Below are 72,089 nucleotides of genomic sequence, written 5' to 3' on the forward strand. Positions count from 1 at the left end.
CGGATGAATCAGACCCTCTTAGAGAGGGCTAAATACATGTTAAGTAATACTGCGTTGGGTAAGGACTTATGGATAGAAGCCGTTAACACAGCTTACTATTTGGTGAACCAATCTCATTTTACGACAATTGAATGTAAAATCTCAAAGGAAGTATGCAGTGGTCATAAGATGAACTACTTATATTTTTGCATATTTGGTTGTGAGGCTTACTCTCATGTACTATAAGTTGAGAGAGATAAGCTAGGCTATATAGCCAAAAAGTACATCTTTGTTGGCTATGATATTGGTGTAAAAGGTTACAGGTTATTCGACAAAGTCACTCGCAAGGTCATCACTAGCCCTGACGTCAGATTCGACGAAAGCTCCATATTCCATGAGAATGATCAAGAGGAGTGAGAGGAACCAGAAAGGTTAATCGTAGACGTTCAGATTAACATAGATAATACTCAAGCAGAGACATGTGCTCAGACAGAGGTAAAGGATCAAGTGGAGTAGCCACCTGTGAAAAGAAACTCATCGCATGATCGCAAGTTACTGGCAAGATACATGGACAACTCTAATATTGCATATGCCCTCATTATAGATGAGAGGGACCCGTCTACTATTTAGGAGACTCTTAATGAGCTTGATGTAGAAAAGTAGAAGGCGACTATAGACGATGAGATGGACTCGTTGCACAAAAACCACACATGGGAGCTGGTGGAGCTTCCAGTGAGCCGAAAAGCGATTGGATGCAAGTGGTTATTGAAAAGGAAACATGATAGATACAAAACGAGGATAGTAGCGAAGATGTATGCTAAGAGGGAATAAATCGACTTCACAGAGATATTCGATCCGGTAGTTAAGCAAGTATCTATCAGATTCGTGTTGGCACTGATTGCCTAATACGATATAGAGATGGAACAGATGAATGTCAAGACTGCATTCCTTCATGGGAAGTTAGAAGAGTTAATATTCATGAAGTAACCAGAGGGTTACGAAGTTAAATGAGCAGAGAAAAAGGTTTGCATGTAAATGAGGTCATTGTAAGGCCTGAAATAGTCGCTTAGGTAGTAATAAATTTTTTTTCAAAATTTTTCATGTTAAGTCAAAAATTTACTCGGTGAATACGATCACTGTATCTATTACAAAATACTTAGTGATGACAAATTCATTATCCTAGTATTGTATGTTGATGATATGTTGATCGCCTGTCATGATATATCTGAAATCAAAGTACTAAGACTCAATTATTAGGGACATTCGAGATTAAAGATCTGGGGGCTGCAAAAAGGGTTCTCGGCATAGATATTCATAGAGACAGGAAGAGGAACAAGCTTTATTTATCACAGGTAGAATACCTTGAAAAGGTGTTGATCAAGTATGAAATAGACCAGACAAAGCCGATGAGTGTTCCCCACACAGCTCACTTCAAGCTTTCCTCAAAATAATGTCCTAAATCAAATGAGGAAAAGCAGGTTATGTCTCATGTGTCTTATTCGAAAGTAGTTGGTAGTTTAATGTATGTCATGGTCTGTACGAGACCTAATATTTCACAGGTAGTCGGTGTTGTGAGCAAATACATGTCAAACCCTGGTAAGCAACATTGGGAAGCGGTGAAATGGCTACTTCGATACATTCGAAGTACGAAAGACTACGTCTTAACTTTTAAGAAGACAGGAGTAAAGTTGGTAGTGTGGATTCAGACTACGCAGGTAGTATGGATTCTAGAAAGTCAACTTCAGGATACTCGTTTATACTAGCGGGTGGAGCAATTAATTGGATGTCGAAAATTCAGTCTGTGGTGGCTTTTTTCATAACAGAAGCAAAGTATATGATAGTGATAAAAGTATTTAAGGAAGGTATTTGGTTAAGAGGTATAATAAATCAGTTAGGGTCTTCAGCAGGAGGCTGTGCTGGTTAATTGTGATAGCGAGAGCGCTATTAATTTGGTTAAAAATTCTATTTATCACTCACGGACTAAACACATTGATGTTCGTTACCATTTTATCTGACAGGTGCTTGAGGAAGGAGGCGTAACACTAGAGAAGATTTTACACAAGCGTGAATCCGACAGACATGCTCACCAAGGTCGTTCCTAGAGAGAAGTTCGAGTTTTGTGCAACTTTTCTAAGCTTGGTGATGGCGTAAAAGAAGAACGAAGTGTGCACAAGAAGCATTGATGAAACTATGATGTGGGGTAGAGATAAGAGAAGAGGACAAGAAGATACATGTTTGAAGATTGAAGACATGGTTGAAATTGTTATTGTCAGATGCCTTAAATCTGATTGTCATGGCTCGATGACATTGAGCAGGCTTTGATGTCATCCAAGCTAGTCGATGTCATCGAGTATTTTTCGAATTTTTACCTCTGGTCGTTCGACATATTTGGTCATTCTTCGATGGCATCGAAGGGTGCTTGATGAAATCAAAGGTTTTGCGCAAACGCAAATTTTGTGAAATTTCCTTCTGATTTTGTTTAGGATTCTTTCTAAAACTATATAAATGGGTGAACGGGATTGAGAGGTATTCTAAGGCTCCCTAAACTATTCCAAAGGATTTTTAAATAGTTATAGAGTTTTAAAAAGTGTAGCAAGGGTGAGATTTGATGATTATTCGATTGGGTAAGTCTTCTCTCTTTGTAATCTCTACTTTCATAGTGGATTTCCTTCGCTTTATGCCGTGGTTTTTTCCTGAAAAGGTTTTCCACGTTAAATTGTTGTGTTCTCTTTGTGTTTGCTTGGTACTTTTGGATTGCAATCTTAGATTCATCTCTACGTGATTCCGTCATTTTTTCCCAATACATATTAAAGGTGATCTTGTACTTATTTGAAAAATAATTCGAAGAACTTTTAAATGGCTTTGAAATAAACTCATTTGGAGACCGTTTAACCTTTTAAAAGTGGGCCTAATTCCTAATTACAATTTGGACAAAACATCAATATCTGTTTGAACAATGCAACATGCGGTCCCACGAAAACAATTGTAACTCCCTCATTATAGGTTGGATTGGAGTGATCTTATGTTTGTTAGAAAGATAATTTGACAAACTTTTAAATGTTTTATAATTAGCTCATTTAGAGATTGTTTGACCTTTTAAAAGTGGGCCCAAAAATTTGATCGTGATTTGGATAAAACATTGATCATGGTTTGGACAATGCATCACGTGGTCCCTTGAAAATGATCATAATTCCCTTGTTAAAAGTTAGATTAGGTGATATTGTACTAATTGGAAAGATAATTCAACTTTTCAAATGACTTTGAAATCAGCTCATTTGGAGATTGTTTAACCTTTAAAAGTTAACTCAACGTCTTAATCATGATTTGGGAAATACCCTTATTGTAGTTTGGACTATGCATTATGCGGTCCCACGGAAGCAATCATAACTTACTCGTTACAGGTTGGATCGAGGTGATCTTATGCATGTAGAAAGATAATTCAACAATCTTTCAAATGGCTTTGGAGTCTTCTTATTTATAGATCATTTAACCTTTCAAAAGTAAGCTCAAAACAACATTCATGGTTTAAGTAATAAATCACATGGTTCCAAAAAAAAACGCTCATAAGTTTCTTCGTACATGTCAAATCGATGTAATCTTGGGCTTGTTAGAAAGATAATTCAACAAGATTTTGAATAGCTTTGGAGTAATCTCATTTGGACACTGCTTGACTTTTTAAAAGTCAGCTCAAATTTTAGCTATTGGCAAAAGATCAATCTAAGCCTAATATTTTGAATAAATAAAAAGAAATATTCTAAAAGTGGGTTTTTGATATCTTCACTTCTTATATCAATCTATTTCTGAGTAAATTTTTCTAAAATAATATTTGTAGAAATAAGAAAAACTCATGTTCTAAAAGTGGATTTTTTTTATATCTATTTTATTTTATTTTATATTTTTCTCGGGAAAAAAAATCTATTTAAGCAAAATCTTTTAAAAAAAGAGAAAGAACTCATATTTTGAAAGTGTAATATTTGTTAATTTTTTGCATTTTAGTTGTTTTCAATTTCTTTCCTAGTAAGCTCAATTCAACATAATAGTAATAGAAAAGAAGAATTCATTTTTTGAAAATAAAAGTTTTTGCTCAACAATCTGTATAAAAGAAAATACAAGTTAGTAGAATAGTTAAAAATAAGAAGCAATCACATGCATTTTCATCCAAAAATGTAAACAATACTGTCTAGACTGAAAATTGATGTTTTGAAAAACAATGCTACAGTAGAGCTCCTGTGAAAGGGTGAACATAGCCTTGATAAGTTTGTGTGACTTTTTAAACAGGTTGTTCCATAAGGGCAAGGATTGGCTACTCACCCTGCCACAAGCCAATGGCTGATCGTTGGTGCTCTATGGGCCCCACCATGATGTATGCGTTTCATTCATGTCTTCCATCTATTTTTATAGATAATTTTATGGTATGAGACCAAAAATTGAGGTATATCCCAATCTCCAGTGGACCACATTACTGGAAAAAGTGTTGAATGAATGTATACCATTAAAAACTTTTTGAAGGCCATAAGGGCCCGTTTGGCCGGGTGGATTGAACGGTATTAGGGTGGACAGTATGGATTTCAAGGCAATGATGGTGTTGTCAGTGGATTGTTTTAAGATCTATGGGATTGCTATATTAGGTCTGTTTGGCATGCCAGGCCAATCCCGGGATTAAACCTTCCCATCCCTTCCAATCCCTTGAACCAAACACGTCCCATGCAAATTTGAACACGGATTAGGGTGGATTGGATGCGATTTAAAGGTAACGATGGTGTTGTCAGTGGATTGTCTTAACATCCATGGGATTGCTACATCCCAGGATCATATCACCCAAGGTAATGATGGTGTTGCCAGTGGATTGTCTTAACATCCATGGGATTGCTACATCCCAGGATCATATCACCCAGTCCGTTTGGCACGCCCGGCCAATCCCGGGATTTTACTTCCAATCCCTTCCAATACCATCCAATCCCTTCTAATCCTCCCGGCCAAACGGGCCCTAAAAGTTTTGAATCAAGCTTTTCTTTGTATTTCCCCTTAATATGGGTCTTTATGACCTAATTAATGTATTGGATGTCAAATAAACAGTACAGTGAGCCTTAGGAGAATTTTAATGGTGGATATCCAGTTAGTATTGTTTTCATGTGGTGTGGTCCACCTGAGATTTATATCCCTCTTATTTTTGGGATAGAGTCCTAAAATGATCTGTAAAGATATATAAACCAAATGGATGAAACACATACATCATGGTGGAGCCCACAGAGCACCAAACATCCGCCACGGGGCTGGTGGCAGGGGGAGTAGCCAATCCGTTTCCTGTTCCATAGGGCGGACCTTGGTAATTTTTAACGGTGGGTGTTCAATGACCACCATTTCCAATGGTGTGGTCCACCTCAGATTTGTATCCACTTCATTTTACGACCTTGCACTAAACCTTGCCATGAAATAAGCTCGCAAACAACGGCATACACAGCCATACATCGAGATGGGCCCGACGGTAAGGGTCTCACGCACGGAAACGGATTGGCTACGCCCCCGCCACGAGCCCCGTTGCTGGTGGTCGCTGCTCTGTGGGCCCACCATGATGTATGTGTTTCATCCATTCTGTTCATCCATTTTTAATGATCCCTTTAGGGTTTATCCCCAAAATTAGAGGGATATTAATCTCAGGTGGACCACACCACATGAAAACAATAGTGATTAGATATCCACCATTAAAATCCTCCTAAGGCTCACTGTACTATTTATTTGAAATCAAATATGTTGATTAGGTCATACAGGCCCAGATCAAGGGAAAAAACAAAAATCAGCTTGATCCAAAACTTCCATGGCCCCCAAAATGTTTTAAATCGTTGACGCTCATTCAACACTGTTTCCTGTAATGTGGTCCATTTGAGATTAGGATATACCTCAATTTTGGTCTCATATTGTAAAATGATCTATAAGAATAGATGGACGGCATGGATGAAACACATACATCATGGTGGGGTCCACAGAGCACCAATCATCAGCTAGTGGATAGTGTGTCAGGGGGAGTAGCCAATCCGTTTACCCGAGGGCGTGTTTGGGCAGTGGGATTAGAAGGGATCAGCTGGGATGGGATTCATCTGGTCCTGTGCCAATTCCACTCTATGTTAAGGAAGAATAAAAAAACTTGGAATTAGATTAGATGGAATTGCATTGGGTCCGTGCTAATTTCACTCAATGTTAGCAAGTTGTGTAGGTCCCACCATGATGTGTGGGCTATATCCACACTGTCCACCCATTTTTCAAGATATTTTAGAGCATAAGCCAAAAAGTCAGGTAAATCTAAAGCTCAAGTGGACCCCACCATAGAAAGCAATGAGGATTGAATACTTACCGTTGAAAACTTCTTTGGGGCCATATAAGTTTTGGATCTACCTCATTTTTAGGCCCATGCCATAAAATAAGGTTACAAAACAAATGCACGTCTTAGATACAACACGTGTGTTATTCTCAGTAAATCCAAATGATGGTGGTTTAACAATCCCTTCCTTTGGGTAATAAATATGTTTTTTGAATCTCATCCCATATCCGCGGTCGCAACTAATCAGCGTTCAATAACAAGAAAGCAACGATGGTTCTAGATCTCCATGTGCCAGCTTTGCTAGATGAAATCCTAGGCACACGTTTACAACTAGGAGCTTAGATCTGGTGGGTCTTACAGCAAAGACATCATGAGCAACGGACCCGACTCTTTGCTCTCCGGAAGCGGATTGGCTGGTGTACCACACACCAGCTACATACCTGATGTATTGACATCAACAAGTTCCGTGGGTCCTATCATAAGGTATGTGTTATATCCAAACCGTCTATATATTTTCAGGCTGGTCGCAAGGTTTGAAAAGAAAAATAAGACATATATAAGGATCAAGTGGACCACACTGCAAAAAGCAATGAGAGATTGAACGTCTGCCATTGAAACCCTTTTGGTGTTCAGAGGAGTTTTGGATAAATATAAAATTTATTTTCTCTTCATCCACGTCTTTGTAAGGTTATAAGTAAATTGGATGGAAAATAAGCATTATATTGGGCAATAAGGAAAATTTAACAATGAAAATCATTATCTCTCCGGCTATTTGTGGTGTAGTCTAATTGATCTTTAGATATGTTTCGTTTTTTTTTATAATACTCTATAATGATTTCTAAAAATGGATGAACGGTGTGGATATAATAAATGTATTATTGTGGGGACCACTAGCCAATCCACGAGCTCAAGGAGCGTCAGCGGTCGTCTTCGCACGACACGTACCTTTGCTAAACGGATAGGCTACTCCCCTGCCACCCGCCCTTGGCTGGTAGTCGGTGCTCCGTGAGCCCTAGATGTATATGTTTCATCCACTCCGTTCATCCATTTTTACGGATCATCCTATGGATTGATTCCAAAAATGACAGGGATATAAATCTGTAAGAACCGATTTGGTAAATCCAAGTACTGGATATAATAAAGCTCAGCAAGCATATTCGATTTCCTCAAGCTCTAACAAATTGAGAAGACTCATTTCTTCAAGCTAAGAAGTAATCCACGGTAGTGGTGGAGCGTGTGGTCAAGTAGAGACTTTAGGGTTTTTTTTTTTTAATTTAAAGTTTAAACTTAAAACTTATATATATATATATATATATATATATATATATATATATATATATATATATATATATATATATATATATATATTAATCGTCAGCTCAAGTTCGATCTTCGTCGAGTTGAAATTCGCACGACTAACTCAACAGCCAATAATTACTGACTCGCCTTTCAAGCCTCAGCGGTCGTCTTCGCACGACACGTACCTTTGCTAAACGGATAGGCTACTCTCCTGCCACCCGCCCTTGGCTGGTAGTCGGTGCTCCGTGAGCCCTAGATGTATATGTTTCATCCACTCCGTTCATCCATTTTTACGGATCATCCTATGGATTGATTCCAAAAATGACAGGGATATAAATCTCAGGGGATCACACCATATGAAAATAATAGTGATTAGATATCTAATATTTAAATCCTCCTGAAACGCACTGTACCATTTATTTGACATCCAATATGTTGGTTAGGTCATGCAGGCTAAGATGAAAGGAAAAAACAAAAATAAGCTTGATACAAAACTTTTATGGCCCTAAAATAGTTTTAATGGTCGATGCTCCTGCAACACTGTTTCTTGTAATGTGGTTCACTTGAGATTGGGATATACCTCATTTTTGGTCTATTACCTTAAAATGATTTGTAAAAATAGATGGACGGCATGGATGCAACACATACATCATGGTGGGTCCCACAGAGCACCGACCACCACCCATTGGCCGGTGTCAGGGGAAGCTGCCAATCCGTTTCCCCGGAGCACGGCGGCGTGGGACCCACCTAATGAATGGCCTGACTTGCACGTGCGACGCTACTCGCGCACGTGGAAGGAAACCCTAAATAAGGGTTTTGTCTCCCGTTCCATTTCCTCTTCTCTCTGAAGCGGCCTGGGCTCGTTTCTTCATAGATAGGGTTTGTAGGTACGTTTTTCTACGGATCTCCTCGTAAATATCGTTTTCCAATCGCTCAAGATCTATTGATTCTAAGTTCACTTATTCCGTTTCCGATCAATGTATGATTTTCTTTTCTTCTTTTGTCTTTTTCTTTTTAAGATTTCAACAATTTCAAGTTCTTTCTGTTTCATGTTGTTGTGCTTTTACAAATGCTGTAATTGGATCGAATGATCTCATCGACTGTATTTTCAATGGATGGAAGGTGATTACCTGCAGGTTTTGTGGATTTTAGATCGGATTGATGAAATACTGATATTATTAGTTGTTGCGTCCTTCTTCATACGATCGAGTTGCAGGTCGTTGTTTTAATCGTATTGTAACGCACATGACTGTTGAATCTCTAGTTTTGCGTTATGTGGATCCTTTGATGGTATTCGCCATTGTTCAAAAACCTGAAAGCTCGACTAGATATTCAACCGGGTCGGATCGATCTGAAGACTCGATTAGACTCGACTCAATAATTTATAAAAAAATTAGAAAAAAATGTTTAGGGTAGGGGTGAAGTGATAAATATATGAGTATAACAAACATCTCAATCTCTTGCAAACAGAGTTCTCGGCGAGTTGTTAATGGTGCACACAGTTCAACTGTTAGGTTGTGTGTTTGAATTCCATTTCCAACATGTATCTTTTATTAAAAAGGAAGCCAATAATTCAGTGAGTAATTCGGTTTGAGTCGTTCCCAATTGCGTTGATCTGTAGGCAACAAATAGAAACGTTCAGATTGTCCCATCAATGATATTTTTTTGAGGTATAGTCCATCCGTAACAGGACAAATCAGACCAATGGTCTGGATTATCAAACCTCTGCCCCTTCATGTCAGAATTAAAAACCCATGAATGCTATAGCTCTAAAGCTCAGTAACCCAACTTAAAACTTGGCCGAGTTAGCTCAACTTCATGAGATTTTGAGACCCGATGAGGCTTGCTGAATCAATTGAACTGGCATTCCAACTTGATGAGTCTTGCGAAGCACAACGAGTCTCACTCCTCAGTTAGTTTCTTAGTGAATCGGCTAGAAGTCTCATCGAGTTCTAGAACTATGGTATTCATGTGTATATAATTTTGACCAGTAGGGCCAATTGTTCGGTAGTCCTAACTGCCAATATGCTGTGCCCCATCACAGGTGGACTATGCCTGGAAAAATATTCTTTGTAGGATAGTCCAGACCCTTCTTTTTGTTGCCTACAGTTGGATGGGTGAGAGGTCCACAAAAGGTCCTAATGTTCGCCAGCGCTTCACTGGAATCTTCAATCTGGGTCAATGTTGGGGCATTCTTCATCCGCAGGATGACTCAACAGTCCTATGGTCTGATAACTGACCTATGGGCTCCACTTGTCACAACTGAAAAACGTATATTCCGTGGGATAGGGCTGTCAGTGGGCTGGGCTAGGGTGAAGCAAATATAAAATTTTGACTAGGCTCTGACCAAACAGTTAAAATGCAGGTCCAAGACAAACCCTAGGCTTGATTTGTTGACACCCCCACCATGGAAGGATGTGGTCTACTTATAATATAATTACCGTTAGGAAGGCACCCGGCATTTGTTTGTGTTATGCAAGATTATATTTTGAACCAAGAGTGGTATATATATTTCAAGCATTGCTAAGGGTGTACTCTTATAACATACTCGTGCTCAGCCAGGTCCCTTCCTATTTGTTATGTGCCACAAAACATGCTGGTCCTAATGTTGGGTGGGCCACATATTTATGGGAAAGTAGAGGCTTAGGAAACTAATTGTTGGTCGGCATTCTATGTGAATGCATGTTGCACTGGATGAGCAGACTGCATGATTTTTTTCAGGCAAGGGCACATATGCAGTGGAGATGGGCCCAGACTCTGTTGTTACGTGTGCCCCTGAGTCATGGTATATTTAGAAATTGCATATATGGTTTTGTCAAGAATCTCTGCTTCGATCAATGAAGCTCGACCAACAAACCATTGGTTGCACATTTTACGGGATTGGGAGTCTCAATAAACTGTAGATTTCTGTTCCTCATGTCCCTCTTTACTTGTTTGTAGGATGCATAACAAGATACCTGGCTTGTGTTGCATAAATGCCTCTCCTATCTATTAGAGAAGATGGACATTTATGTGTATGCAGTTGATTGTGTTGTATGATTTGGGTTCCTGGTAAATCTGTAAGGGTACCATTTCTTATTTTAAATTTAGCTACTGGGGCCTTGTAGCATTGTGACTTTGTTGGATCACTTGTATTATTTGCTGATCCGTGTTCTGTCATTTGTAGTGCTTCCTTATTCCACCTCATTTCTTGATTTTGATTGCTCTTTTCTCTCTTTAGGTTAACACAGTGAAGATTTTGTTTGAGCAGCCGGTCAGCCATGGTTCTCAAGTATGTGATAGCCCTTGTTTTCTTTATCTATTTGTAACTAGCACATACCTGCAGGTTAGACAACAATGGAATCTACTTTGTCTATGTTAATCTTTATGATTTTACTTAAGATTGGTTACAAGTTGCATTTGTCTTGGAATGTTATAAAAAAAATAAAAAGTTGCATTTGAGTTAGGGCAGCAATGGGCTGGACTTAGGTCTAGAAAAAGAAAAAAATTGAGTAGGCCTGTCTGAACTTTCAAAAATCAGACTGAATCAATTCTAGGCCCAACCATTGGCATCCGTTATTTAACCACAGTTTTAACAACAACTCATCGAAGTCTTGACTCGGATTCCATCCTACCCAATCCAGTTTGATACCAGCAGTCATCCCCTTGAGTCACTGCACGACTCGAATTGAGACTGAATGGGTCGGTCTGAGACCCTGGGTCTAAAAACCATGAATTTAACTCATGATACTGGTACTTACAGGTTTGATTATCCTGAAGCAAACTTGATGCAGGACATGGAAAATTAAATATGATATGCAAGATTTCAGGCTTAGATCCTACCAATTCAGAAACAATCACACAAATTCCACGTCCCACATGAAAATCCAAACATTCAATTAAAAAGGGGAATCTATGCGGGTCCAAGCCGACACTGGCTAGGATTGGACCAATAAAAATTATAAACCAAACGATGTGAAAGGAAAATAAAATCAACTACTCATGCATAAAAATCAGTCTCTAATCAAAGGGATTCCCTAATTTCAATTGAAGAAACCCTAAGGTGATAAAAAGGGGCAAATCAATTAGGGATCATGTAATCTAGGGTTAGGATTCATGAAAAACGACTATGAGAGGATAAAAACCTGAGCCAAAAGATGATCCCGCGTGTGAACAGCAACAATGGCCTAGACGGACGTGCGTGTGATCCCGGCCGCACGTGTGTGGGGGCCCACTATTCAGAAAAAGGCCACCTTGGCCCTAGTCAGCCAGGGATGGACTCCAAAACTCTCAAATCACAGCTCGATCCGATGTACGATTTGTGTGTGGTGCTCCGCTGAAGTTTTAGCTCGCCTGCGGGCTGAAATCTGGAAACCCGCTGTAATGAAGAAATCTGATGCAACAAAAGGACAAATTTGAAGTATGGATGGTGGGGGAAGATGGAAAAAAAGATGATGAAAGATATGGGTGAATTGGGATCGATGTGGCTTCGCACCACGGTAGTTAGCTCTTCGAAAAGGGAGGGTTTCGCACCCTCTTTTGAATTCTTCTACAACTCACGAAGAGAGCAGAAAAATAAAGCAGGAATTTTTTATTAACTTCAATGAATGAAAAGAACTACAAGGGGTGCCTATTTATAGGAAAACCCTATACCCCAAAACTCGCACCATGTGCGCAACCTATTACTTGGCGATGAAGTAAACTAAAATAAAAACCAAACAAAGAAATCTAAAGCGTTCACGATGTTCTAAATAATAACAATAAGCAAAACCTAAAATATGAAATCAATCCGACTAGCGGGTCATGATCATGAGATCCTATGATGAGCTTTTCTTGATTATCGGGCCCATTGTTTTGAACAAAAACTGTCTTCTAACATAGGGGCCCTCCCTGGACATCGTCATCGATCCAGATCGACAGTGGGGCCTTCCTTCGTGTGTACATGCGTAGGGGGCGGCGTGCGTGCGCGTGATGTCCCCATCAAAACTCCAGGTTAGACAAGCCAAAATTTCGTACCTCTTCCTTTCTATTTTTCCTCCCCTCATTATTAATCTTTCTAGCTTTCCGTATAATGGAAGTTCACCATTCCTTCATTTTTTTTTTGGTTCTATTTACTATTTTGCAAGTATATTCAAGTTGACCTTAAAGTGGGCCTTAGTGCACGCCCTTTTGGCCCCTTACTCGTCTTTCCTTTTTATAGCATTGTAGTGAACCTCTGCTGATGTGTGCACTTTAACATGGTCTACATTTATTAATATGTCAAAATATAGCATTGTCCAAGCTGTTTTAACCATGTGGATTCTGATAAAAACAGCATTCACCGTTCCTATTTTTTTATAGTATATTTAAGTTGAACTTAAAGGGGCCTTACTCCAAGCCTCTTTTTTCCTCCTTCCTTTCCTCTTTGTTTTTAATGGTTTGAGGCCTCCTTTCCATTGGCAATGGTTCCTATATATTCATTTGAGCTTGTGGAATTTTCAGGACAGAGCTTTGTCGTTTTAGCGGTGCGAAGATATACCCTGGAAAGGGTATCAGATTTGTGCGAGCTGATTCCCAAGTAAACATCCTGAAAGACAGATCTTGTGACCCTATTATTCTATATTTGTCTTGATACCAAACACGTTATTCTGAATCTCTGATAGGTGTTCCTGTTCTCCAACTCAAAATGCAAGCGGTACTTCCACAACCGCCTGAAGCCATCCAAGCTTACATGGACTGCAATGTACAGGAAGCAGCACAAGAAGGTAATTTCCTTCAAAAAAAAAAAAAAGTAGGAAAAGGGCAGTAGCAGAATCCTTTGGGTTCTGTAAATGGTCAGGAGCATCTTGATGCTTCAAAGTGGATATTCCTGCATGATTTGTCGAAGCAGCTTACATGCTACGACACAAACTGCCCTTCTTGAAATTGCACATTTTCACCATAATTTTCAAAATTGACCTGTGCATTTAGCATAGTATTTGCATTCTTTATTTAACAAATGCCATGAAAGTAACGGTCATAAGATGGATTTTTCCGTCAATAGGAATAATTATTTCATTGGACGGATGTTCTCCATACTCGTGGCCTAAATTTTTTTTGCAAAACACAGCCAAGCCAACTTTGTGTGGATATACTCTGAGCACCACATTCCAACCCCAGTTTTCCAAAAATCTGGTCTAGGTGATGATTATCTTTCCTGAATTTATATAAAATTTCAATATTTTAGTGAAACAGTCGAGCCAAATGTTGAAATTGGAAGGCCAGTTTTTGACTCGGACTAGATTTTAAACACTTAGGGTTCATTTGGGCAGGGGCCCCGCATAATTGGGATTAAGCAGCCCAATTTAGTGGGCCTTGCGCCCTCCACATAGGATTATCTGCACTAAAGTGCCACATGCAATTTGTGGTGATTCAGGGTTTTTTCTAAATCTTTGTTAATTACAATTAAGCGGACTGCGGTAGAGAATCTTACATGGAGGGCATAATCAGGATTAGCTTTAATCCCCATTTAGCAAGATCCCATACCCAAGCGTGGCCTTTATCACTAACTGGTCATATTATTACTTCGTGTTTCACCAAACACCAGATAGAAGTTCAATATTGTGAGCTAATTCGTTAAAAATGAGCATAAAGCTTCAAAATATTATTCACATTCCACTTGTATCTTCATTCTTCAATGCCTTCTCATGTATTAGTCATTCTTTTGATGAAGCCCTCTGGTTCTTTGGGGTTGGTTCTGTATTTCTTGCCTTTAGGATATGCATGCTGAAACTGTGAGGAAGAGGCGTCGTACCACCAAGAAGCCATATTCTAGGTCAATTGTTGGTGCCACGCTTGAAGTTATTCAGAAGAGGAGAACAGAAAAGGCAGAAGTTCGAGATGCAGCCAGAGAAGCAGCTCTCCGGTAATGATCACTTTTTTGCTAATTCTAATTGTTTTCAAAATGCCACTTTGCTCGAAAAGCATGTTTTAGATAATTGATCCGTATCTTGATTTCATGCAAGATCCTAGACATTCAGTAGGTGGCCCCTGCTGTGTGTCTTGGCCCAAAATAGGATGGTTGGATGGTGCCTACATTTGTATGGCAGCATCTCAAAATTTTCTATCTTGAGTAGTTCACTGGATCTCCAAAAAGGTCCTTATTTTACATGCATCCCAAGTGGTTACAATACCTCATTAAGAGAGAAAATTGACCACTATTGGATTACCAGAGGAAAAAAAACAGCATAAAAAGGAGAACGATGGAAAGAAGTGGCAGCACTGTAGATTTGTTATATTAGATTTAGATCCTAAGGGCCTGTTTGGAATGCAGGATTAAATGGTATGGAATTGCATTAGGTGGAATTAATGCCATTATCGCACAATGATTATATGTCTAGAAACACCATGGTATTTTGACCATCCAATCTCACTTTTGAGAATAAATTGTTCCTTTGGAAAAGACACTGTATTAAGTGCAACCTGTGTTTGGTGGACCATGGAATTATAAACAACGGACTAAATTTCACATTTGATGTCACAATTGATGTCGGTCACCTATATGCATATGCCTATTGTCACATGTAAAGGGCGCATATGGATGGACGGCATGGATAAAACACATGCATCAACATGAGGCCCACAAATGTAATGGTTTCAAAATCTGCCAGAAATCCTGCCATCTTCTGCTGGGATGGATGATATGATACTTGGATTAATCCAATCCTTCTCATCATTTCCAAATGTTGGATGGAATTAATGTTGGACCAAAAGCAATTCCATACCACCCAATATTGTCGCATATGCCATCGCATATTTCTCTGGCTTTTTCTTTTTTTTTTTTGGAAAAAAAAAATATATAATGGGAAAATTTTGAAAAAAAGTCTAAAAATTTAGGAAAAACTATGCCTTATTACTACAAGTATTGGATTGGATTATTGTACCTATTTCATTGTAGTTTGAGTGCTTGAGACTATTAGATGATTTATAAATTAAGTTATATATTTAATTACTTATATTATATTTATATAAAAATTAACAAAACAATATGCAATCGCATATGGAGTGTGTCATTGCCCATCACATACTAACATATGCGATCGCATACTTATCGCATAAATAGTATGCTATCACATACTATCCTAGATCCATATGCCATGAAGGCATATGCAATCCTTCTAAAAAAATGGGCATATGTGATTGCACATGACAACAATGATACCGCCTAATCTCACGTTCCAAACAGGCCCTAAGGAGTGATCTACAAACTATGAATGACTCCTGACATACACAGGAAGTAACCCTATTGTGTGATGTGCTTGTACTGGACTTTGCAGGGTCCCCTAAAATGGTCCACAACTTTATTAGAGTCCATCTTTGCCATTACCATATTTCCTTCTCGTAGAGATGTGGCTATGATGCGTGGGTGTCATAGGGTTCCATCATGCGAAAACCACTGCCACTCTATAGTTCATGTGCCACTTGTGCAGTGAGCAGTGATCAAAACTAGTTTGGTTGTTCCATATTTCACAGAGCAAGGTGATTGGACTGTTATCTTTCCAAAAAAAAAAGGTGATTGGACTGTTATCTTTCGCCAAAAAAAAAAAAGTTGATTGGACTGTTGTAGCCATCTGACTGACCACATGTGGCCAAAGGTGAGGATCGGTCCCCATCCAATGGGCAAATCAGTCCCGAATCAGAATCGTCGAATACTACAAATCTTTGCATATACATGTGATGACCCACCAGATCATTGGTCCTTATCACTAGTGACATGTACAGTGTGGATGGCACTTCATAGAACCCTGCTGTAGAGGGTGCAATGGGAGCAGCATTTCCTCCTCTTTTTTAATTGGTTGCAGCATTCAAAACTGAAATTGACTCGGAAATTGAATTTTGTATTTCCGAGTTCAGCATGTCGGTTTTATTTGTGTTGTTCATGAGTTAACTAGGAAATAGGAATCCATATGACTGGTATCTTTTTCCACAGTGAGGTAAAGGAGAGGGTAAAGAAGACCAAAGATGAAAAGAAGGCAAAGAAAGCTGAGTTGGCAGTGAAGACACAGAAGACCCAATCCAAGGGTGGCATGGCCAAGGCAGCAAAAGGCCCGAAGATTGGCGGTGGGGGCGGGAAGCGATGAATGTGAGTGGGCCTTGCTCTTGCTGGGGCCTCTGCATCTTTTTGTTTGGTTAGGCATTTCACCATTATTATATGGCTTCGGTTATGTTCATTTCCATTGTCTGAGAGACTTTTATGCGTGAGAGGCAGGCATTATGCTGTTATTTTTCTTCTTCAAATTCCCACCTTTGGAGAATTTTATTTTGTTCTCATATTGTTTTTAAACTTAAAAAAAGAGTGTTAATTCCTTTTGTTGTTCAACTTTTGATATGCGACAAGCTGAGTATCTTGGCTTGCCTGCAACCAGTTTGCTTTGATAAGATGATTTCACCTGTTTGGGTAGCTTTAACAAAGTGTTCGCATTCTCTTTCCCCTAGGACTGCAAACCATATGGAGGGAAACTGTTTTCCTCTTATGTGGCATGTTAAGTAGAAATTGGGAGGAAATAATCTTCTGGGGTTACAGTTGCAAATGTAAAGGACTTTTTTATTTTTTATTTTAAAGATTCCTCTTTTACCAAAATAAATAGGTGCAAAGGGTTTGATTCTCTTGTTTACTTCAGTTTTGTCTCTCTCTCTCTCTCTCTCTCTCTCTCTCTCTCTCTCTCTCTCTTTTTTAATAACCTTCCCTTAAAATTTTCTAGTGCGGGTTGGGTTGGGTTGGGTTGGGTCGGGTTGGTGCTCAACCCTAGCCCAACTTATGGTTCCTATACATCAACCTTAACCCAACCCAACCTCGGGCTTGGAATTCTCAACCCAAGCAGGGTTGTTTAGGTGGATAAATGCTAATATTTTCATTATTTCATTAGGCTATTATATTTCAATACATGTGTTATTTTTTGTACTTGTGATTTTATTAATTATATATGTAGTTATTTGTTGTAAAGACCTTTCATTTTTTCTTTAAAAAAAAGCTAAAATATAGGACAACATGACTCCTTTAAAAGTCATGTTGTGAAGCATGCAATGTGCCTTAAACAAAAATGATCCACACTCAATTATAATTTATATGTAACTTGTATATCGATTAGGTTTGGGCTGGTTTGGGCAACCCGACACTTTAACCTGATCCTGACCCAAGTTTTATCAGATTGGTGTTTGTATAATCCAAGCTGGAGACTGAACCCGATACATCCTGCTCGAACCCAACCCAATGTCAGGTTGAACTCGCTTGATTTTCAACACTAAATGAAACCGTTGGGTTTTATAATTGTACATTTTCATCAGTGATGCTGCAACCCATACATCTATTTTAGCAAGGAGAGATGGAAGAATCAATTGCAGCGCATGTCGGTTTGGCACGTGTGCAAGATTGTGTTCGTAATGAGGCAAGACATATATCAGGCCTGTGCACAGGAGGTGGGGACGAGGAAAATGGATCCATAGGCATGTCTTGATTTTTGATTAGTGAATTTTCTCTTTGGGGCTTGCTTGCCATGCCACATTGCCTCGATTGGAAACACATGAGCTCAGGGACGTAGTGTGGCTATGCTGGGATCGGGGCCCACAAGTGTGGATTAAGTAGTGTTTCATCTGCTGTGAGTGAGGGATGTTTTGGTCTTTTGGTCAAGTATAGCCAAGAAAGCTTTAACATTAGATAGGTTTTTTTTTTTAAAAAAAAAAATTTAAATTTAAATTCTCGGATAAAAATAGGAGAAAGTGAAGAAATAATGGAGATTTTGTAGAAGAAGAAGATCAAAGTCTTCTACTACCAAAATTTTTACATTCGAGTTCATAAGGATCCATTCATTATATTGATTTTTTTTTATTGTTTTCTCTAAGGATTATGTTGGGAAATTTCTACCATCCTTAGTTGGTAAGAGATTCTTTTCATTCATTGTTACTTGTAATCCACTATTGGGTGATGTAGTTGAGATATCTAAGAGGTCTCTTGATTATTGTACTTTCATTATTTATATTATAGTAGATTTGTGCCGGACTAGGTGTTACAGTTTTTCCCTTTACATCAGAGGGTTTTCCAAGTAAAAAAAATCTTGTTGTCTCTTGCATCTTACATGTTTGATAATTTCCTTGTTTATGTTTAAAATGATTTTTATCCTTTAAATATCATATATTGTTAATCATAATGATTTGCATATAGAAGAGGAGGTGTGTGGTTTTGCAACAACTGGTATCAAGATCTGGGTTTGTTTTTAATTATTTCGTGTGTAAATCATGGAGGTAAGCGCAAATCGAATGGTTAATATGAATGGAAACAATTAGATGATTTAGAGAAGCCAAGATGAAAGATTTTTTGTATTGCAAGGACTTCTTCTACACAACCGTTGAAGGTGTTTGGGCAAAACTAAAAGATATGACTAATGATGAGTGGAAGAAATTAGACCGAAAAACCATTGGGTTTATTCGGCAATGGCTAGATAATAGTGTCTTTCATCATGTGTCTACAGAAATTTCTGCACAATCACTTTCGAAGAAATTGGAAGGATTGTATGAGAAAAAGACTACGGGCAACAAGGCTTTTTTAATTAAAAAGTTTGTAAATTTGAAGTATTCGATTCTAATTATCCTAAACTTGTCACTTTTAGTGTAATTAGGGCATTTAGTGGGGCTAGTACAACCCTCTAATGGTTCCGCTCATGAACGTAATAGGGTTTCTGTATGGAATTTTACAGGACATTACAAATAATGATGGAACGAAGGCATATATTCTCGCCTCTACCCAACCGGTATAACACTTCCACCATGTAGAGCATTAGTTGTGTCTAGTTTCTCACATTGAGATACACATTGAAGGTGAAGATATGATATAAGACATGGTTTACAGATAGCATTTTAGAAGCCTTTAGACTATTGTCCTACTCCCACAACTTATTTTCACCGCAAATAAAAGTCATCCTCTCCTCTCACTGAGTCTTCCTTGCGGTATCCATTTCTCGGAGAACTATCTCTCCCAATCTCATCCCAACAGCTTGAGAAATGGTGTCGACGTCAAAGCGGTAGACATGCCTACGAACTATAATGTCGAAACACATTGGCTCTATACAGGGGTTTTGGATGGAGGCGTAGAATAGCCAAACTAGCTTTTCATGGGCCTTGTCGTTGGGTGTTAGAATGGGGTCCCACTCGAGATTCGACAGCCATTCGAGTGCTGAATTGTCGGCGAGTAAGTTATTTTTTACCTGACAGTCAAAACAAGCCTTACGTTCCCGAAACCTTCCCATACCTACGGCACATTGGTGATGCTCATCCTCTTGCTCTTATGGTGATGGAGCCTGTGATGACGATGGACCACCGCACACACAACTCGTGACTTTCTTGGTTCGCAAGACAGTGGAGGTGGATGCGAAAGCACCTAGATCCCCTTTTCATTTGGTGCAGTGCCCCTCTTCTTCTTCCATGGTGCCCCTCTTCTTGGCCATGAGTTCCATAAGCACTAGTATTACAAACCAAGAAGAAATGCCACCATGCTTAGTGCTAGCGTTTGGGAATTTCGAAATGGAAAGAAAATAGGAAAGTTTAATGGATTTGAGGGGATCAGAAGATTATGGTGATCTCAAGAGAAGAAAAAAGGAGTTGAGAAGATGAATTGGTGGAAAGAAATGGCCTCATAGGTCATTTAAATTACTCATGGTGAGAAACAAATGAGGTGGGTTTGGTTGATGTAGCCCTGTCGACCGAGCCCCACTGTATGATTTTGGGAAAACCAAAACAACAACCCTCCGAGCTTTGGCTCAGTTGATCGAACTTCTTTGGTCATTTCTTAAGGACAATAATATAACACTTCATGGTCAACCGAGACTCTCTTTTTAGTTCTCGGCAATTTCCTTCAAACAATCTCGGTTGACCGAATGTCTCTATTTTGTTTTTGACCAATTTGTCTAGTAATATACTTGGATAAATTTAGTTTTCGTAGACACCCCACCTTAGGTCGATAAGCTGATTGAGTTTGAACCAATGGATGATCAACCAAAACCGTAACCCTAGATGCATAAACCTTAGGAATCCTAATCTTAAACCCTAAACTCGACCCCATTTAACCTAATGAACCCAGTCGATCTAATCCTAAACCCTAAAACTCTAAAACCCTAGAGCCTTGAGTCAACTCGACAAGTCAAGTCATTGAGCCAACTCGCTGAGTCAACCTATCCGATCAGCCTACCTAGTCCAAAAACCTAGTCAACTCACCTAGTTAAGCCCAAACCAAGCCTAAAATCAAGCCTAATCGGAGTAAAGTGAGCAACAACAATGCAACATCTTATACAACAGAGCCTTCACACGAGTGAGGGAGGTGGCTTGCCTAATAAGGAGTTTCAAGTGTGGACCGACGGCAACCTAGTTGCCGCTAGCCAGGTGGCACTCCCCCTCTTCGGGCCGGCATCCCTCAAGTATATGGAGTCACTCTTTTATATACTCTAAGTGTGCATCTGGTGTATATTTACTTTGATGCCTATATTCTTACCCAAATTTACCATTTTATCACCCCATCCAACCCATGAGATAATTTCATGTGGCAATCTCTAATCCCAGCCCTTCAACCACCTTCTGCCCTTGGACTTTGTAGGAATTACAAGAAAAAAAAACAGGTTTTGGGCTATAAATAGCCCCCCTCCCCTTCCCATTTCAAGCATTCAGGAATCTTCAAGCATTCAAAAAGCACCCAAGCATCCAAGAAATCCCTTTCCATCCCTCCATCACAGAGAGAGAGAGAGAGTCCAACCCTGATCTAGTCTAGCATAGCCAGAGTTTGAATCTCCCGAGCCACCCAAGTCCTAATCTAAGCCACTCTATCTTGCCTTTGCGATATTACCGTTTATCGAACCATTCAGGTTTCAATTAGCTGCATCAAGTCGGAGCATTAGCATTGTGCAACATCCATTCTCTCCTTAACCCTCCTACTCCTCAAATACACCATCACCGCATCGTATTTCATCATTTTCTTGTATCTAATTGGCGGGCATATGCTCCATGGCTTGCTGATATAATCAGAGCTTGCCCACCAAAAACCCAGCTATTCATCATTTTTTCGTAAGCATCAACATAACATTGAGCATCCCACACCTCACATTTCTACATACTTTGCACCATGCACTCGGTTGGTTCAAATATATGCTCTACGGCTTGCTGATATAATCAGATCATGCCCATCATAAATTCAAACTGATTAGTCATCATCATCATTGCATTATATTTCAATCTTTTTTACATGAAAATTAATCTTATTCCTCAGAAGTTAGTCAGATCTTGTGAAGTAAAGACCACACATCCGTTCGAGTAAAGTGGGTGCCTAACACCTTCCCCCCTGTAATCATGATCCTTTATTCAAAATTTCTAGAATGCAAACTCAAGAGCCATCTTAGGGCTAAGGATATTCAAATTCTCAATTCAAAGCGTTTCTACAAGGTCTAACTAACTATAAATTCAAAGCAATTGGTTAGTGGCGACTTTGGTCAAACATAACACCCACTTAACTCAGAAAGCCCTCGAGAGTGTTCATAACCCCAAGTGTAGGGTCGCGATGTCGTAATAACTCGGTGAGACCGAGGTTGAATTCACAGGGACTATACTTGTACGTATTTTGAAAGTAAGTAGAACTAGAATTAGAATTGGAACTAAAACTAAAATCTGGAAAAGTTAAGAATAGTTGTGAAAGAATTATCAATTAAGAGTGGAAACTAGAGCGTCAAGGATCCACTTGTAGCTATCAAGATGCTACCTTACTTGATTCAATAAACACAACTGGAATCGGAGTGTCATCCTATCCAATTGGGAACTAAAACAATTGAAGCATAATTTGAATCTATCATTGAAATAGTTCACACATGAAAAATCATTGTGATGATTGGAAGGGAATTCAACTATTTACCATGCCCAGGAGACAATGGTGAATCATGAATTTTACCAATCATAACATTATCAAAAACAAATAAGAAGATATTCAAAGCTATCACAATATCTATTGTAATTTGGGTCACAATAAATCATAAAAAACTGAACATATTCCTTAATTTAAACTAGAAATCAATGAAGTTCAATATAAACATGAATTAAAGCAAGAAAAAATCTCAACAAACTATAAGCTTCATCTCTTAGCCCTAGCTAAGAGGTTTAGTTAACTATAAACATAATTAAGACTAAAACCTTTAAACAAAACATTAAAAATAAATTAAGGAAGAAGAAAAACTCCCAACGCATCACCTTTTAATTCTGCTTCTTGAACCCTAATTCATCTCTAGAACTCAGAAAACCCAAATATATAGGCTTTGTTCGGCCGAATTCGCAAACCGCATCGAATTTACACACTTTCCATAATGCCTTCGATGTCATCGAAGGTACATTCTCAGTTTGAATCGAATTCAGAAGTCATGTCTATTCGCTCTGCGTAAAGTACTATCTTCATCGACCGACCTTTGATGTCATCAAAGGTGTCTTAATGAATCGAAAAAGTGTCCAGAGAGTTCCGGCAAGTTTCTTCAAAAATCTGTAAAAATCTCGATGCCATCGAATAGTGTCTTCGATCAATCGAACATATATCAATGTCATCGAAAAATGCACCCAATTAGTCTAGCAACTAAACTCAACTTTTATGTAATTCTCGATGCAATTGAACCATCTTTGATATCGTCGAACACTTACTTTGATGTCAATGAAGGGTGTTCGATATCATCGACAATGAAGTTCAGTTTCTCTGATTTTCTACACTTCGTAATTTCGACTTCCTTCCTTCTTTACTTAGGTTCCTTAAATCTTGGGCCCTTGAAATCTTCAATCTTGGTCTCGTAAGATTCATTTTTTGCTTTTGTGATTCTTGAGCATCAAATCCACGCTTTTAACATTCATTTCATTCCAAGCTATCAGATTCACCTCACAACACAAAGATGCACAAAACATGCCAATTAAGCATTATCATGTTCATAAAATCAAGATATAAATAGGAAAAAATATGCAATATTTGACACTCAATAGAGAGGCATCCCATGGAAAGTGAGTTAATTCCCCCACTCGGGATCCAGCGTCTATAGAATGGCGAATATGTTGGGGATAGTTCTAGTCACACTAATCACAACCCGACTTAAAAAGAAAGATACTTACGAATTCTTAAGGAATACCAGTTCTCACACACTTATGTCTGCATCTGCATCCATTTCAAAATAAAAAATATAAATATAAAACATTGCTCCCAGATCAAACCTTCCCTACCATACCTTGATCCTGAATAGTCATGGCTCTTTCCTTCCCCACACTTGAAATGCTTGAGGCCTCTCCTTCATAGTCACATCTGATAATCGGTGGCAGCTACCTACATCTAGGAGTTGGAACAAAATGTGAAAAACCATGCGAGAGCAACTTTTATAATTTATAGAAAGCAAAAGTGCACAAGTTCCAATAGTCAACACCAGGTTGGTACAACATAACAACCACATTAGTCAAGGTTCGCACATGACTTCTAATACCCTCCCAAGTAAGCTGGACCCATTTACAAAATCATCTTGCAATAAAAACCCCAACAAAGTATCACTCGCCAGCCTGGGTGACTTATTATTATTATTATTATTTTAATTTCAAAATAAAACACCAGGCTTCCAAGGCATTAAGAGATTTTCCATATCTCCGGGTGGGAGCCAATACAAAATCAAATAAGATCCGATGTCTTGTGGTTTTATTGGAGATTATCGAATCCAATGCGCATCAAAGTCTGATCGGACTAAGCTCTAGTGTCAGTTCCATCATATCAAATCATAATGCTAAGAAGGGAGTATAGGCCAAGACCAGGAAGAAGAAATCATTTAAATGACGAAAAAGATAAATTGTAACCTGCACATACCTAGGCGTAGATTCTTGCAGAACTTGATCGAGTCCAATTCGGTGTAATGAGTTCCCCGTAAGGCCGCAAAAAGCATAGGGCAGCGAACCACATTAACGATCAAATGAAACAAGTACTCCTTGGGTGATATGGGAATCAACGAGCATTCCAATTTGGGTTAGTATCCTCATAACGACCCATAAACCGCGATGGCTTTACTGTACCTTTCCGATGTTAGTACCGATTAAAAGCAAAATGGTTGCGATTTGTTGCCTATAATGTCGTGAAAAATGCAAGGACACTCACAACATTTTCCTCAAATGCTCAGTATATGTGCAAATTATCTATTTTTAAGTAATTAGTAGATACAAACACAAAGGCAAGCTATGAATCTAAATCGTAATTCATGACTAACAAATAAATGTGGGGTGTCTAGCATTTGATTGCACACAATCTCTGCCAAATAAGGGCATCTGTAGACAACCCACCACAAGCTGATAAGCTGATTGAGTTTGAACCAATGGATGGTCAAATAAAACCCTAAACCCTAGGGACCTTAATCTTAAACTCTAAACTCAACCTAATCCAACTCAATCAGCCCATATGTTTCATATCTTCATATAGTACTACTCACTACACTATAACCCACCCATTTGATCTTTATTAAACCAATGACCAAACAAATACTTTAAAATGTTTAAAATTCTTCCTTATTTAAGTATAATGAACTCCGAAACATTATTTAAGAAAATAACATAAATTCTAGCCCAATATGCTAGTGATTCAACGCATTCAGTTCGTCTTCTTCAAGATAGGGCCATTGCCCCTATGGATCATCCACTAGTTCGGCCTCATATCCTGGGAACTAAGCAACTATTTATCTTCCACAAAATTTGTAAGGTTTTTTCATCAATATAATGCCAGCTGACTAGGCCCAGTGAGTGAACCCATCATGGTTCATGCACATCATAATTAAAATAGGAATATATGAATGCTATGAGATGCATTAATCCATGAATGCATCAAGTGACTTGAACCGTCTACTTGCTTGAGTTGGATTCCATCAACCCGCATCTCCTCTTCTAAGGTAGGCTTCCACACATTATAGGCATCTAGGGATGGTCCCTCAGGACCCGGTACTATAAGCAACTACAGTTCTTCTAGGGCGGGCCCCTAGGAATTAGTGTAGGAACGCTATGCATGAAATGGATGAATGAGATGAGAATGATCGATGCATCATATTAAAAGTAATCACATATATCATCGTGATTCAATAATATCACTCCAACTTAGACAATTTCAACAAATCAATCCATATAATGGAATACAGTAAACAGAGCAATCACACAACCATTTTAATTACAACAGAGAGGAATCATGTAACACCCTGTACTTTTTAGTACTCGGGTGTTACCAATTAAATCAAATATAGTATTTACATATGTTAGAACACCTAACCTATCACTTACATGATGTTTGATTACTCATGATCCACCCTTGATTGACCCCTTCTTTCTTAGCGTAAGATTACATCATCACTAACTAGTCGACCCATGATCTAAATCCAGCCATTAAGGCATGTGATATCGCACCTAAACACTTTGAGATCAGCCTGTAAATTCTAACATACATCAATCTATGTAAAACAACCTTCATTTGTAAATCAAATCATCTAACCATTGGTTCTTAAAGACAAGCAAACGTCTCATCACGAAAACAACATTGGCCTTCATGAACCTATTGCATGTCTGGGATCCCATTGCTAATGAAAGCCTAAACCCTACCTTAATGAATAAATTGAACCACTTGTACTCTAGCGACCGCGCCATCGCCGTGAATCGCCCACCGATCCAATACCCGGGCCAGGAGATATGAGCACGCGTTCGTTCCGAAGAAACATCGCACGTGTAAATTTTGAGAGAATCTTTACGACCTATCCCATCAATCAATCAATCCCATTAAGGGTCAAGAACATGTTAAGTACACATTACCTCACACCCCATCCCCAAGCAACTCCATAAGTCAACAATTCCTTACACAACCCACACCCCTCTTACACAATCTACTCTAAAGGTCAACAAATCTCTCACCTCACCTATCACTCCATCACCCATCCCTCTCTACTTACAACCCTCTCTCTCTCTCATTTCTCAAACCCATATTCCAAGCAACTAAAGAGTCACACGTCCAAGCTCTCTCAAATCTCCATGAGAGAGTTTTGTTATGGCCTACTTCCTACCCTCTCATCTCCCATCTCAACCATTCATTCTCTATCAACCTCCATTAAAATTGAAGCTAAGGAGCCTAGGAGTCTAAGGAGCTAAGGAGAAGGCCGATGGGTGGGTGATCCACTGTTGATTTCAATTTTTAAGGGCCCACTTGTTGTGGGACCCACTTGATTGTATTAGGGAGGGCCCAATTGTGGCGGGGTCCCTCCCCTTCACGTGTCTTCTCTCTCTCTCTCTCTCTCTCTCTCTCTCTCCCCCTAAGATGGAGTGGGCCCCAGTGATGTGTGTTAAATTTACTCCATCCATCAGATAGTGTGGCCCACCACATTCCAAGAGGGATCCACCGTCCACTGTTGGGACGGTGAGAAGACCCACACGCTGGATGCATCACCCCTCCCCTTTTGTATTTTTTAATATATATATATATATATATATATATATATATGATATATATATAATATAATATAATATAATATAAGATATAATATAATATATATATATATGTGGTGGGCCACCACATGGTCCCACCTTGATAGTGGATGGATTATGTATCTAGACCGTCCAGCGTCCCTGCTGCTGGACGTGTGTGTGTGTGTATATATATATATATATATAATCGACCCATTGAATTCGGCCCATTTGAATCGGTCCATTGGATTCGACCCATTTGATTCGGCCCCTTTGATCGGCCCATTTGTATCGGCCCATTTGATTCGGCCCATTTCATCATCCTATTTGATGTAATTGAGGCCCATGATGATGTATATTAGGCCCTAGTGCGAGGTCGTGGGCCCAATGTATGTTTGGCCTTATGTGGGCCACTCCTTTGGGAGCAATGTTGGTTAAAGGTCCACATTGATAGGCAATGATGATTGGACGTCCACATTGTGACATTCCCTTAGGCCTTGTTAGGCTCATCCTCATCGTTTTCTAGTGGGTTAACCCAAACGCTTGGGCCCCATTAATTTTAATTAATCCATCATCGGTCGTCCATCTATGGACCCCGCCTTGCATCGAGGTCGATTATCGATGCCGATTGCCGATACTGGCTACCGTTGCCGATTGTGAGTTTACGACAGCATAGCATCATGATACATGCCCATACGCATCATCTGTATGTTTGTTATGAGATGTGATTGGCCATTTCTTATGCCATAGTGCAAGTGGTTTGTGGGACTTTCTGATAGGTGGAATTATCCCACATGAGCGCACGATATGCGCAGGATTGATGCATGATTGGGCTGTGTGATACATGTACTTTGCATTTGTGTGATTGTGATTACTTTATGCCCTAGCAACATCAGGTCCGTAGCCTCCACAGGCACATTGTGGATGGCTGGATTGGATACCAGAAATACTGTTTCTAGCATCGGGGCGCCATAAATGTCCCTCGGTGAAAATTCCTAAACCGGATGGTATCAGAGAATGACTCCAACGTTGAGACCGAGTGGATACATGAGCGCACGTGGGCCATTTGCCAGTAGGCCGCGTCTCCCACTGTGTCATGGTCAGTTGGAAAGGGGTGTGACCTTACCCGCCTGAGTGAGGGGGCAATTTCTAGGTTGAGTTTGACCAACTTGAGGAATAGGTCCACTATCGACGAGCTGAGCCCGATATTGGCAGGTGGATAGTGAGGTCTCTTCCACTCACCCAGTTGTGCACTCGGATAAGGGCGACAAGCTGGCGTGGAGTGTACTAGACCCCGGTGATTATCCAAAATGAGAATTATACTGATATTTGATGCTCTAATGATGAGCTGCATTGGCATATGGATTCGAATGAGGACTGGTATGCTTGAGTTACATCTTGCATCACATGGTCTTGGTATGGCCGACATCATTCACTCCTTGCATCGCATGGTCTTGATATGACCGATAGCCTCATGCCTTGCATCGCATAGCCTTGGTACGACTGATGACATTCATGGACTTACTGGCATTTCCATATTATTCTGATATTGCAAACTTGCATTTCTACCATATGCACACACTTTCACCACCCTCTAAGCTTTCTATAAGCTTATACACGACTGTTGCGTGCAGGTGACGCTAGGCAGTAACAGTTCAGGAGCAAAAGCGTACTGTAGAGCTTTCAGAGTTTTGGCTTTATTGTCTTGTATTTTCCTTCTTACACATTGTACCTTAAAGTTTTTTTTATCATAGTGGATTTTGTGATGGTGTTCTTGTGGTTGTTGTTCGTGTTTTATACTTATGATTATGCTCATTAAAATCAAATTAATGTTGAAAATCCTCCTTGTAGGATCCCAGGATCAAAATCTGGTAAATGGGTGCCGGGAGTCGGGAATGGGGTTTTATAGAGGCTGTCAGCGCCAGATTCGGCGCTCAGGAATTTTGTGAGCCCGGTTTTCGAGTTTGGGGCGTGACAGTATGGTTCGCGACTATCAGATTATGGTTGATTTAAGCCCGGATTTTGAACCTATTGTGCCAAACTTATTCAAAATACTGATTCCAGCCTAGTATTAGAGCTGTCAATGGGCCCGGCCTAGGCATGGCCAGGATCTATCTAAGTATGACCAATAAGGTTAAAATGTTGGCCCCTAACTAACCTGTAATGACTGTGAAGGTGTCATGCCCCAAACTTGGAAACTGATAAAATTTTTGATCGCCGAATCCAGCGCCGACAGCCTCCGTAGTACCCCATTCTCGGCTCCCAGCGCTCATTCGCCAGGTTCCGATCCTGGGATGCTACGAGGAGGATTTTCAACATCAGTTTGATTCGTAAGGAGCATAACCAAAGGCATAACCCATAAACAACAACCAAAAACTCCATCACATTTTCACTATGACCAAAAACTTTACAAGTACAATGAGCATAAAGGGAAATACAATGATAATTGATAAAAAGCTTCAAGATGATCTGCTATGCGCTCCTACCTCAGCTCTGCTGCAGTCCAACGTCACCTGCACACAACGGTCATGCATAAGCTTATGAAAAGCTTAGAGGGTGGTGTAAGTGTGTGCGTAAGGTAGTAATACAATTATACAGTATCAGAGTAATGCGGAATATGCTGATGAATCCATGAATGCTACTAGCTGTACCAAGGCCATGTGGTGCAAGGCATGAATGGTGTCGGCCATACCAGGGTCATGCAGTGCGAAATGCAACTCAAGCATGAGAATCCTCATCTAAGTCCACATATCAATACAGCTCAACTCTGGAATATCAACAGGGCTTAGTACACTCCAACCAGATTGCTGCCCCATCGCGCGCAATAAGATGAGTGGAATAGACCTCACTATCCGCCTGCCAATATCGGGCTCGGCTCGTCGATAACGGACCCATTCCTCGAGCTGATCAAACTCAGCCTAGCTTTGCCCCCTCCACTCGGGTGGGTAAGGCCGTACCCTCTTCCAACCGATCATGACACAGTGGAAAGCGCGACCTTCTGGTAATCGGCACTCGGCGCTCCTGCACCCACTCGGTCTAGACGTTGGAGCAACCTCCTCGTACCATAAGGGTTTAGGGACTTTCACTCAAGGATATCTATAGCACTCCATAGACAACAAGATTTTCGGTATCCAATCCTACCAACCACGATATGCCTGTGGCGGCTATGACCTTGATGTCGCTTCGGTGTATAGTATACATGTCACATAATGCGAGATGCATAAATCATGCAATCCAGTCATACAGCAATCATGCGCGTACTACGCGCTCATGTGGGCATCTCCCTCTACCAGGGAGTCCCATAACAATTCGCCCAATGGCATGCACTATGATCAATCACTCATCTCATCACAAACATGCAGATGATGCGTATGGGCATGTATTATGATGTCATGTTGTCACATACTCATAATCGATATCGATAACCGGCGTCAGCCTTGGCAATCGGCACCGATAATTAGCATCGGTAATCGGTGTCGGCCTCGACAATTAGCACCGATACTCAGCATCGGTAATCGGCACCGATAATCAGGGTTGATAATCGGCGTCGGCCTCGACAATCAACACTGATAACAGCATTGGTAACCGGCACCAATAATCAGGGTTGATAATCAACGTTGACCTCAATAATCGGCACCGATAATCAGGGTCGATAGTCGACGTCGGTCATGGTTATGAAGTCATTCGTCTACAGCAAATGGGGCCCACTTATTTGGGTTAACCCACGAAGAGAATGAGCCTAACAAGACCTAAGGGAAGGTCACAATGAGGACATCTAACCATCATTGCCCATCAATGTGGACGTTAAACCAATATTACTCCCAAGGGGGGGTGGCCTACATACGACTAAACATATAGTGGGCCTATAGCCTCACGTACAATCATAATGGGCCTCATTTGCATCACATAGGCCTCGTCACACAGGCCATGGGCCAACATACATCACATCGGGCCTCGAATACACACAACAGGTGGGCCTCGCACCAGGGCCTCGAATACATCTCAATGGGCCTCTTATGTCAAGCTGGCCACATCACATGGGCCACACTATATGGGCCACACCAACGGGCTTCATGTACATCAAATAGGTCGCACCGATGGGCCTTATGTATATCAAATCAGGCCCACCCCTATGTATATTCGAGATCCGACCTATTCACAAGTTAACATAGAGATAAATGAAGTGGAAACAATATTGGGAACTATGGTGGCCCATAGAAGTTTTGAACGGTGGATGTCACTGTACCCCACTATTTATTGCAATTGGTGGGGTCTACTTGAACTTCGGATCTCACTCATTTACCCCATGTCCTAAAATGATCTCACCGATGGTTGAACGGTTTAGATACAACACATGCACCATGGTGGGTCCCATAGATAGACTTAGACGGTGAGGGTGAAACAGATGGGACCCATGGAATTAGCCACTAACGTTGAGAGAGAGAGAGAGAGTAGCACGTGGCTGCTTTTTTCACTTTTTCTTTTTTTTTCTTGTCTGAGACAAAATAGAGGTGGGTCCCACGTAGGGCCCACCACAGCAGCATGAATATACTATATATATATATATTATAATATATCATATATATAATATAATATAATATATATTACATAATATAATATATCAAATATATAATATAATATAATATTATATGTATCAAACGTCCAGGCCTCGGACGGCCTGGACAGCGACATGCATCACGGTGTTACCCCACATGTGAGTGGGTCCCACCGTCCAAGGACGGTGGATGGTCCGGATTAAGCACATGCAACATGGTGTGGGCCAACAGAGTGGATGGACGGTGTAAGTGGGTCTCATGGACCCCACCGTCCAATCACACCTCTCTGGCAGCCACCCTCGCTGGAGAATCGATGCCAAGACCTTAGTGTTGCAGCGAGGTATCTTTCACTCCGTCTGCCAGTTGAGCTATGGATCTGGGTGTGGAAAATGGGCCCCACAAGGATGTGGCCCCACCGTCCAGGGCGGTGGATGGTTTGGATAAAACACATACATCATGGTGTGGCCCACCAAAGTGGACGGATGGAGGGAGTGGATGGGTCCCATGGACCCCACGGTCAGTCCACACCCACGTCAGTACACTCATGTCAGTACACACTCCATGTTAGCCACCACCATAGGGATCGATACCAAGACCTCCAGTGTTGAAACGAGGCATCTTTCGCTCAATCTGCCACCTGTGCTATGGAGCTGGGTGGGCCCACGTTGGATCACACTTCACTGGCAACCACCCCCACTGTTAGCCACCTCAAGGTGGGCCCCTTAATGGACGGTTGGGATGGCATATAAACATCATGGTGTGTCCCACATGGAAGGGGTCCACCGGTAGATGGCATGGATGATGTATACTCATTATAAGTGGGCCATAATCATAGAAAAAGAGAGAGAAAGAGGCATCGGCGATGTCGGAGGTGATGGACGGGCTCCGCCACTATGGGCCCCTCTTTAATACAAAACATACATCAAGGTGGGTCCTAATAGACATGGACCCTTAAATCAAACAAATGAATGAAATACAAAATTCAAAATCACCCACCGCCTTCTTTTTACTCCCTTAGCTTTCTTTGCTCCTTAGCTTCGATCCTAACGGAGGAGATGAATTTTTAATGGTTGAGATGGGAGATGAGAGGGGAGGAAGTGGGCCACATACAAAGTTCTCATGGAAAAGGGAAAGAGCTTGGACGTGTGTGGCTTTCTCTTGCTTGGGAAAATGAGTTGAGAAAATGAGAGAAAGGGTTGTAAAGAGAGAGATGTGATAGAGTGATGGATGAGAGAGAGAGGGATGGATGTGTAAGGGCCTTTTTCACTTTTGTGGTAGATTGTGTAAGAAATGTATGGGTGGTGTAAGAAACTTTTGACTTTGGGGTTGCTTGGGCATGGGTAAGAGGTGATGGTGCACTTGACATGTACTTGATATGATGAGATTGATTGATGTGACAAGTCGTAGAGATTCTCTCGAAATTCGCACACGCGGCGTTTTCCTCGCACTGAACGCTGGCCCACATCTCCTAGCCAGAGTATTGGATCGGCGCGCGAGACGCGGCATCGGAACTGCGGGGACGGCGCGGTCGCAGGGGTACAAGTCTCGGTTTGAGTCAATTCAGGTTGACGGCGTATGACTCAGGGTCTCGTGCAAATACCGGTTAAGGGTTGAAGGTTGCCAGAATTCAACCGGGAAGACCGCGGAAGCCTACGGAATGGTACGGTCTAGGATACGGGTCTTACAGAAGGACCACAGCCTGAGGCCAGATCATCTAATTTATGCAACATCTAAGTTGTTCGTTAAGTGCGACCCATGACAAAAACACATTTGAAATCGTAGATGGGCTGGGCCTGACAAACGAGCTAGGCCGGTAGACAGACATGACTAATGAAAGAGGCTGAACTCTGGATTAGATCCTTAATTAGCAGGTTAGGAGAGTAAGCTAAAGCTGGAGTCCTTAGCCCACAGGCATTGACTTGACCCAATTGCAACTTTGTAATAATGGACCCATAAATCAAAGAAATGGAGAGAAGATACCACCATTTGTACCAAAGTAGCCCATGCAATGTTGTCAAATAGCATATGCGATCCTGTGCAATTGCATATTCGTGTGCACATATGTGATCGCACAATCGCATATGCGGTCGCATTTTTTTTCCTGCGTTTTTTTAAAAAAATTTTTAAAAAATCAAAAAAATAAAAAATAAAATCAAAAAAATCAAAAAAATCAAAATAAATTATTATATGTCATTGGGACATGAAATAAATTTAATTTAAGTAAAAAAAAAAAACCATACTCCATACATGATACATGCATCATACATTTACAATTTAGTAATTTACAAATTACAATATAGTTAACTTCTTAAATGATCTTAACATTAACAATTAACATTTTAGTTAGTACTAATAGTTACATACTTACATTTAACAAATAACAATAACAAATATCAAATATCAAATATCAAATATCCATATTCAACATTCAACACTACATGTACATGATAGTGATACAAATACAATACATAATAGATCAAGTTATCAATGATTCAATATTAAGTTATCAACAAACAATCGACAACATCAACACACTTAGACTTATGAGACAAGACAACCATTAAACAAAATTAAGAAGTTATGTATTTATTATTTATCTAATCAATAATCAATAATCATGATATACATTGATCTAACATCCATTGTGGCACATCACCACCAAGTCCACCATCACCACCACCACCATCATCATCATCATTCTAGTCATCTCCTTCTTCCACATACACTTCTTCTTCTTTCGTTTCTTCGTCATTTGTACGTACTAATACTTCATCAACATCCAATGGTGTATGATCTTCAATTTGATCATCATTATCACATTCTCCTTCTTCAATCTCCTTAATCTCATCAACGGGTTGACAGCTACTACTCGCCCCTCGGCTTTCCCCCGTCCTTCGCCTTCGAGCGGTACTACTACCTTCACCAGGTGTTGATCCATATGCAGTATCTTCAACTTGTGCCCATGTCAGATCCTCTCCAGCAAATACCGGGTCCTCTGTCTCTGCGAGCCACTCGTTATCTGCATCCAACTCATCTAAGCAGATAGGGTCAAAGAAGCTGAACTTTTCTTTCCTACTTTGGAATCGTTCTCGCAATTTTTGATTGTATTAAACGAAAACCAAATCGTTGAGATTTTTTAGCTCCAGGCAATTCCTTTTCTTGGTATGAATCTGCAAGAAAGAAAGCACATTTGACATTAGCTATTTAGGTAATTAATTTAGCTTAGGCCACTAAAAAAATTAAAGTTTACAAAAAAATAAAATAATTACTAAACAGTCTAAACTTTTACTTACCGACTCGAACGTGTTTCAATTGCGCTCGCAACCACTGGCAGAACATGTGAGTCCAAGAATCTTCATAGCCAGCTTCTTTAGAGTTAGATCCTTCATGTTCGGGTCCACTCCATAGGCAGCCCACCAGTCAGTTGAGAAAAACAGTTTAAGTATAGGTTAGAATCGGTAGATCTCTTAAAATACTTTGTAGAAAAACTTTTTGTAAGAGTTCAGTACACAGTTGACATGCCTACACTAACATAGTAACATTCATTCATAGAAGTACTTACTGGGTAATTTCATTGTTCGATGTCTTATTACGATATCCCTTGAGAATATCCCTTCACTTTTTGTGTAGAAGTCCAGTAAAGTTGAGATCTTGTCCTGTTCTCCTCTATCTGGAATCATTCTTTCCAAGACATCAATAAATCCAACCATATGCATAGTTAATGCTTCTACTGGATCAGTAGAAGTGAATAAACAGGCTGGGTTAAGGATGTAAGCAGCTGAATACAATGGGGATGACATTTGGCTGCCCCATCTTCTATCTATAATATCTAAAATTAGCCTGTAATCACGGTCTCTATAGTTAAAATGGTCCATGATCTTATTTTTCGCCATCTCCATTGCATCATATATGTAGCCCATTGCGGGCTTCTCATTCCTATCCACCAATCGCAACACAGAGACTAAGGGCTCGGATGATTTTAGCGCTTTTACCACCTGAGTGCAAAAACTTTGAGAAAGAATTATTTGTTGAACCCGTTTCCCGTCAGCCTTCTTTGACCAAGACCCACTTGTAAAATTGGCCGACACTACAAAGCTTCTAAGTTCTGATTTATTTGCATGTAGCATTTGTAGTGTTAAAAAGGCTGTAGCGAAACGGGTGACTGCTTGGACATAGCAAGTTACCCCCAATATGTTTTCTCATTTGACTGAGAAGAAGGGCGTGTTTGTACATAAAGACCGTGATTCTTCTAGCCCTTGTAATCATGTTTATAAATAATCTACCTATATCTTCTAACATAAGATCAATGTAATGGGCTGCACAAGGGGTCCAAAATAAACGTCACCTCTTCTCCATAAGAAGACGACCGACCATAACATACGAGGCTGTGTTATCTGTAATTACTTGTACAACGTAGTCCTCACCTATTTCTTCAACTATATTATCTAGTAAGTTAAACAAATATTCTCTTGTGTGTGAATGGCCCGACGCATCCACTGACTTCAAGAACATTGTCCCAGCTAGACAATTTACCAAAAAGTTAATGAGAGACCAACCGGATCTATCGGTCCATCCATCGGCCATTAGTGAACAACCATATATTTTCCATGATTCCCTATATTCAGCTATGAAGGATTGTTTATATTCAACTTTAGTTTTTTAAGCACGTCTCCCTCATTTCATGATATGAAGGAGATTTAAGCCCAGGTCCAAATTGACCTATAGCCTTAATCATTACCTTGAAGCTTTTCGATTTAACGACGTTGAAAGCAACGTCGATTTGGTAAAACCACTTAGCAATATATTGAATTGTGGTTTTCCTATCTTTTTGTTTATACCGGTTCTCTAAAGTTGTTTGAGCCGGCCCTTTCCCTCTACCCCTTTGGTCAACCACATCCTCGGGGTGTGGTCTACACCATCTATCTATGGGCCGATGCCCTCGGGCTCTTTTCGATGGTTGTACTTGTGGTCTAGACCGACCTGTTGAAGTAGGGGGAGTGGGACTAGCTTCATCTACATTAACTATATTTATATCTTCATATCCATCTTGTTCCATATATTCCTCCTGATGTAAGGCACTATCGCATTTTTTTCTTTATTATTTTTCCATATACTCCACGATCTTCCTTAGGATTTTTGGAGTAATTTTGTCATATGCTTTTGCATTTGACCCAGGTAAATGTGCAAGGTGTTGCTTGTACCTTACAATGCTACCGAAACTCACAAACCCACATAACTCACATACCATGTGAGTCTTTTCGGTAGCACTACGGTAGTGTTCATACTTCCAACCCGGGTCATTCGACTTGAGCTTTAAAGAGGAAGATTGGGAAGAAGACATTATGATGGTGGATAGTGGTAGTGTGTGTGTATTATTAGCACTAAAAAGTAACTAGCTAGCTACTAACTAGAAACTAGAAAGTAAACTACAAATAAAAAGAAAAGTAAAGTAAGAGACTAAGAAGTATAAGAAGAAGAACTAAGAAGTAAGAAAGAAGTAGATTTAAGAGACTAGGAGAGTAAGTAAGAGTAAAGACCAAAGAGCCTAAAGAGATGGGACTTGGGGGAGAGAGAGAGAGAGAGAGAGAGAGAGAGAGAGAGAGAGAGTTACACACTTACACACACACTTACACACTTACACTTGTAGAAACTAGAAAGGGAGAAGAAGAGGGAGAGAGAGAGTTGAGTTACACTTACATACTTACACTTGTAGAAAGAGAGAATAAGAGGGAAAAGAAAATGAGAAAAAGAGAGAGAGTTGAGTTACACACTTATACTTGTAGAAAGAGGAGAGAGAGAGAGAGAGAGAGAGAGAGAGAGAGATTTACACACAAATAAAAGTAAAATTACAAATGTAACAACTAACAAATCTAAAAGAGGTTCCCAACTTCAAATCTTGTTGTAACTTGTAGTCTTGTACTTGTAATCTTGAAATCTTGTTGTAACTTGTACTTGTAAGTTGTAAGTTGTAACTTGTAAGATGTAACTTGTAGTCTTGTAATGTAAGTTGTAACTTGTCACTTATAAGTTGTAAGTTGTAACTTCAAACTTGTAAGTTGTAACGACTAACAATTAACAAAGTAAGTAACAACTAACAAATCAATTAACAAACAAAATATATATATATATATATATATATATATATATATATATATATATATATATATATATATATAAAATGATAGAAAAAAGTTGTTAGAAACTTAGAATTAGAAACTTAGAACTTAGAAAACTTAGTGGATGGAGATTGGAGAGGACTAGAGGAGTGAGGAGTCTCTTAACTCTTGTCTTGACTCTTGATCTTGAATCTTGAATCTTGAATATGGATGGTATGAATGATGTATCATGTATAATGTATCTTGGATTCTTGAATCTTGAATCTTGATTCTTGTTGTACCCTCTTGATTCTTGAAAGTTGAAAGAAAAGAAAAGAAATATGGAAATTGAATATGGATGGAGAGGAGTGGATGGAATGTACAATGTAGATTGTAAAATGTAAAGTGCTTAGTAAGAGAGGATGTAGTAAGAGAAATAGATAATAAAGAGAGAGAGTTTGAGCTTTTTTGGTAAGTAGGAATGCTTAGAATGCATATATATATAGAGTAAAAATCCAGAATTTTGTTTTTAATTTTAAAAAGGGTCAAAAAACGGTCAGAAATCTGACCATTGGCCAATATGCGATCGCATATGCAGTATGTTGGCACATGTGGCATATGCGATCGCATATGTGCAGGGATCGCATATGCCACTGCCGCATATGCGATCGAGCCAAATATATGCGCATATGCGACCGCACATGACAACAGTGAGCCCATGGATGCAAGATCTAAGCTGTACATCGGTGAGTCCCACCGTGTACGTCTCTGATTCCGGCCTACTAATCAAGTGGATCGCATTTTAGAAGATGATCAAATGGCCAGGAATGGGCTAACTTGTTCTTAGCTATCATTTTTCCTTTTATAATTTGTGGCCTACGTGAAGAGCAGAATAGCCTGATTTTTGGGACATTACACCTTCCAGATGGGAATCATCAGATGGATGGCTTGGATCTTGTACCCATTGGCTACTTTGGCGGATGTAATGGCATGTAGAGGTGCTGCCTCATGTATTTGACTCAGAAAAACAACCATTGAGAAATTTCTTTTGTATGGTCCATATTTAACTAAACCTATTATTGATAAACAATTTCCATTCACAATACTGAACCTAAATCATGGACGTTCCTGATCATCAGATCATCTCAGCGATTTCTTTCATGTAGGTAGAATATTAATCCGTGTAAAAGGTGGGCCACACCATGTATAGAAATCAGGTCGATCAACTTCTTTGGTGACCAACATCAGGACACTGAACTATTACCATCAGCCATCCAATGATTTCGATGTGGTGTATTGCTCAAGGAGTGGCCTGATTTTTATACTAGGTGATCATCATGGTGTGACCCACCTTTTCAATGGATAGGATATTCTAGACGTGTGACTGGCCATACTCAAAGTTCACATGCAACCACTTTATGTGATCATTTATCATAAGGTGCTAGATAATTAACCAGTGCTGCAAATGAGTCCGACCAAGCTAATGACCTAAAAATAGGTGGGTCAAGTCCAAATTTTGAACCCATGTCTCGGTCCAGGTCCAAAAGATCAACTTCAATTATTGAACGTGTTAGACATGAGACCTATCAAGATCAATTCGACCGAAATCCAATTTTTGAAAATCTGGTTTAAATCATCCTAAAATGGACCCAACTTCAACTTAAACCTAACTTAAATCTAGAAATAGCAGCTAATTGATATAAGTGCATGAAAGTCCTTCTTAATTTTTGTGAAAATCCATTCCTAATTTTTTAACCCAACCCATGAGATAAGATAAATGGGCATTTCATGGGCCAGGTCTAAGTCCTCCTATACTTAGACTCGACCCATTAAAACTATGTGCAGACATCCTAAAAAATATAAAAGCACTTGGTGGGGCCCACATGAGTTTTGAATGCTGCCGAAACTCATTACCCTTAGCATATTGAGTAAATTCTGTGGGGTCTACCATTATTTATTTATTTTATCCACTCTGTTCATCCATGTTAACAGATTTTTTGAGGTTTAAAGAACAGAAAGGAAGCATATCCAAAGCTCACGTGGACCACACCACAGGAAATAGTGTGATTAAACCTCTGTGAGACCCGACCTGAGTTCGCTTGTGTGCATGTGTGTGTGTGTGAGTATGCATTTTGTTCATTTTGGTCCCGCGGTCCTACCGGTTAAATTTCGGTGACCCATGACTTTCGGATAGTGTTTGCGGATACCCTTGAGTTCGGTCATATAAACCTGACTCGGATTTACTTGAGACCTATGTCATTGCGTCCGTCTCGTCGCCGTGATTCCAACGCCGTGTCCCGTGCGTTAATCCGATATGTACATCTCAAGTTATGATTATTGATCGATATGGGCCAATGATTGCATGATTGGTGGACCCCACCATGGGTTGCACATTTTCCCATGCCATCATTTCACCCTAGGCTGAGATTCCTAGAAAGGCTATGATCCTAAGCCTTGTTAATATCACCATAGGCCACCATCATTGCCTAGGAGAGAGAGAGCTCATCATTACAACTCTTAAAAGTCTCTCTCTCTCTCTTTCCCTCTCATTTCTCTCTCTCTCTCTCTTCTCTTCTTCCCCAGCAACTTCTCTTCCATCTTCCTCTCTTCTCCAGCCCATTCTTCCTCAAATTCCCTCCCATCTAACCTTCAACAATCCATCTCACCCATTGAAACATGTCCCTTGGAGCATGAAGAGAAGATTGATGTAAGCTTGGAGTGGGATCCATTAAGGTGGGTGATTATAATTGTTGATCTTCTTTTCTATCCTTTGATCTTATTTTTCTTTCTAGATGGATCATATGGGACCCACCAATCCATGATGGGGATCCCATTTGATCCCATGGATGTGGCCCTTTAGCCCATTCTACATGCATGTCATGATCCATGATGGGGCCATTCTCCATAGACCCCATCATGATGTATTTAATGATCCACTTCATCTTAAGGTCATCTAGACCCTAAGGATTATGTTGGGATGGCATCCCAACCATCCATAGCAATTATAGATCATGCATGTAGTGATTTTATGTTGCATGTACAATCAATGTAGTTGTATGGGTATGATTCACTCTTGGGAGGGCCCACTAGTGGCGGGGCCCTACCCCCATGGCCGGATTACTCTCTTTCCTTCTTCTCTTTTCTCTGATGTATGAATGATAATGTATGTGTGGCCCATTTATAGTGTGCCTTGGATGTCCCAAAATAAATAAAAATAAAAATCCAGCAAGGTGGGATGCTCTTATCACCTAACTCCATGATCATCGGACACCTTAATCAATGCATGCAAGTGTCCTAGTTCTAGTATGTGATCTGGACTTATGTGGGGCCCACTGAGGAAGGCCACACACCCTTTTTATGGCTGAGATTATTGAGATATAGGCTGATGTGTCCAGCCATGTATTGCTGTCCAAAAACCTGAACTGTTGCATGGACTGTCATGTTCAATCTTTGGCATGGATTTTTAGATCATGATTGCCATTATTTTCTTTATAATTATGGGTTGTAATGAGAAGGTGTGGATCCCACCGTGAGGTGTGATGGTTCATACCTCAGATGGCCCATAAAATGGTACCAAAAAAGGAGGCCCGTAGGAGTGGGCGGTCCACTTTGTTGGGCTGTCCAGCCCACATGTATGAAGGGAAAATATACACTTCAGCTTAGTTTCTTTGAGGGATGGGCCACTTTTATGGACCCCACCTTACTTTATTTTATGAAGAAAATACTAAACCTCCATTTTCCCCCTCTTGGATGAAGGTTGGGCCCACCTTATTAGGTAAACAATGCATGGACAGCAACATCTCTTCCCGGACAGATTGAAATTCCTAATTTAATTAAAATATTTATGAGTATTCAAAAATTATAAAATTTTTTAGAGAGGTGGTTCACTTATGGTAGGACCCACCTATAAAGTTTTGGGGCCAATGGACACCTGTACACACTATGGTGGTGGTTGGACTGGCCCATTACAATACAGTGTCCAGATCAGTCTGATTTTTAGGACAGATTGATTTCTTTAAATAAATTAAAATATTTATATGTCTAAAAATTCTGAAATTTTGTGGAGATATGTTTCACCCATTCTAGGACCCACTTACGAAATTTCAGTACCAATGGACCTCTGTGCACACCGTGGTGAGGGCCGGACTGGCCCACCACATTGGGACTTCCAGGTCAGTCCGATTTTCTGGATAGTCTATTTTATTTAAATAAATTAAAATATTTCTAAGTGTCCAAAAATCGTAAAATTTTGTGGGGGTGTAGGTCACCTATGGAAGTATCACTCTGTAAAATTTCAGACCCAAAATACATTTGAGTTGCCCGTGGTATGGCTGGAAGTGGTCTGCTAGGCAGGGACACCCAGGCTAGGGCATCCAGCCTGCTTCGTGGGCCCACCTTGATGTATTGAATGTCCCACCACCCATCTATGTAGGGTCCTTAGGGGATCGATCATAGTTGCCCCCTTTTTATTCAATTAGAACCCATTAGGTGGATTTTTGGGCCAGATACCCCAGGCCCATAGGGCTGCCTACACATGAGACATCCCTACCTTAGGCTACTGCTGGACTTGCATTCTAACGGTCTGGCCCATTTCATATATGTATTGCATATCTTCTCTCATCTGGTGGGGCCCACAGTGATGTGTGTGAGCCATCAAGAATTAATTATACTAAGAAATACTTCTAATGTTGAACTCCAACCAACCCAGAAATTTAGGTGGGCTGGAATTTGGCATTGAGCCCAATAACTGTTACCTATAGATGTTCTTTGGGGCAATATGGCCCACTAGATTTGAGGAGGATTTATGTCAGTATCTTACCATCTTAATTATATATTTTTTTGGGCTTAATTAGTGTATGATTAAAGGCCCATCCCAAATAGGATTCTTCTTGGGCTAGTCTCTTAGTTAAGTATGGGCCTTATAGCCTTGGTTGGGCTGGAACTTTTGATAGGCCCATTGAACCCTTGGGACCTATATTTACCATGTCATTGTGATGGGCCTTATGGGCCAAATACTCAAGTAGTTGGGCCCTTGTTTGCCCACTATAATAAATCCATACTTGGGCCGAGATATGAGGCCCAACTTACATGTGTTAAAAATTTAAGGATTTCTCATATGTTGGGATAATGGGCTGCCCATTAGGCCCACCACAATGAATGAACCTATGACCCTTATGGTTGGGCCCTAACCTTGCTTAAGGGTCCATCAGGTTGCCTTTGTTTTTGGGCTTAGTGTATGGCCCACTAGGCCATGGGTTGATTGTGCCTTGGACCTTTCTTTGCATATGTAGCAGGCTACCTTTTGGGACCCAATTGAGGTTGGATGTCCTCCTTGGTGGCCCTAAGGTAGGCCCATAGAAGCCCTTATAGGTGGTTAAAGGCCCACCTTGGGCCTGGCTAGGAACGTTCCTCCTTAGGATTTTGACTCTCTTAGTTTATGGGCCATCCCAAAGTACTGGGCTCCCACTGGAGGACTTCTCTTCTTCTTAGAATACCTGTCGATGTGCCTAGATCTTGACCCTCCTTGGGACAGACGATTTCATATTCCTTAGGTAGCACACTTACATCGTTGCGACCCATATGCATCATCTGTATGAATTGATTGTATTGTATAGGGGTCATTCAGGGATGAAGTTTCTCCCCTTGTGTACATTGAGTGCCTGAAACTTGTGCATGATCTGTGTGTGCGACTCATGCATTGACATCGCATTTCATGAGGATACCGCCCTTGCTTCATCAGGGCCTTGCCTCCACAGGGACATTTGTGGATGGCCGCATGTGTGGACACCGAAAATATTACTTGAGCATACCGGGTGCATAGGATGCCCATGGGTGAGATTTTCAAAACTTCCATGGTACCAAGGATCTGCTCCAACGCCGTGACCGGGTGGAATATATGAGCGTACGAGGGCCTTATATCGTTAGGCCGCGACTCCCACTGTCGTGTAGTCGGTTGGATAGGGGTGTAGCCTTACCTGCCTGGCGAGAGGAGGCATTGCTAGGCTGAGTCTGACCAGCTCGTAAATGGGTCCGCTACCTTCAGGCCTTGTTGGTGATTGGCTGTCCACAGGCGGGTAGTGAGGTCTCTTACGCTCGTTTGACTGTACGGGGTCTGCAGAGCGGCAGTCATTCAACAGTGTAATGGACCCCGGTGATTTCCTTATGATTGGAAACGTACTTGACATATGGTTTGGATATGAGCACTGACATTCCTTGCATCGCATTAGCATTGGCTGTACAAGCCCCTTCATGCATTGCCTTGGTACGGAGTCCAGTACTCTTTGCATCATGTTCATTGTAAGCCTGGGTAAGGCTAGTGATGTTTTCTTTGATCATGCTTCTCTCCTTGTATCTCTTACTACTCTTCTGTGTACCATTATCACACACCTACACCACCATCTAAGCTTTTATAAGCTTATGCATGATTAATGCGTGCAGGAGATTCTCGACAGGCGTTGTAGCAGCAGAGCGTGGAGCAGAGCTGAGCATTTGAGGACCTTAGTGTTGCCGACCTTTCTCTCTTTTCCTTTTTATCTCATGTATGTCCTTTTGGACCTTATGGATGATTGTAAAAGTTCAAATTCTTAGTGGATTTTGTGATGTGTGCCCTCTGTTATTCTCAGGAATACTTGCTGTGATCTTGGGTATACTTATATTGGAATTATTATACTGTTATGGAAATCCTCCTTGTAGGATCCCATGATTGGAACCTGCCTCAGGAGCCAAGAATGGGGTACTACGGAGGCTGTTGCGACCATAACCGGCCATCGGGCTGCTTGTGAGTCCAGTTACTGAGTCTGGGGCGTGACAACCTCTACCATTGAAAATTTCCTGGATGCCATAAAAGTTTTGGATTAAGCTGATGTTTGTGTTTTCTCTTCATTCATGCCTTTTTTATATCATGAACAAGTTGGATGGCAAATAAACATTGTTGTGGGCCCAAGGAAGGTATCAACAGTGGAAATATGTTTTTATATTTTTTAAATATTATAATTATATAATTATATAATAATATAATATATATGGAAAAAGTTCTATAAAGTTAAGCTCATGGGAACTCCTCATGAGGTCAAGCTGTGTGGGCCCCACCATGACATGTGTCAAACATCAACACCATACATTTGATGGCTCCCCTTTAAATTATGGGATATTCCAAAAATCAGCCATATGCGGAACTCCGCTGGGCCATACCATCTAAAATCATGTGAAGACATGCCTAAAACATATAAAAGCACTTGGTGTGGCCCACCTGAAATTTGGTTGCATCTAAAACTTGGTATGACCCCTCAGCCAAGTGGCACACACATAATGGATGGGCTGGATTTGTGAACCACATCTTGGTGGGCCCAAAAAATATTATGAATGTTTTAATGGAGGATAACCCCTCTCAACGTTTGTATATGGTGTGGCCCACACAATTCACAGATTGACTTGATTTTTAATCCTTGGGCCCACCATGGAATGGTGCATCTGACTGATGGGGTAGATGTTTGACATGCATCATGGTGGGGCCCACAAAACTCTCCCTGCCGTGGAGATTTCAAATAAACGAGACGATGGGCATTAGGATAGTTTCAACGGTACGAATCACTCTCTCCGCTTTTTTCTGTGGTGTGGTCGACTAAAGATTTTTTCCTCTCTCATTCTTTGGATCATGACTTAAAATGATATCTCAAAATGAATGGACGGTGTGGATATAACACATACATCATATCGGGGCCCACAGTGCACCGACCAGCATCACTGGCCAAACCCGTCCGTTTAACGTAAATGATGTAAAACGCACATTGTGCGGATTTTTTTTCACAAAATTCATTTTCGAAGAGGGATTTCTAAAACCCTCTTTCGAATTCCATTTCCCCCTCTCGCTCTCGTGTTTTCCCCCCCTCTCGCTCTCATTTTCGGATTAAAGAAACCCTAAAACCCGATTCTCGCTCTCATTTTCGGATTAAAGAAACCCTAAAACCCGATTCTCGCTCTCATTTTTCCCCCCTCTCTCGCTCTCCTTTTCGGATTCAAGAAACCCCAAAACCCGATCTCCATTTCGGGCGAGATTCCATTTCTATCGGCTGCTCGTTTCAGAGGTTTTTGTTTCTCAGATTTCGCATCGGAAGGTATGCGATTCGCACACACTCTCTCTCTCTCTCTCTCTCTCTCTCTCTCTCTCTCTCTCTCTCTCTCGCGCGCGCGCGCGCGCTCCCTCTCTGTCTGTCTGTCTCTCTCGCACCCTCTCCTTCTCTCTCTGTTTCTCTCTTCCTCTCTCTCTTTCTCCCTCCATCACGTCGAGGGAGATCCTTTTTATCCTTGTTGTTGCAATCGGAGATTGGATCTGTTTTACAACCAAATGCAACCAAATGCTACGATCTTGATTTTTTCTGACTAGAAATCCTCTTACCTCTGTCTTTTGTAGGGTTTTACCAGATCTCTAATTTTCTTTTCTTCTGCTAATCTGTATTCTATTGTAATTACATCTGCATCTTTTATATGCATTTTTTAAAAATATTGTCATCGTTTCTACTTACTGTAATTTTAGTTCATTTGCTTTTTTTTTTTTTTTTTTTTGTATATATTTTTTTAATAATGTAGTTTATGATTGACATCACTAGTTATTAATTTGGATTTGGGGAAAATTCGGCGATGAGATAATTTGCATTTCTGCAAAATTTCGGAAATTAGAAAAAAAATCCAGTAAATTAGAGGATTCTTTAGTAAAGACACGATGACCCAAGCACGCACCGACAAAATGAAGGTGGGCCCTAATCCCATTTTGAATTTGGGAATTTTGGTAACCTAATCCCAAATCGAATTTGGTGGTTTTGAAATTGGGGATTTGGGTACCCAACTCCCACTTCGAATTTGGGGATTATGGTACCCTAACCACGTTTCTAATTTGCGGGTTTTGAAATTGGGGATTTTGGTACACCCAGCCTGGTGGATATCCAATCACTATTGTTTTCCTATGGTATGGTCCACCTGAGATTTATATTCCTCTCATTTTTAGATCCCACCATGATGTATATGTTTATATTCCTTCATACTGGCACCATATTTTAAATATTTAATGATAAATTTATTTTTCAATAAAACGATTTTTATAGTAAATTTTTTAATTATGGAAATTTTAATAATTTTTTCTAAAAATTCTAAAATTATTTATTTTTATATTAAATTTATAAAACTGTGTAAGTGTTTCTAGCCATCCATTGACTGTACGCGCATATTTTGCTGAAGAACATTTTGTTCTGTTTAATGGTAGACTGTTGAGAGAGAGAGAGAGAGAGAGAGAGAGAGAGAGAGAGAGAGAGAGAGAGAGCAATCTGCAATCTTTCTCTGTGTGTTTGATTGCTTTGCCATTACTGCTTTTTCTTTCATTTTGAACCTTAAGAGTTAAAAAAATCAGCTCTTAATGTGTCCTCTGATTCGATCTGATGGTGCAACCAGGATTGAATAGCCACAACTGATGGGTCTTTATTTCAGGTGGAGCTACTCTGCTGCATCAACCACTGCACATTTGGAGTAGAACTAATCCTAAAGATAATAACTTGGTCATACTCAGCCCATATTCAACCAGGTAACAGAATTTTCATTATCAAGATATGCCCATCTTCAGCAATAGAATGTAAGCTTGTTCTACTTGAATATTTCAGCAATATTTAAATTTTAGATTTTTTTGGTCGCCGATCTTCTAGCTAGGTCTCTTTAACGTGGGTCAAAAAAAAAATATCTATGGCTGGATGATCAATTGTGGACCCATTGTGCCCATAGACGGTTTTTTCCAGAGATTTTACTAGGGCAAAATTTTTACAAAGGCACCTAAGCACTTGAGGGGGCCAACAGTAATAGAATTCTTACCTTCAAAATGAAACTGATTACTTTTTTTTTTTTTCACAAAAATCGGCAACATGTTTCAGACAAGCTGGCCATGTCCCATATTTTTAAAGGAAAGATTATGTTCATTCCAGTATTTCGGGTGGGCTCCACAGAAAAACTTCAGGCCTCACCTATCTTATCCGCTAAGCAGAAAAACAGGGAATGGAGAAAGAAAGACTTGCTGGAAACAGAGTAAAATCAGAATTCTGAGTAACAATGATGGCACTGAGAGGCAAAATTAGGATTCTCTAACAGTTCCAAACGAAACTGATTACTTGTCAATATTTGGCCACGTCTTGAAAGTATAAAAATCAGTTGATCATATTTTCTCCAATGCGAGGCAGTTTTCCTACCATGGACATTTGAGCTTTTTGAGATTGATTTGGTCCACCAAGCTAAGGGTAGGAGCTTTTTTGTTGCTCTGGTTGATCAGGTCTGCATGCTTTGTTTCAAAATTTTCTCTATCTTTATAGATCGCTAAGAGCATCTTATCACATCTTCGGTTTATGCATGACATGACAATCACCATCCATTGATCATCCCGCCAAGAATTTGTAATGGGCTTGGTTCCGCCAAAATGCACAGGAAGGCCCAAGCAATCACCACTCCCTCCCCTGACCTGTTACATGGGCATATGCTAAAACATGTGATTCATTTCGAGATGCAGCAGCACCAGTCCTCTATTTTTATTTTTATTTTCTTTCTTTCAAAACCCTAAACCTACCATGATGCCCCAAAACAATGTCCAGGCAGCACTAGCATTAGGTGATTGTTTATGATAACATGTGGATGGCTGATGTAATGAAAGTCAATGGATTTGAGCTGTGTAGCAATGAAGGCAGAGGTCTGGAAATGGGAGAGTTTAACTCATAAAAGTGCAATGGTGCACATTTAATGGGCAAAACTGATAGCTGTATGGTTAGAGTGGTCCAATTACTGCATTTTTTGGCCCATAGCCTTATAGCCTCGTCAAAAGATGCCTAATAATGGTGAGATTGCAGTTTAATTAGTGATGCCAAACGTGCTTAAGATATTGAGAAATTATTTAAGTGTGCTCACTTTATGGATACACTTGTATTCACCTAGTTGCATTTGGACTCGATGGTGTCCACCTCGCCTATCCGAGCTGGTCATTGGGTCCAGTCTACTCTGTCCAATATTATGTAGATATCAAGGAAATCGTGGACATCCATGACTGTATCTATTTTCTACAAATGATCTTGTCTATCCATTTATGTATGCTTGGAACCAATGGATCAATGTGATTTTAACAAGGCAGCAGGTGAAGAGTTGACTGGATCGAATGGACAGTTCAGATGAGTGATGTGGATGCCAATAAGTCCAGATGCAATTATATGTATGTAAATGTTTCCATGCAACTAAAAGCCGCCAAGATATTTATTTAACGTTTGTGTGGTATCGTAGCGTTGCCGGTGTACCTGTTAATAGCTTTTTAGAGAGTCTAAGATGCGGACCCGTATCTTCTACAACAGTTGTTGGAAGCAGCGCCTTTTGATCTTAGTCCCTTCCCCTAAAATTCATCATGATCCACGATTGAGGTGGGCCACACCATAGGGAACAATGGTGGTAGGAACGCCAACCATAGGTTGTCTGTGGGGCTTACAATTGTGTATATTCCATCCAGTTCGTTCATCAGGTTGGCCCCACGAGGATGGACTGCTTGTAGTTAGAGGTTTTAGGAGTGATTTTACATTGTTCCACACTGCTTGTAGAAAAGCTTTTTACCTCTTAAACCTTCTCTTCTATAGCTAGGGATAGAAAACCTTTAGGAAATCCTAAAAAAACATACTTTCTCTAACTTTCAAGGTATTTGTAGGCCTACTAACATGAACTTTTTCATCTCTTGGCGATGGGCATTCATGTCTTCATTTTACATTTATCATTCGCATATGAATTAAATCTCTTGTTTTAAGTAGCTGACAGTAGCATTATACATGAGGACTTTCTCATCTTCCAGTACTATGGACAGGGCCTGTGTAAGGCTTGCTTCAGCAAAAGTTGTCCTGTGCCCATTAAAGTACCGGGATAAAAAATATCAATTGAAGTCTTTTATTTGACTTTAAGATATTACATTCTAAAGCTTTTCTTTCACATAAAAGTTTGTTAGAAATGTTTGTTTACTTAACATTGTATTTCTGTTCTCAGTATGAAGATAAAATGTGTATATTGTTCCATTGCCTTCTGTTGCCTAAAATTGTCCTTGCAAACCTTAATGAGCTTGTATATTATATTTTTTTATCTTAAATTATTATTGTGATTAGTTAGTTTATAGTTGTGACTTGTAATTGTGATTTGTAAGTTAGATAATTAGTTATTCGTTTGAGGATTTCTATGGGGCCATATATATATATGGTGTGTTTTTGGTGGCATAAAAATCGCTCGAATTGTCCCATTTTGGATATTTCAAGGTTAGATGGATAATATACTTTCATATAATTTATTTAAATGTTCAGGCTTGATCCGCGGTCTATCTCCTCGTTTCTCTCTTGATATGTTTCTTTCGTTCCGTATCCAATGCCAAATATCTTTACATTATTTTAGATATTTGCATCGGAATGTAACGGAAGATCAACTTATCTGAAGAGGCATGGGGAGATGTTGCCGAATTTTCGGCGTGGACGTTTAAACGAGAATATAAAAGTATTACAATCTATTCAACCTTGGATGAGTAATTAATTTAAGATTTAATTGTATTAGTTTAGAATTGATGGAGCAGACTCAGATGTGCGTCGGAGCTATCCGGATGTTGAGCGGGGGTCCCTGGAAGGTGGGAACTGCTATTATGACCATGATGAAGTTGTCCATTTTTTATGGACAACATTGGAGTGGCCTGACCATTCGAACAGGCCCGTGTTTGTGTTACCTCAGAATTGATGGGGGAGACCCGGATGTGCATCGGAGCTATCCGGATGTTGAGCGGGAGTTCCTGGAAGGTGAGAACCGCTGTTATGATTATGATGAAGCTGTCCATTTCTTATGGATATCATTGGAGTGGCCTGACCATGTGGACATGCCCGTGTTTATGTACTAGTTTGAAATTGATGGAGCAGATCCTAGTATAACCCTAAACTTAAACTTACACCTAAAAGTAAAACCTAAAACTAAACATCATGGTGGGGACAGTGCCCCCGACCGTTGATTCCTTCTTGGGACCCACCATGATGGGTCCTTACTCTTACTCCGGTGGCAAACTCTCAGGAGTTTCAATGCTTGGTTGAGGGTTCGAGTACCCACGGGTGGTGAAATTCCACTACAGCATGAGTGTGTGGTGGTGTGTGTGCGTGTAAAAAAATAAAATAAAAAATGATGGTTATTTGAGATCCAACCTGTTGGTAAGTTCACCTAGACCTAGACCTAGACCTAGACCTATAACCTAAACCTAAAACCTAAAACCTAAACGTATTCTCAAATCCCTAAACTTAAACCTACACCTAATCCTAATCTCATCTCCCTAACCTAAACCTAAACTTGAAAACCCAAACCTAAACCAGAACTCAAATTCCTAAACCTAAACCTAAACCTAAACCTAAACCTATAACCTAAAACCTTAACCTATAACCTATAACCTAAACCTTAACCTATAACCTATTACCTAAACCTATAACTTATAACTTAAACCTAAACCTATAACTTAAACTTAATTCACTTAACTTAAACCTACATCTAAACCCAAACATATAACCCGAACCCGAACCCAAAATCCTAAACCTAAACCTAAATCTATTCTCAAATCCCTAAACTTATAACCTAAACCTAAACCTAAATCTATACCTATAACCTAAACCTAAACCTATAACTTAAAACCTTAACCTATAACCTATCACCTAAACCTTAACCTAAACCTATAACTTATAACCTATAACCTATACTTATAACCTAAACCTAAACCTATAACCTTAACCTATACCTATAACCTAAACTTCTCAAATCCCTAAACCTAAACCTATAACCTATAACCTAAACCTATTCTCAAATTCCTAAACCTAAAACCTATAACCTAAACCTATTCTCAAATCCCTAAACCTAAACCTATAACCTATAACCTAAACCTTAACCTTAACCTTAACCTTAACATAAGCTTAAACCTTAACCTTAACCTATAACCTATAACCTATAACCTATAACCTTAACCTTAACCTAAACCTATAACCTATAACATTAACCTGAACCTATAACTATAACCTAAACCTAAACCTAAACCTATTCTCAAATCCCTAAACCTAAACCTATAACTTAAACCTAAACCTAAACCTATAACCAACCTTAACTTAAACCTAAACCTAAAACCTAAACTTAATTCACTTAACTTAAATCTACACCTAAACCCAAACATATAATCCGAACCCGAACCCAAATTCCTAAACCTTAACCTAAACCTAAATCTATAACCTAAACTTATAACCTTAACCTATAACCTATAACCTATAACCTTAACCTAAACATATACTTATACCTATAACCTATACCTATAACCTAAATCTATTCTCAAATCCCTAAACCTATAACATTAACCTGAACCTAAACCTATAACTTATAACCTAAACCTATAACCTATAAACTAAACCTAAACCTAAACCTATAACTTAAACCTAATTCACTTAACTTAAGCCTACACCTAAACCCAACTTAAACCTAAACCTAAACCTAAACCTATTCTCAAATCCCTAAACTTTAACCTAAACCTATACGTATAACCTAAACCTATTCTCAAATCCCTAAACCTATAACCTATAACCTAAGCTTAAACCTTAACATAAACCTATAACCTATAACCTAAACTTAAACCTAAACATATAACCTCTAACGTTAACCTAAACCTAAACCTATAACCTAAACGTAAACCTAAACTTATAACCAACCTTAACCTAAACCTAAACCTAAACCTGTAACCTAAAACCATAACATAAACTTAATTCACTTAACTTAAACCTACACCTAAACCCAAACATATAATCCAAACCTGAATTCCTAAACCTAAACTTATAACCTAAACCTAAACCTTAACCTTAACCTAAACCTAAACCTATTCTCAAATCCCTAAATCTATAACATTAACCTAAACCTATAACCTATAACTTTAACCTAAACCTAAACCTATACCTATAACCTAAACCTAAACCTAAACCTATTCTCAAATTCCTAAACCTATAACCTATAACCTAAACTTATAACCTATAACCTAAACCTAAACCTAAGCTTAAACCTATAACCAACCTAAACCTAAACCTAAACCTATCACCTATAACCTAAACCTTAACCTATAACCTCAAACCTAAATCTAAACCTTAACCTTAACCTATAACCTATAGCCTTAACCTAAACCTAAACCTATAACCTATAACATTAACCTAAACGTAAACCTAAACCTATAACCTAAACCTATAACATTAATTTAAACCTAAACCTAAACCTATTCTCAAATCCCTAAACCTATAACCTAAACTTATAACCTAAACCTAAACCTAAACCTATAGTCTTAACCTAAACCTAAACCTAAACCTATAACCTAAACCTATAACATTAACCTAAACCTAAACGTAAACCTATTCTCAAATCCCTAAACCTATAACCTAAACCTAAACCTATAATCTTAAACCTAAAACCTAAACCTAAACCTAAAAGCTAAACATATTCTCAAATCCTTAAACCTAAACCTATACCTAATCCTAAACCTATAACCCTAGCCTAATTTTAAACCTATTTCTGTAAACTAACTATAGTTTTTTCATTGTAGAAATGGATAAGAGTTGGATGCGAGCTAAGAACAGGTTTGGCCCATAGTATAAACAAGGGGTTCAAGAGTTTATGGATTTTGCGTGAAATCCAGCAGATTCAGGCAATAGGATTAGGTGTCCATGTCGAAAATGCAAGAACATGATTTATAAGACTTTAGATGAAGTAGAAGATGATTTGTTCATAGTTGGGATTGACCAGGGTTACACTTGGTGGATCCATCATGGTGAAGATACCCACCAAAGAGTTGAGGCCATTGAAGTCCTTGCTGACCCAATTGTGTCGGATGACGAGGATGAAGATGTTGACGAAATTTAAGATATCATAGGGGATGTGTTTAGGGGAATAATTGCCGATACTGATTTTGCAGCGACAAATAGTAGCCAAGATATTCATTTTATGGGTGATGTCGAATCAGAAAAGTTTAGTAGGTTGTTGAGGGATGCGCAACGTCCACTTTATCTGGGGTGTGAGAACTTTTCCAAGTTGAATTTTCTTACAAGGTTACTTCATTTGAAGACAATAAATCGTTGGAGTAACAAATCGTTTGACATGTTGCTTGACTTGTTGAAAGAAACATTACTGGACGGTGAGACATTGTCTAAGTTTCATTACGAGGCAAAATACTTGAAGCGAGACTTAGGCCTTGGTTACATCCTCATGCATGCATATATAAATGATTGTGTATTATATTGGAAAGAGCATGAAAATGTTGAAGAGTGTTCAGAATGTGGAGTTTAGGTGGAAGTATGACGAAGCCAAGCGTAAGAAAATTCCGCAAAAGGTGTTAAGGTACTTTCCATTGAAATCTAGATTGCAAAGATTGTTTATGTCTCACAAGACGGCTGAAAATATGAGGTGACATAAGGAGAAACGCGTTCGTGATGATAGTACACTGAGGCACCTTGCGAACTCTGAATCCCGGCAAAATTTTGATAAGCAATATGATTGGTTTGCAGAGAATTGTCGCAATGTTCGACTAGGTCTTGCAAGTGATGGTTTTAATCTATTTAGTAATATGAGTAGCTCGTACAGTATGTGGCCAGTGATACTTATGTCCTACAATTTACCTCCTTGGTTGTGTATGAAGTCATTTTTCATGACGTCATTGCTTATTCCTGGACCCAGGTCACCTGAGAATGACATTGATGTGTATTTGTGACCGTTAGTAGATGAGTTAAACGAGTTGTGGAGTCAAGGTGTACAGACGTATGATACATTTGCAAGACAGACATTTCGATTGCATGCAGCGGTCTTGTGGACAATAAATGACTTCTCTGCGTATGAGAATTTGCCTGGGTGGAGCACGAAGGGAAAGTTGACTTATCCTACATGTAGTATTGAGACTTGTTCATTGTCATTAAAGCATGGTAAAAAAAATATGTTATATGGGCTATCATTGCTTCCTTTCGAGTGATCATTGTTGGCGCAGGAAGATGATGATCTTTGATGGCAAACTAGATCATATGCCACCCCTAAAAGAGCTATCTGGAAAAGATGTGATACAACAATTGAGTAACATTGGAAAAGTTAGATTTGGTAAGGCATTGCACTTGAAGAAGAGGAAACGTACAGTAGTGGACTATAACTGGAGGAAGAAGAGCATTTTTTTCGAGTTGCCCTATTAGAATGATCTGAAATTGCGACACAACTTGGATGTTGTGCATATTGAGAAGAATATATGTGACAATGTTTTTGGAACATTGATGAACATAAAGAAGAAAACAAAAGACAGTTTTAAGGCTCGATTGGATCTACGAGTAATGGGTTTAAGAAAAGAGTTGTACTTGTAACCATATGGAAGTTCATATACTATACCAGCAACTTGCTACACATTGACAAAACTAGAGAAAAAGTGTTTATGTGAATGGTTGAGATCGGTGAAGTTTCTCGATGGGTATGTGTTAAATATATCTCGGTGCGTAAACATTGCGGACTGTAAGGTAACAGGAATGAAAAGTCATGATTGTCACGTCCTTCTGCAATGTCTACTACCGATTGCGATTTGTGGATTCCTGAGCAATGATATCAGTGCGACGCTGATTGAGTTGGGGATATTTTTTAAGGATTTGTGTTCGAAATTGTTGAACGTAGAGGTTATTAAATGACTATAGAGGGACATTGTCGTAATCCTTTGCAGACTTGAAAGAATATTTCTACCTGCATTTTTTGATGTCATAGTACACTTAGCAATTTACTTACCACATGTGGTGAAGCTTGCAAGCCCATTACAATATCGTTGGATGTATCCGATCGAAAAGTGGTAGAACCTATTAAAATTTTTATTCATTTCATAAACTACATATATCCATGTTTTCATACATATAATATAGTGGTTTTGTGTACAGATACCTTCACACACTAAAACGATTTGTGAGGAATAAGGTACGCCGAGAGGGATCAGTTGTTGAGGCTTACATTGATAATGAGTGCCTGACATTTCGCTCCATATATCTTCGTGGCATAGAGACTAGATTCAACCGAGAAGATCGAAATGCCGATGAAGGGCATGAGCATGAACAAGGACTTGTATTTGTATTTGCACATAATGTCCGTCCTTTAGGATCACTGATGTTTCAGGATATAGACCTTGAGGATCAAGCAAAGGCGCGGTGGTATGTGTTGTATAATTGTGAAGAAATAAAGTCGTATTTAGAGTAAGTCTTCCCTCGATAATTGTATTTCTACTTAATGTTTCTTGCTGATGACGTGCCAATTATGTGTAACGAACACATCGACGAGATGAAGTCCCAATACCTGACAAATTGTGATCGAATGCATCAGGATCAGTTTCCAGAATGGTTAGCAAAACGTGTAAGATTTCACATTGTATCTCACCACACTTGGAATTTTGTTATATTGCATAATATTTACACTTAAGAAAATCACTAAACAATTATATTCTGTATGTGATAATAGATGAAGACGTTGTGCGCTAGCAACTTCGCGAATGCGTCTGATGCACTCTACTCACTGGCTTGTGGCCCTGATAGACGTGTATTTAAATATACAGGTTGTATTGTAAATGGGATTCGGTTTCACACTGAAGAACGTGAGAAGTATAAGACCACATAAAATAGTGGGGTGGTTGTGAATGGAACGCATGAGGAGGTAGAAATTGACTTTTATGGCGTTTTGACGGATATTATTGAGTTGAGTTATTGTATGAGAAAGCGAGTGTACTTATATAAATGTGATTGGTGGGACATTGGAAATACAAACTGACAACTACTTTACGAGCATAAATTTATCTCGCAAGTGATTTAAGGACGACTCATTTGTCCTCGCCAGCCAAGCCGAACAAGTATTTTCCCTCGCTGACACCAAGTTAGGCGGCTCTTGGCACGTGGTGCAGAAAATAAAGCTCAGGAATGTATTTGACGTTCTCGTACCAGAAGTTGAAGATAACGAGGACGGGGGAAATGAAACGTTTATGGTTGAACAAACATATTAAGAAGACATGCCATCTGGGGATATAGGGACTGATCCAAATGTTGATATTGATGTGATGCAATTGGATAGAGATGATGTGCTACTTGATCATGTTGATGCCTCAATAATACATGACATTGTTAGAGATGATAGCGGTTTCATTGATGACGATGTTGCAAACGATGAAGATAAAGTACTGATCAACGATAGTGATGGTGAAGAAGAAATTGTCCTAAGCAATAGTGATACAGACGACGATTATTAAATGTACACATGATTTACATGTCATTTTTCAATTCGAATAATTTATGTATTACATGTATACGTGAAAATTACAAGTCATGATTTATTCCTTTAATTGACTTGTTTATAATTTACATTTGCAGTTGAATTAATTTTTGATCATGTCCTCTTCAAACTGGAGCGTAGTGGAAGCATGCAGCATACTTCATAAGCTGCTGTGGATGGACTTTTCGGCTCTATCTTCTTCTGGTAGGGCCAAAGAGATACTCGATCCGGTCGATGAGTGTAGGGAGGTATATATCGACAATAACTCATATGAAAGATTATACAATCTCAAAGGAATTCCAGAGCTGATGAGGAATATAACTACGGGAAATTTCGTATGGAAGATGCGGTTTTGTCACTTGCACATCTGAATGGAGTCCCGAGAGATCAGATTTTTCTTATTGTGACTGACATGTTGGCTGTAACAATGTCGAGTGCTTTACATAGCTTGACATATACTTCTGCAGCGTACGATAACTTACGCAGGGATTACTTCGGATAGTTCACTTCAAAGTTGTTTCGTATCATAACGAAATACGTGTATTTAATATAGAATGACAATGTGTAATGGAATTTCCAAAGGTTATATATATTAAAATTTACAGTTTTATCATATTCTGCTTGTATTATAGTGTAATGGTCTAATTATATTTTAATCATCTCTCTAAGTATAAGTACAAATGCATTTTACCATGAACATTACTTGTATAATGTTTTACTATATTTCACTTGTATTGACATTGTTTAAATTTATGAGTTCGTAGGTTGTACATATTCAGTGATGGCACCAGGTCGGAGATCACGTCGTTCGCGCACTGGATCTACCCCTTCCACCCGTGATGCGACGGAGACAGCATCGCCATCACATGTTGCATCACAGGCTTCTGATCCCTCAGTTACGCATACACTGGGTACTGCATGTAAGTCTATACATATATTTCTTTTAATGACTTCTGTTTATGTTTAGACTTACATATTTTTTTTGCAACAGCATCGTCGACCAGACGGAGAGGACGTGGACCCACCCGTGGGTTAGTTTTAGAGAGACTTGCGCGTGAGGGTAGGGTGATGGTAGAGTTCCCACAGGACTGTCTTAGACCTGTTGGGGACAATGCTAGGCTGTTTACGTCGGAGGTCGGTGTTTTATGTCGAGCTCTGATCCCCGCCACCACTCCCCGTTGGGCAGACGTGACAGATGATGTGCGGCAGCTCATCCGTCATCGCCTTACGGTAAATTTTAGTAAATTAAATTGTGTTGTAAAAGTTAATTTAGTTAAGTTATTTTCTTAATAAGTTTATTGCCTTAATTTATTATTTACGAACTTGCAGGATAAATTTGTCTTGAATTTGAGTGTTCCGTACATTTCCTATGCCGTTGACGACATGGTCAAGGAGCGGTTCAAGGAGTACCGCAGTAACTTACACAAGCGGTACAAGCGGTGCATAAGCCACGAGGAGGCCGTATTGTCTAGACCGCCGCACGTGACCCCTGACGACTGGCGGATACTCTGCGAGAGATTTTTGTCCGAGCCTTTTCAGGTAATATTTACATATTTACGATATCTTTAGGTAATAATTAAATTCGCAATTAATAATAATGTATTATGAATAATGTGTTCAGAAGAGGAGTAGAATAAATTCTGCGAACAAGGGAAAGTTAGAAGTGAACCACGTCGCTGGTTCAAAGTCATTTGTACGATTTCGTCACGACATGGTAAGAAATTACTGGTGATTATTAAGTTGATATATTCTTTTTATGTATTTATATTAACTCTATTGTCCTTTCGATTGCGCAGCAAGATTCCGTCACTGGCCAGGAGCCTGGGCCAGTAGACCTCTACAGAGGGACTCACTGTCGGCAGGCGACGGGATCTTGGGTACATCCTAGAGCTAGCAAGAATTGGGTAAAAATTCTTACATTGTAAAATTTAATTGCATTGAATTATAATAATATCATTCGTTATGAAAATTTATATGTTTTCATTACAGGCAGCGATGGACACCATACGCAGTCAGCCCACTCCTGATGGTACTCAGCGGAGTGAGCCAGATATCATGAGCGAGGTGCTTGGCACCCGTTCTGGATATGTGCGTGGGCTTGGCCATGGTGCTAAGCTCATGGCACCTGCTAGAGGTACCTCCAGCCGTTCTATCGCTGGCGAGAGCGCCCTACGCCGAGCTGATGTCTTAGAGAGAGAGGTTCAGCATCTACGGGTCGTCGTTGACGAGATCAGAGACCAGCTGGTGAGGCAGAGGGAGGAGCAGGAGAGGAGGATCGAGGAGATGCGGGTTGAGCATGAGCGACGGATGGAGGAGATGCGGGTGGAGTATGAGCGACGGATGAAGGAGATGTTTCAGGCTATTGTTGCACGCTTATCCACCGATGCCCCACCACCACCGCCCTCATCTGATGCCCCATCACCTCCGCCCTCATCTGATGCCCCATCACCTTCGCCTTTATCTTTGTGATTTTTTGTATTTTATTTATGATTTATTTTATATACGAATGTTAAACTTGTATATGTACTTGTGCGTGGATGAATGTGATGTGGATAAGATTGTTTGTGTATGTATTGATGTGGTTTGTGTTTGGATGGATGTAGTTTGTGTTTGGATGAATGTGAATGTGAATATGATGAAATGTATTGTAACAGGTGTATATTAGGGATTTTTGAAAAAAACTAGTCTTTTACCAATGAAATATTTTGTAGTTTATCCACATTTTTTATCTACGACATATTTCGTAGGTAAAAGTTTTAGCCACTTTTTTACCTACGTAAAAAATTTGCCGGTAAAAGTTTCGGCCACTTTTTTACCTAAGAAAACATTAGCTTACCTACGAAACATTTTGTGGGCAAAAGTTTCAGCCACTTTTTTAACTGCATAAAAATTCGTCCGTGAAAGTATATTTAGCTATGAGTATTTTAAGCTACCAAAAATTTCGTAGTTAAAAGTTTCATTAACATTTTTTACCTATGAAAATTTTCATCGGTAAAAGTCATTCTAATGCCAACGAATTCACTTTTTGTCGGTAAAAGCCTTTACTCGCGGTCTTCTTTTGACGATTTTTCCGACGACAAATTTCGTCGGTAATACTCATTATCGATAAAAAAATTCGTCGGTAAAAGTGCAATTTCCTGTAGTGCCATTGCCATTTGTGGTATGGTCTAGATGATCCTTTGAATGTGATTCATTTTTTTGAATAATGCTTTAAAATGATCTCTAGCTATAGATGAATGTGTGGTTGGTTTGGGGGCATTCAACTCGACCCATTTGATTCGGTCCATTCGACTCGGCCTATTGATTCAACCTATTCGACTCGGCTCATTTGATCGGCCTATTTGACTCAGGCTATTGATTCAGCCCATTCGAATCTACCCATTTGATTCGTCCCATTAATTCATCCCATTTGATCGGCCCATTCGACTCGGCTTATTTGATTGGCCCATTCGAATCTGCCCATTTGATTTGGCCCATTAATTCAGCCCATTTGAATCGGCCCATGTTGATGTATATTTGGCCCTTGTGCGAGCACTACAAGAAAAAGCACCATTCCAGGCGCTTAGTTTCACTGGCAGCCAGGTACAATTGTTGGTGATCATCGGAATCACAGGGGGCTGTCCAAAAACGCCCCTGTTTCTAAAACGTGGGCGCCGCTGAATGGACAGTACTAAAACCAAAAACGGGGAGGGAAATTTCATTTTTGTCGCGCGCAAACCCTCATCTCTCTCTCTCTCTCGTCCCGTGCGCTTCTCTCTCTCTCTCTCCCCCATCTTGCTTGTCCGACCCTTTGCCTTCCTCTCCCTTCATCTCTCGATCTCCCTGATTTCCCTCCTCCATTGACGTCTCTCCCAGTTCATTCTGTTTGAAGCAACCGTTGATTGATCTCCCTCCAATAGCTGACAGGAATAGAAAAAATCAGAGCACACGAAGTGAAAGGTACTCTCTCTTTCTCTCTCATTTCCTCTTTTAATGGTCAGAAATTGGGCAGCAACCATGGCAGTGGCAGCCATATCCGCCGCTGTCCATGGCCTCCTACATGTTTGAAGAAATGCTTCATCCAAGAGATTCTTGTTGAGGGCCTGTTTGGACAAGGGTGGCCAAGATGGATGGATTCCGATTGGGTAGCCCTGTCCCTTCCGTTTTGGACAGCAGATGAAACAGAGTTCCAAAAGGTAGCCTTCTTAGTGTCTTTGCCACTCCCCACATGAACTCATGAATAAACGAAACACCAGATAAATTTGGATCCTGCATTCTCCGGTGGAAAATCTAGGAGGGTTGGGATTAGGCCTTGCTCCAAATAAACCCTTGGTGCAGGACAAAGAAAAAGGTGTGGCATGTTATTACATTTTTATGATATTTGGACATTTGCTTATAAGGCCTTGGGGCTTGGGCATATCTAAAACAGGTTGGTAAGGCGAATCACGTTTCTTTCTTCCCCCCCCTTTTTTTTTTATAAAAAATTTCCTTTCTTATTTCTTCCTTTCCTTTTTTTCTTTTCTTTTCTTTTTCTTTGGTTATGATAAGGTTAGAAAGGTGTATCACCTGCACGGCCATTGCAGGAATCCTTCACTTTACCATCAGATCCACTAAGAACTGGACTTGGTGTTGATGTCAGGCCTTTGGTATCCACAAAGTTCAACTGCTTTATGGGTTCCTTTTCTCCTCTACTTGACACTTTGGTTATTGAGAACTCTTCCAGATATAGTTTGTTGGAGCCAAAGGGAGAACACTTTGGTTATTGGGATTTACAAGGGCAGAACACTTTGATTATTGGGATTTACATGTATGATTTACAAGGGCAGAACACTTTGGTTATTGGGATTTACGTGTATGATTTACAAGGGCATACTTGAGTTTAGGGTTTGTGCACGTGTTTTGCTGTGGTTATCGGGAGAATGGTGACCTCCAATCAGCTCTCAGGTGTCCCTTAGACTATCATGATCTTGAATCACATTTTGGGTTCTCATAATGAGCTTGTGGTTAACATCCTACAGTTTACAATTCAGGTTCTATAATCTGATTCATTTATCATGGAAATCGAATTAGTCCCCAGTTTGATCTTTGTTTGATAGGCATCCCACAAGATTTGTACAATTTACTTCACTAAAAGAAGGGATGGCATGGGGATCTCATGAGATGGCAGTGGACTGTCGAGCTTCTAGGCCTGTCTTGTTGTTGACTGGGATCTGGCCTGGGTCTGCAACAGATTCACATATTATTGTCTATTTTCTCTTTGATAGATGCAAATGGTTACACTCACACTATCAGTTTAAATTTTGTTATAGTGTCATAGTTCATTTTTTAGACTGTTGGACATTCATTTTCTGTCATATCCTTTATTTATGGAAGAGATCTTAATGTCAACAGGGATCTTACAAGTCAAGGCTTGAAAGGTTATATAACGATCAGATTTTTTCTTCTAAAGTTTGTAGCTGAAAGATCCATTCTCAGTTGCATTTTGTCAATTGTTTTGCAGTGAAGGTTTGATCATTGCATCATATCATATTGTCATGAGTTTCTAAACACTTGGATCTGTTCTTCTCTTTAGATGGTCTTCCATGAATACATGACAAATGAGTGTTCTTATGTATATCATATAGTTACCAGCATCAACCTGTACCCTCGGACCTTTTTTTGATATCTTATCTGAAATGATTTCAGGAAATAGGATGGGTGCCTCGGCATCTTATTGCTCAGGATAAATATATACGAAAATATTGTAGGTGTTGTTCCACTTTATTTTAAAAGGTTTAGCATCTGCAATGTTGTCCATGTTCTGTTCTCGTTACTTTTTCTTGTTTAAATGGTTATCTTTAACTTTTACAATCAGCTTTTAATTGCTTCTGTTTGATAGTAGCTGAACTATTTTAGTTACTTTGAATTGCAGTCACTCGTATGGAGAATTTATCTTTGACTATTCTTGGGCTGATGCCTACTACAGCTATGGCGCTCAATATCATCCAAAGTTACAATGTTGTGTTCTTTTACTCCAGTAACAGGTCCCAGGATATTAGTCCGGAACACTTGGTATCAAGATCAAGTCTTTGACAAGATAGTATCAACAATGAAGGATCTTACAACTAAGGCATTGTGCTGACTGAATCAAGCTTCTTTCAGATTGATTATTGTTTCTCACATATTTTTTCTGGTCCATCTGGTCTTTCTGCACATGGATTTAGGAATGGTAAAAAGCCTCTTGAAATAAATGGGTTGATGTCTGAGGACTTTCATCTGGTCTTCCAGTTAATCTTTTGCATGCAGAGTAGCTACTGGATAGCTTTTATCAGATTATTTCCAACATTTGTTCTACACTAGCATGTATGATTGCTGCAGGTATTTTGAAGATAGTGTTTTGATTGATTCAGTTCTGTTTTTCAGTGCGGCTTGTTTTGTGTTTGCCATACAATCCATTCATAAGTTCACCCATATCTAGAAAATCAGACCATTCCAAAACACAGGCGGTTCACACGACACCCAATAATTGGGATAGGAAGCCCGCCATGTTTTGTGTTTGCCATACAATCCATTCATAAGACGTGCCCCACAAGGATGGATTGACACCCAAAAGATCAGACCATTGCAAAACTCCAATGAGCCACACCACGTGATTTTAGCGGATTTGGGCATGATTTTATATGGTGTGACCCACCTGAGTATTGGGTCAGCCTGATTTTTTTCCTCCAAAAGGAAAATGAGGGGGGCACACATGATGGACAGTGAAACCTTGCACAGATCATGATGGGCTCCACACATATTGTAGAATAAGCTTATTCTACAAATGTCATTGAGGAATCTGCCTAGTTGTAGAATAAGCTCATGCTGCTAATGTTGCAGAGAAACCTGCCTAGTTGTAGAATTAGCTTATTCTGCTAATGTTGCAGAGAAACCATAAGAAAATATATGGTTTTAGTATTTCTTCCGTTAATATATATCTTATTGCAATGTTGCAACCTGGGTGATTGACTAAATGGCCATATTTAGGGATGCATCTCCTTCATGAGAACTAGTTTATCTGAGAAAATGGTCCTTGATGGAGTGCAATGGCAGAACAGGATTCGTGTAGCTGATTCCAGTTAGTTGGTCTTTAGATGATGCTGATTTTCTTGGTGAGAACTGCATAGTGGATTTTTTTTTTTATTAGTGGTTATTGCATTCGTTTTTGGAAATGGCATTAAATCACGCCAATATTTATTTCTTTTAGATTGAATGGCAAAATCATTTTTAGCAGTTGATGTTCTGTGATATTTGGTGGAGGTATCCAGAAATGGCCTCTTATGATATTTATGTCACTCAACATTAATTTGTTATAGGCTATGGTGAGTTTACTGGAAAAGAAGATTGAAGAAATGCAATTGGAAGAGATGCAGCTTCAATTCAAAGAAACTGAAAAGATGCTAGTGAAGGAACAAGAGGCTGTGAAAGAAGCAACAAACCAAATTCCTGTCATACAGGAGGTTCCAGTCATTGATAGTGTACTGTTGGATAAACTGACTTTTGAAAATGAACAACTGAAGGTGGGATTGCCATCTCAAGGAGTTTTGTGATGAATAACATAACATTTCAAATTAGTTTGCCTAAATTCCATGGGTGAACATGCATTTGCATTTCTACTAGTGATATTTATGTCACTCACCATTAATTTGTCGTAGGCCTTGGTGAGCTCACTGGAAAAGAAGATAGATGAAACTGAAAGAAAGTATGAAGAAATACACAGGCTTGGTGAAGAAATGCTTAAGCAGGCCATGTTTGTAGAGTCAAAGACAATTCAATTGAAGATTGACATGCAGATGTTCTTGTAGTTTCTTTGTTAACTTTCTTAGACTGTTAAGCTAGAATTAAGCTTCAGCTTCAATGGGTTTTGCCATTTCTAAATTATAAGAAGACAACTATTTTAGTGCTCTCTTGTTTCTTTCTCATGATTGTCCTTTTTTTAATTGAAAAATCATTGTTTACTTTTTGTCATAGACTAGAAGAAAAGCTCTTGGACATGGAGACCGTGGATATTCTAAGGCAGCAGGCCTTGTTAAAAACACCTGTAAACATTTCAAGCTCTATCCTCATTTAGAGTCTCCCTTCCCATTGCTTCTGACCTCATTCTATCAGATTCTTTCTGCTGTTTTGTTATCATACAACCTACTAATTGGTGGTGCATGGCATTTCAGTTGTTATATCAGTGACGAAAGAAGGCGTAAGTTCTCAACTAGAGGTGATATTGGCAGTGCAAATATAGTATGCAGGCAGAACAACACCGTAGACAAGGTATGCAAGTGACCCCTTTGATTCAATTATTTCTATGGTGTAAGATTATTCTACCCATCACCAGATGGCCAAAAAGCCTCTGGTTTCTTGGAATTTGTTAGACTGTTGTAGATTTTGCCGAAACCTGATTCAATTATTTCTATGGTGTGTAGGAAGAGAGGGTAGTCATTCTTCTAGAGAAAAAGATTACAAAAGATTATTCTACCCATCACCAGATGGCCAAAAAGCCTCTGGTTTCTTGGAATTTGTTAGACTGTTGTCAAGGATCCACTTGTAGAGATCGGGAGATCTTATGCCTGTCTCAAGAATTCAACTGGACTTAAGACCATGCCCTGGAGAGAAACAAAAGAAAGAACAGAACAGAACAGAATGCCTCTTTATTGAATTAAAAAGACTAAAAACATTCTTTTTATAATCAACCAAACTCAAATTCAGTTCATGAAGTCAATTTTTCTGAAATACACTATTTAAATGCGGCTCGATTTAGTAATCCAAGCCAAACTCTCCTCCTTCAATGATTTTTTTCTTGTGTATGAAGAGATGGGATCCTCCTCATTTGCGTGTTGCTGCAAGAGGTGACCGTTTAGGGTGACCCACCGGAACTCTAAGTCTCGGATTTTTAAAACTCTCGGTGGGGCCGTAGTGATGCTTGGGTCCATCGATTCCTCTCGTATGGGCTGGTTTTGTCGAGTTTTTGTCGCCCACCGATGTTTGTCTTAGTTAGTCCATTTTTACGATGAAATCAAATATCCATCATCTTTCGGGATTCCAACAACCGGATCGGACCTTTAAGTTACGATGGTGGCCCACAAGGATGGACCGCAGGAATTAGTTGAATTTTCAGAACTAATTCTTGTATATGCAAAATCTAATCCATCCATCCACTTTTTCACCTCATGTAACCGTTGAAACCAAAATTCATCAGCTCGTTCACCTAAAATCAACGATTTATAGGCTGATCTGTCCGTTAGGCCACTTTCAGATCAGGAAAGAGCATATCTCAATTTTGAAAATTATGGTGAAAATGTGCAATTTCAAGAAGGGCAGTTTGTGTCGTAGCAGAGTGTTAACTCCATACTTTTAGCACCTTATTTCGATCCAAGCTCGTAAATACAATCTGCATCACAAATACGATTAAACGAGCCATTAAACAGTATCATACTTGTAAATTCGAGTAATAATTGAGGTCTGATATGCAATATTTGACCCTCAACAGTTATAGTTTCAACGCATCGTTTCAAGATATGAAATCTTTTTTTTTTTTTTTTTGGTTTAAATTCAAGATATGAGCTACAACATTTATTGAGATGAGGTGCTTTCGTTGTTTTTGCTAGCTTATGTTCCTATAGAGTATGAACTGAACCAGGCTTGAGCCTTAGATGTCTATGCCCGTCACAGGCTTGATTCTTGCTAAAATTGGGCAGCCAGGTATGGGCTGACCCAGAGGCCTGGCTTAGTTGCCTTCTCATTGACTCTTCCATCTTTCCCCCAACAGTTCTTTTACTGAACAATTTAGAAATATAATGGTCACCTTTTGGTAATTTACTGTTTCTGATGCAGCAAGAATTGATCAGGACAGTCGATCTTGGTCCTTTTAAGCACACTGTAGATGATGGCCTTGAGCTTAGGAAATCTGCTTTTGAATGTGTTGACACTGAAAACAGTGAAGCCAAAAGGTTTTTTGTATTTGAGACAACCCAATGGGGTTGAATATATAGAGATTACAACCATCTATACAAGGAAAACAATAAACTCAGAATCCTCTACCTATGGAAATAAACTATACAAGGTATGTGAGCTGTCTAACATCCCCCCTCAAACTAATGCTGGTCATCGACAAGTAATAGTTTGCCAACTAGAAAAGAGTGACGTGCAGAAGTGAGGGACTTGGTGAGAATGTCGGCAATCTGATCATGGGATGCAACATGTGGAAGAGAAATGAGCCCAGACTGAAATTTCTCGCGGATAAAGTATCAGTCAACTTCAATATGCTTCGTCTGTTCATGAAAAACCGGGTTAGAGGCAATCTGAATGGCACTGAGATTATCAACATGGAGTGGAGTAGGATTCTGTAGAGGAATACTCAAGTCTGAAAGAAGTCCACGTAATCAGACGAGCTCACTACACGCAGCGGATCGCCCGATACTCGGCTTCTGTGCTTGATTTGGAAATAGTGGCCTGCTTCTTACACTTTCAAGAGATGGGAGAAGTGCCGAGAAAAACACAGTAGCCAGTGGTAGATCTTTGTATGAGAGCGCAACCGGCCCAATCAGCATCCGAATAAGCACGAAGGTCCAGAGTCGCCGTGGAGGAGAAGAACAGGGATCGATCTAGAGTTCCATGAAGGTACCGTAGGATGCGCAACACCGCAGTCATATGAAGAGTCCGAGGAGCAGAAACAAACTGACTGACGACTTGGACAGCGTAGGCAATATCAGGGCGAGTCATAGTTAAGTAAACCAGACTCCCAACCAAACGGCGGTATAAGTCGGGCTGTGCAAGCAGATCACCATCGTCACGGCCATAGTGAACGTTAAGTTCTAAGGGAGTCTGAACTGTCTTCTGATCCATTAATGATGCCAAGGCGAGAAGATCCTTGGTATATTTACACTGGCTGACCAGGATCCCACGGTTGGAACGTGAAAATTCAAGTCTAAGAAAGTATGTTAGATGGCCGAGGTCTTTCATCTTGCATGATGATTGCAGAACTTCCTTTAAAGCCGAAATGCTAGTAGCATCGCTACCAGTTAGGAGGAGGTTGTTAACATAGACCAGAACAATGACAATTCCGTGAGCAATGGTGCACAAAAATAAGGATGGGTCATGACCACTTTGAGTAAAGCCAGTACCCGTAACAACATCGTGAAAGCATTGGAACCATGCCCGAGATGCCTGTTTGAGGCTGTACAAGGCTTTCTTTAGGCGACATACCTTATTGTCAGGGATTAAAGAGCTAGGAGGAGGTTTCAAATATACGGTTTCTTGGAGGTCTCCATGAAGAAAGGCATTTTTCACATCCATCTGAGCGAGTGGCCATGAGCGAACAGAAGATATAGCCAGAAGAGTACGAATAGTTTTCATCTTAGCCACAGGAGCGAATGTTTCATCATAATCAATTCCGTATTCCTGTTTGTATCCCTGAGCGACAATCGAGCCTTGTATCGATCCAATGATCCATCATACTTGAGCTTGACAGAATAAATCCATTTGCTACCAATTAACTGTTGATAATGTCCCACGTATGATTATCATCCAATGCTGCAAGTTCTTCTGCCATTGCCTTCTTTCAACAATCATGAGTGGCCGCCTGCGAGTATGATGTGGGAATAGAAACAGTATCCAGAGTAGCATTCATGGCAGACATAGAGCATATCAAGTGATCAGACGCTCGATGTTCACGAGCGGAACGACGTATCGAGGTAGGTTCGGGATCTGCAACATGTACATTAGGTTCGAGTTGAGTAATAGGTGGTGGATCTGTACGTGGTCGACGTGAGTAAACTTGCAGCGGATGAGGGAGAGTACTTGAGGCAAATGGAATTTCAGGAAAGGCGGTTAGACTAGGAGAGTTTGGAGTGTGCGGAGGAGGAAGAGATGAATGAAAGGCAATGTGTTTAAGAAAAACATGTCGTGAAACCCGAACACGACGAGAAACAAGATCATAACATCGAAAACCCTTATGAGTTTCCCCAAATCCCAAGTACATGCATTTGACCGATTTTGGAGATAGTTTGGTACGTTCACGTGAAGCCAGGTGAACATAACAGATACAACCAAAAACACGAAATGTGGAATATGCAGGAGGTAAGCCGGTGAGAACAAAGTAGGGAGATTTACTGTTCAGAACTTTGGTTGGCAGCCGGTTAATCAAGTAGACTGAATGTAACATTACATCTGCCCAGAAAGAATGAGGAACACTAATAGCTGTCATCAGGGTGTTGGTAGTTTCAACAATATGACAATTTTTTCGTTCAGTCACCCCGTTCTGTTGTGGAGTATCAGAACATGTGGTCTGATGAATAATCCCATGACCTTTAAGAAATGTACGAAAATCGGTTGAGAGATATCCCCCCCCCCCCCCGAGTCAGAGCGGAGAGTTTGAATTGGAACCCGAAATTGAGTCTCCACCATAGAGTGAAATAACTTGAAATTTTCAAAAACCTGTGACTTCGATTGCAAAAAGTAAATCCAAGTGTAATGTGTGAAATCATCAATGAATATAACATAGTATCATAACCTAGAGAGAGACATAATTGGTGATGGACCCCAGACATCCGTATGCACAAGTTCAAACATAGAAGATGATTTTGTAGTACTTAGAGAAAATGGAATACACTTACTTTTTGAAAGACAACAGGAAGAACAAGAATAATCCAAATCATTTTTATTAAGAGAAATATTCCCTAACATGTCAGAAGAAATTAATTGAAGTAACCGATCGGAATGTGGATGACCCAGGCGAAAGTGCCACAGTTTCCACAATTTATTTGCCGAACAAATATCTGATGAAGATGGAGAAAAGAAACAATGAGCCGGAATGACAGATGGATCAAAGTCCAACACGTACAGACGACCATGCCGCCTACCCATCCCAAGTACCTTCCTTGTTGCCAGATCCTGCACAAAACAACAGTTGGGAAGAAATATAACTCAGCAGTTATTGGATGTGAGTTGACCAACTGAAATTAAATTGGAGGAGAGGTTAGGGACATGAAATACACCACGAAGGGTGAATTGGCGATGAGCAGAAGGAGAGAAAGTCAATGATTTAATAGACTGAATAGGTAGTCTAGTGCCATCCGGAGTAGAATTAGCCTGATTGCTGGTGTAGGGACGAATATCACGAAGATGAGATACAACACCGGTCATATGATTGGAAGCACCCGAATCGAAGAACTATGTAGGAGATGGGGATATACCTGACATACCGGCTGTAGAAAGGGCCTGAACGATTTGCTGGAGCATTGCATGAGTCAACGGAGATGAAAGACCTTCAAAAGAAACAGTAGATGCAGAATCACTAACAGACGGCTCGGAAGAAATAGTAGTAGCAGTAGTAGAAAGACCACGACCACTGCCACGACCACGACCACCACGTCCACGGCCGAAAGAAGATGCATATGCACGTGTACGGCAGTCTTGAATAACATGACCAGTCCGTCGACAATAAGCGCACCATTCTTTGCATTGAGCGACAACATGACCCACCTTGTTGTAGCAGCGACAAGTCAAAGGAGTGGAACCACGTGTTGGTGTAGTGGTGGACACAGCAAGCACTATATTAGATGATCCCGGAGTTGAGGAAGGAAGAGAGAGAACTTTCAGTCATTGTTCCTCAGCCAATAAATCATTAATAACCGAATTCAATGAAGGAGTAGGGCTACGGTTCAAGAGAGCAACCCGACAATGCTCAAATTCTGGACGCAGCTTCATAAGAAACTATCGAACTTGCACACTCTCACGCATAGTTTGGAATATCTTAAAGTCATGAGGAAATGTTGGATTCATCATAGTCATCTCAGTCCAAATTGTGACAATTTTGGAGTAAAATGATTGAATATTGTCGTCACCCTGAGGAAGGTTAACGAGATCCTGTTCCAGGAGGTATAACCGGGCCACATTACTCTGTTGATAAATTGTCTGAAGATGTTCCCACATTGCCCTAGCAGTGCGATGAGGTGTGAGGCCAACAGCAATGAACTGATCGACCGAATCGAGAATCCAACTAATAATCCGTCCATTATTCATTTCCCAATCAGCTAATTTGTCGGCATCTGTGGAAGTGGGGATAGTAATAGATCCATCAATTAGTCCCCACAAACCACGACCCTTGAGGAAGTTCTGAAAATGGATGGCCCATAGAGAATAGTTGGTACCATCAAAACTACAACATGGGGCCGTTGTATGTGATGAGTCCTTGGCCATTGATCTAAAGTAATGTAAACCACGCGAAGAGTCGCAGTAGGAGGTTTTGGATGTACCTTGCAGTAGAAGGAGCACAACAGGCAGCAGATGGAGATACCCAAGGGATTGCAGTTTCTGGATGTGGATCTGGCACAATAGCAATCGGACTGAGATCAGAGGGGCGTGCGGAAGGGCTGAGGGAGTAGTAAGAGCGGTCGGATGACGCAGCAGGGGCGAGCAGACGAACAACAAGGGTAGTTGGACGTCGCAGGGGCGAGCGGACGAGCAGCAAGGAATGGCCGGACATCGCAGGGGTGGTCGGATCTGTCCGGATTAGCGGAAGAGCAGCAAGGAGCAGTCGGACGTCGTAGAGGTGGTCGGATGCAGCAGTAGAGGTGGCCGGACGCAGCAGGAATGGCCGAACTGGCTGTGTGACACTGCAGGGGCGGTCGGATGTGGCAGGAGGTGGTGCCAGTGATGAGGGGGTGGCCGGATTTGGCAGGAGGTAGTACCGGTGACGAGGGGGTGGCCGGATTTAGATCAGTAGGGCTCTGATACCATGAAAACAGTGAAGCCAAAAGGTTTTTTGTATTTGAGACAACCCAATGGGGTTGAATATATAGAGATTACAACCATCTATACAAGGAAAACAATAAACTCAGAATTCTCTACCTATGGAAACAAACTATAAAAGGTATAATAGTTATACAAGGTATGTGAACTGTCTAACAGACACGTTGCTGGATAGCGTTGCCTTGATCAAGTGAACTCCTCATCTTTCATTGTTCCATACCTAAAATCCGGTTTGGATGGTGAGTACTCAACTATGCTGTTGTAGTTGTTTAAGGCATTGAATTTTTTGTCTCTTTCAATGATCATCAT

The 72,089-nt window shown here is 40.0% G+C and overlaps 4 protein-coding genes across 13 annotated transcripts in view; 3 read left to right on the forward strand and 1 right to left on the reverse strand.

Moving 5' to 3' along the window:
* The first annotated feature begins 8,375 nt into the window (after positions 1-8,375).
* Positions 8,376-16,901, forward strand: LOC131251172 (large ribosomal subunit protein eL24-like). The gene is made up of 6 exons (XM_058251727.1): positions 8,376-8,481; positions 10,815-10,865; positions 13,055-13,130; positions 13,216-13,317; positions 14,308-14,456; positions 16,521-16,901. The coding sequence occupies exons 2-6, from the start codon at positions 10,855-10,857 to the stop codon at positions 16,669-16,671; spliced, it is 489 nt and encodes a 162-aa protein (XP_058107710.1). The 5' UTR covers positions 8,376-8,481; positions 10,815-10,854; the 3' UTR covers positions 16,672-16,901.
* Positions 16,902-45,632: 28,731 nt separating this feature from the next.
* Positions 45,633-59,642, forward strand: LOC131251173 (uncharacterized). Of its 9 annotated transcripts, none has more exons than XM_058251731.1 (8): positions 45,633-45,811; positions 47,139-47,268; positions 57,799-57,961; positions 58,033-58,271; positions 58,371-58,580; positions 58,663-58,755; positions 58,838-58,945; positions 59,031-59,642. In XM_058251731.1, the coding sequence occupies exons 3-8, from the start codon at positions 57,823-57,825 to the stop codon at positions 59,508-59,510; spliced, it is 1,269 nt and encodes a 422-aa protein (XP_058107714.1). In that variant the 5' UTR covers positions 45,633-45,811; positions 47,139-47,268; positions 57,799-57,822; the 3' UTR covers positions 59,511-59,642. The 9 variants fall into 9 exon arrangements, with proteins under 9 accessions (XP_058107714.1, XP_058107711.1, XP_058107712.1 ...); XM_058251728.1 differs by having other exon boundaries at positions 47,175-47,268; XM_058251729.1 differs by having other exon boundaries at positions 47,175-47,268; positions 57,806-57,961.
* A 2,355-nt stretch (positions 59,643-61,997) lies between these two features.
* Positions 61,998-72,089, forward strand: part of LOC131251174 (myosin-8-like) — a 13,193-nt gene continuing 3,101 nt past the window's right edge. The window contains exons 1-5 of the mRNA XM_058251738.1: positions 61,998-64,150; positions 64,355-64,558; positions 64,694-64,839; positions 65,010-65,079; positions 65,207-65,303. Coding sequence (XP_058107721.1) covers positions 64,133-64,150; positions 64,355-64,558; positions 64,694-64,839; positions 65,010-65,079; positions 65,207-65,221 — 453 coding nt within the window. The 5' untranslated portion in view covers positions 61,998-64,132 and the 3' untranslated portion in view covers positions 65,222-65,303. The remainder of the gene's footprint in view (positions 64,151-64,354; positions 64,559-64,693; positions 64,840-65,009; positions 65,080-65,206; positions 65,304-72,089) is intronic.
* On the reverse strand, positions 68,638-71,898 carry LOC131251175 (uncharacterized). Of its 2 annotated transcripts, none has more exons than XR_009173634.1 (2): positions 70,223-71,008; positions 68,638-69,920 (listed from the first exon to the last, which is right to left on the reverse strand). XR_009173634.1 is itself a non-coding variant. In XM_058251739.1 (2 exons), the coding sequence occupies exons 1-2, from the start codon at positions 71,512-71,514 to the stop codon at positions 69,725-69,727; spliced, it is 426 nt and encodes a 141-aa protein (XP_058107722.1). In that variant the 5' UTR covers positions 71,515-71,898; the 3' UTR covers positions 69,374-69,724. The 2 variants fall into 2 exon arrangements, 1 of the variants encoding a protein (XP_058107722.1); XM_058251739.1 differs by lacking the exon at positions 70,223-71,008 and adding an exon at positions 71,285-71,898 and having other exon boundaries at positions 69,374-69,920.

The sequence above is a fragment of the Magnolia sinica genome, chromosome 7, assembly GCF_029962835.1.
Source record: "Magnolia sinica isolate HGM2019 chromosome 7, MsV1, whole genome shotgun sequence".
NCBI classification, from domain to species: Eukaryota; Viridiplantae; Streptophyta; class Magnoliopsida; order Magnoliales; family Magnoliaceae; genus Magnolia; species Magnolia sinica.

Excerpts from the sequence above, each read along its gene's own strand:
- LOC131251172 (XM_058251727.1), top strand. Across the intron at positions 13,131-13,215 it reads TTGTGCGAGCTGATTCCCAA|GTGTTCCTGTTCTCCAACTC; the intron begins GTAAACATCCTG and ends AATCTCTGATAG. Across the intron at positions 13,318-14,307 it reads ACAGGAAGCAGCACAAGAAG|GATATGCATGCTGAAACTGT; the intron begins GTAATTTCCTTC and ends TCTTGCCTTTAG.
- LOC131251173 (XM_058251731.1), top strand. The coding sequence starts at position 57,823 with ATGGCACCAGGTCGGAGATCACGTCGTTCGCGCACTGGATCTACCCCT. Across the intron at positions 58,272-58,370 it reads TCATCCGTCATCGCCTTACG|GATAAATTTGTCTTGAATTT; the intron begins GTAAATTTTAGT and ends ACGAACTTGCAG. Across the intron at positions 58,581-58,662 it reads TTTTGTCCGAGCCTTTTCAG|AAGAGGAGTAGAATAAATTC; the intron begins GTAATATTTACA and ends TAATGTGTTCAG.
- LOC131251175 (XM_058251739.1), bottom strand. The coding sequence starts at position 71,514 with ATGTCCGGCCATTCCTTGCTGCTCGTCCGCTCGCCCCTGCGACGTCCA. Across the intron at positions 69,921-71,284 it reads TGTGCTCCTTCTACTGCAAG|GATCTGGCAACAAGGAAGGT; the intron begins GTACATCCAAAA and ends TGTTTTGTGCAG.